This window comes from Lactuca sativa, chromosome 4 (assembly GCF_002870075.4).
Source record: "Lactuca sativa cultivar Salinas chromosome 4, Lsat_Salinas_v11, whole genome shotgun sequence".
Taxonomy (NCBI): Eukaryota; Viridiplantae; Streptophyta; class Magnoliopsida; order Asterales; family Asteraceae; genus Lactuca; species Lactuca sativa.
In genome coordinates this window covers 205,612,820-205,684,908 of record NC_056626.2, presented here as the reverse complement: position 1 = coordinate 205,684,908, position 72,089 = coordinate 205,612,820, and the positions used below count along the sequence as shown (strand labels likewise).

At 40.8% G+C, this 72,089-nt stretch overlaps 2 protein-coding genes across 2 annotated transcripts; one reads left to right on the top strand and one right to left on the bottom strand.

Annotated features, from left to right (window-relative positions):
• The first annotated feature begins 21,277 nt into the window (after positions 1–21,277).
• LOC111902270 (DNAJ protein JJJ1 homolog) lies at positions 21,278–23,549 on the top strand. Its single transcript, XM_023898121.2, has 3 exons — positions 21,278–23,086; positions 23,182–23,240; positions 23,325–23,549. The coding sequence occupies exons 1-3, from the start codon at positions 21,476–21,478 to the stop codon at positions 23,380–23,382; spliced, it is 1,728 nt and encodes a 575-aa protein (XP_023753889.1). The 5' UTR covers positions 21,278–21,475; the 3' UTR covers positions 23,383–23,549.
• Positions 23,550–23,708: 159 nt separating this feature from the next.
• Positions 23,709–27,474, bottom strand: LOC111902269 (histone deacetylase 5). The gene is made up of 14 exons (XM_023898120.3): positions 27,135–27,474; positions 26,434–26,635; positions 26,202–26,348; positions 25,993–26,102; positions 25,704–25,915; positions 25,545–25,609; positions 25,307–25,477; positions 25,130–25,216; positions 24,893–24,998; positions 24,704–24,813; positions 24,411–24,604; positions 24,206–24,332; positions 24,057–24,121; positions 23,709–23,988 (listed from the first exon to the last, which is right to left on the bottom strand). Exons 1-14 carry the CDS (start codon positions 27,314–27,316, stop codon positions 23,823–23,825), a joined length of 1,944 nt encoding a protein of 647 aa, XP_023753888.1. The 5' UTR covers positions 27,317–27,474; the 3' UTR covers positions 23,709–23,822.
• Between the last annotated feature and the right edge of the window lie 44,615 nt (positions 27,475–72,089).

Here is a 72,089-nt window from a genome sequence, read left to right as displayed (position 1 = left end):
TCCTTTTGCTCGTTTTTCTTGTGGGTTCCACCCACTTTAGCACTAAGTGGTTTCCTGCACATAATGTTCAACATTTCATCAAAGTAGTGTCATTATTGGACAATTATGCATCAATTCAACATATTTAGTGTAATTTATTGTGCTATAAATATAGACCGATCAAACCTCCCCAACTTTATTCCAAACTCGTCCCGAGGTTGGCCTGAAATAATCAGAGTAGGCTTACTCCCTAATCCTAAGAAAAACTCAATGGAATCACGAATTTTGTACACCTTATCAAAACATATTCAATAAGCACAATATATTGATTTTTGGGGATTATTAGTTGCTTATCCGGACTTTTAAACAAAATACATGTTATGTTTATTTTACTTTGTTGTTTGAAAACATCCACTTTTTGAACCCTTCCCAATAATCAACCTCATGAATAATCAGTTGAACTCATTGCCAAAGTCCCGTTTTTAAGGTTCACTAACATAGTTAGCGCGGTCGGTAACACTTAATGGACTAACCCATACACTCCAGCTATCGACGGATCACATATTGTTTCACACAATGTCTTCAAATGGAACTTTTCTTCATATTCATATTGATTTAGCATTCTTCAAGTTCTTTGATGGCTTCATCGGATTTGATCATCTTTGTATTTGATATGAGCTTGAATATATATACTTGGAAGTTCTTCAATGTCTTTGATGCTTTTTGGTTGTGTGAAATCAATAATAGTCCCGTCCTAACCACAAATGCACAAAAGTAAGTAAGACCAAGTACTCAGAGCATGATGACACATATTGTTCGGTTGGGTCCTCAATCGAAAGATCGTAGGCTCTAGCCAAAAACCTTCATTTTGCAAACTTGGGTATTTCACATAACAGTTTTTAAATAAATATAAGTATTTCCAAACCGGCTGAGCAACCCACAAAATCAATATTAAATAGCTATTATGACTTAATGTACGAAAATCCTATCATTTTCCATCTTGATGAGTTACATTCAAGATATAGAGAAGCTAATAACTCATCACATATTTCATGGTGGCCAACTGCAGGATAAGATAATTAAAGATAGAGTTTAAGATAGCAGTACATTCATTCTAAGTCGATTATCCAAAAAAATCATCAAAGTTAATGTAAAAGAAATTAAAAATATGGAGGAAAACACACCTGATGGCTTGACTTTGACTAGGTCAGGGGTAAAATAGTCATTCTACCATAAGGGTAGTTATCAGAATCTGATTGAGTGTTTTGTGGGAATTATAGTCGGAGGATTTCCGGAGCAGCAACAATAGACAGAGAGTTCCCGCGCAGATCAGCATCTGCTACTACGAGGTGAGTTACCTTCCAGTAGGGGTGGGTCTAAGGCACCAATGCCGACCCACAACTTCTTCTGATGGATTCTAAAATATTGGCCAAATACAAACAACCAAGTATAATCATTGATCGTCCTTTTTTGAAAACTATATATGCTCATATTAGTTTCCAAGAAAATGCGATAAATGTGACATTTGTAAGCCATAAACTGAGACTCCTATTATTTGGACCTACTACCGATCCTCTAATCAGTGGCGACCTGTTTGTAATAAATACCATCGATGATTATGTCTACGAGCATACCGAAAATATGCTCTCTGACACCAACCACGGTTTGGAGAAACTTTTTCCTTGTCACAGGTTAATAAATTTAGATGGTAGAATGACTATTTTACCCCTGACCTAGTCAAAGTCAAGCCAAAGTCAACTTCCAGTTGACCTGACTCGCCGAGTTGGGCCGCCAACTCGTCGAGTCCTTATCCATCCAATTGTCCTCATTCTCGTCCCTACTCGTCGAGTTAGGCAATGACTCGACGAGTTCTCCTTCTATTCGAACATCGAATGATCCTTCATCTGAATCGCCGAGTTGTATGAACAACTCGCCAACTTCATCTTCATCTACAGAACAAGTCTTGTCCTTGACTCGCCGAGTTGTATGAACAACTCGTCGAGTTCATCTTCATGTGTTGGGAAATTGCCTTGGACTCGCCGAGTCTGTTCATGTACTCGCCGAGTCCCATGAACTACAGGTCTAAGGCTATGTCCAATACATTGGGTCACTCCTTTGGATCCTCTAAAACTCTTACATCACCTAACTGAGTTCCTTCGAACCCTAACAGAAAAAGGGAGTTAAGTCTCGGACTCGCCGAGTCGATAACGTCCAACTCCATTTCTTCGATTTCTGGTGTGCAACTCTAGCCCAAATGATATATCTATGCCCCTAAGATCGATCTAGCACGTAAAGTTGCAAACTTTATGTGCATGCATGGGACTTTGAGCCTAAAATGCCCAAAAAGAAGCTCTTAAGATGCATGGAGCCTTCTATGGGTGCACAAGCAACCCCTAACTGCCTTGTGACCCCTCCGAGGTCCTAAATCCGAAGCCTTGACCCCCCACCCATGCTTGCAATCATGGTTGATTACAAAACATGGCTTAAAAGCCCTAAATCTCCCCAAAAAGGGATCTAACAAAAGAACAAGCAAGGTATAGACTTTATACCTTCTGGAAACTGCAAATGATGAACAAAAAAGGACTCCTTTGGTCTTCACTTGATCCCTCTATGTTCTTCCTTCTTCCGTGTGATCAAAACCACCAAAAATCACCACAAATGCCTTAGATATTCATACACACAATTAGGGTTCGCTATGGAGGGTTGCTGGAAGCAATAGGGACGAGTGGGGGCTGAATGAGATGATTAAATAGGGTGCAAATCCTCAGATTAGGGTTTTGTCCAGTCAAAGTCTACTCGTCGAGTCCGGCCGCCGACTCGACGAGTCCACTACTTAAACCCTGGGTCTAAACCGCTTCTACTCGACGAGTTGGGCCGCCAACTCGCCGAGTCCCGGGCCAAAATGCAAAGTTCTTAAATAAAAGAAATACCTACCGGGAACTAGGTGCTACGAATCTCCCCCACTTATTTTAGACTTCGTCCTCGAAGTATGCTGCTCGTCCCTAGAAAAGTTCTGGATAATGCTCCATCATCTCATCCACTGGCTCCCACGTCCATTCCGAGCCCTTCCGGTGCTGCCATTGCATCTTCACTAGCTCGACCTTCTTGTTCCTCATATCCTTCGACTTTCGGTCGAGGATCGCCATAGGTCGCCCAATGTAATTCAGGCTGTCATCGACCTGAATATCCTCCAGGGGTACCACTGTTGAGTCGTCCACCAGGCACTTCTGCAGCTGTGAGACGTGAAAGGTGCTATGAATCTGACTGAGTTCGGCTAGCAGATCCAGCCTATACGCCACCTTGCCCACCCGAGCTATAACCTTGAAAGGTCCAATATATTTGGGGCCCAACTTGCCCCGCTTCCTGAATCGGATGACGCCCTTCCATGGCGACACCTTCAGGAGAACCCTATCCCCGACCTGGAACTCTAGGTCTGATCGGCGCTTGTTGGCATAAATTTTCTGCCGAATCTACGTAGTCTGAAGCCTGCTCCAAACATGCTGAATCCTTTCTGTCGTCTTGAGCACCACTTCGGTGCTCCCCATGACCCTCTGGCCAACCTCACCCCAGCATACACTTACTCCCGTATAGCATCTCGAAGGGAGGACGATCGATACTCGCGTGGTAGCTATTGTTGTAAGAGAACTCCACCAATGGGAGGTAATTAAGTATCCCAACTACCACCGAAGTCTAGCACGCACACCCGCAACATGTCCTCCAGAGTCCGGATGGTCTGCTCGCTCTGACCATCCATCTGTGGGTGAAGGGCGGTGCTGAAGTGCAGACGAGTACCTAACTCATCATGGAATTTCTTCCAAAACCTGGAAGTGAACCGCACATCCCTATCTGAAATCACGGAGACTGGCACTCTGTGCCGAGCCACCACCTCTCGAATGTATATGTCGGCCAACTTCTCAGCCGAGATACTCTCCTGGATCGGTATAAAGTGGGCACCCTTGGTCAACCGATCCATGATGACCCAAATGGAATCCACTCCCCACGTGGTCCTGGGAAGTTTGTTGATGAAGTTCATAGTAATATCTTCCCACTTCCACAGAGGAATATCCAACGACTGCATCTTGCCGTGTGGCCTCTGGTGCTCGGCCTTGACCTTCCTGCAGGTCAAGCACCGCTCTAGGTACCATGCTACATCCCGCTTCATGCAGGGCCACCAATAGTCTAGACGAAGATCTCTATACATCTTCGTCGCCCCGGGATGAATGCAAAATCGGGATTTGTGCGCCTCCTCCAACAGTACCTGGCGCACACCCCCGAGGTATGGTACCTACACCCTACAGTGTAATGTCAATAATCCTCGGCTATCATAGCGAAGGAGGAATCCTGTCCCATAATCCGCTCACTATTTCGATGTTCCTCCTTCATGGCCTCCTGTTGGGCTTCCCGAATCCGCTCCAACAGCGGAGTCACCACTGTCATCCTCATACAGATATCCCTGATCGGCGCTACCTTGCGGCTAAGCGCATCGGCCACCACATTGACCTTCCCTGGGTGGTAGAGGATCTCACAATCATAATCCTTTACCACATCAAGCCACCGACGTTGCCTCATATTCAGATTTGGCTGGTCCATGAGATACCTCAGGCTCTTGTGGTTCATGTAGATGTACAACGAACCCCATATAGGTAATGGCGCCAAATCTTGTGGGCGAACACAACAGCTGGTGGTTGTCGAGGCCAACACAAATAATAACCCTAAATATTACACACTAAAATAGTGTATAGTGGTAAAGGGATCGAATCCACGGAGATTGGTTCAATTTATAACTCTATGAAAAATCTCTTTGTAAAAATACTTGTAAAATGACAATAAAAAATAAAATGGGGGGTTTTGGTGTCTTGAAATACTTGAAACAAACTAGAATTAACTATGATTAAATAGACAAATGCAACAAAAATAAGAGTTTGATGTAAAATCAATGAGGGAAAGATGGTTGACTTAAAGTTTCCTCACTTTGACTTTTGATGAACATATCATTAGAATCCAATGGTGCAATACTTTGATTTAAATCCTTAATTTGGCTATAGTAATCCAAGGAGCTTGAGATTACCTAGACTTTTCTTAATTGTTGAAATGGCTAGAGAAGCTCATAACAATTTCCTTAGTCAAAGTCACTAATTCCAAATAGCATGTAATTAGTGAAAGTCAACTAGCATTAAGAACCAAAAAGTCACCAAATCCAAGAGGGGTCAAATGCTTTCACCACCATGTTGGAGGAAATGTTTTTATGATTGTGTGAAGCAAAAACAACACAAAAATCATTTGTTGCTTGCTAATTTGAGGATCCTTTACTTAATCAAGAAATTAGCCAACTAATCACCACAAACACATTTAAACTCATGAACTAAAACATACAAGTAGTGATAAGATGTTAAAACACAAAACATTCCCATAAAGATTTAAGAACATGTTCATGGATTCTTCAACATTCAACAAAAGTTCAAAGGATTAACCAAAAGTCAACCAAGATTAGTTTAGCCAAGCATGGCTAAACCCAAAGAAACAAAGTTAGAGAAAATTATACCAAACATTAAGCAAGAATCAAGAGGTAAAAATATGATGTTCTTCAAATGTTCTTGTCCTTCAAAAGTCTTCAAAACTCCAGAGAGAATCTCCAAAAATCGGATGTCCAAGAGTCTCCAAAAGATGGGCACCAACCTTCCTCAAATAGCTCAAAAGAAGAATTTCCGAAACTGCCCCTGCACGAGGTTGCGCGACCCGCGTGCTGTTGCGCGGGTGGGTTGCGCGGGTGGTCCCTGAATGTAGCATCTTTGAGGTTTTGGGCCTCCATAGCTTAGCCCACTTGGCCCAGTGCGAGCCCAATCAGCTCCTAGCCCATTTTTCTTCAAGTTTTCTTCAATTTAAGCCCAATTTGGCTTCTCCAAATGATTCATAGCTCATAAACTCACCCGATTAATAATCTATGCATGCTTGAATACACTCCCGCATCTTGCAAATTTAAATGTTTATTTCTCTCCAAGCCTTCAAATAACCATCAAGCTCGCTCCATGCATAATCTCCACAGTCACCAAGCCTAACATCATTTTTGCCTATCAAATCTCATCGCTTCCCATACGTCCCGAACATTCCCGCTCCACTAGTCTCCATGAAATCTGCAATAAAGCTCACGAAACTAGAAAGTGCCCGAAATAGTCATAAAATAACAAAAAGGAAAATATGCATGAAAATTAACTAGATTATGGATGAAATATGCTAAAATAAACTATAAAAAGAAGTAAACAAAGCTAACTATCAAATCACCCCAAGCTTAAACCTTACTTGTCCTCAAGTAAGACAAGACTAAAATGAACTTGGGATATGAACTATCCTAGAGAAAATAAAAAGAATGGATAGAGCCGCAGAACCTGATCACCGTTAGTCAACATGGTCAAAATTGATCTTGCTATTACCTCACGAATTTTTCATCCGATGACAATGGTACCATAAACCATAGCCAGGACAACTCCTTTAGCTGAGTAAGGAGGGATGAGCAGTCGCAGCCTCAATGGAACATGCATACAATGAAGAATATCTGTAGTAGGGAGAAAGCAGCTGGATGGGCTCGGGTGGAGCTCTTCTTTAAGTGTACACTCTGATCTCACGTTTGCCGGTCTCTCTCATGTGTAACTAGGTTTAATCGCTCGGGCACCGTTGTAGGAATCGGTTCACTTGGTGTTGGCCCAAACCTCCCGTAGTATCCGACTCGACAGTCTCCCTAACATCACCAATTTTCGAAAAAACAACTCGATCTATATACAATAAAACATACCTAAATAAATGAATATCAAACGCCGGGTGACCAAAATGGTAGAAAATTTAGTTCAATAATTGAACCGGTCACCCTTCTCAGATTTCTGCGGCTGGGAATTTGCCTGGCTTTATTTTTTTTTTTTTAATTTTTTTTTTAATTTTTTTTTTACTTGAAGGTAATGTAATAACAACCCTTTGACTCAAAATTTGGTTCCTAAAGTGTGTAAGTGGAACCGAAAGGGTAGTAATATAATCCGAATGGTCTAAGCGAGAAAATGACCATGTGTGGAACATAAATATATAATGTAAGCTCCTTTTCAAATTTGTGAATTTTTTTTTCAAAAATAATGAAAATGTCCACATGCGGACTAAAAGACTTCTCTAAAATCCTAAGAAAATCGCAAAAAGATATGGTGATGTAAAGAGACCGGATATGGATTCTACTCGGGGACAAGCACTAGTGCTTCATCCTAACGGTTCAAACATGATCAAGTGTGATCGTCTCGGCTGTAGTGACCGCAAGGCTAAGACATCCATTGCTATAGTATATCCTACAGTCATTAGTATTGTATGCATAATTCTTCATGAAAACTACCTGTCCATGATCACTTACCCCTTTAAGCTACCAGCATCTGATCCCAAGTATGAGATCCCAAACTGCAGCTAATGGTCCCCGTTCGATGGATGAGATAACAACAAGATCCTGGACCAATAATGATACAATAACTGTGAACCTATTCCATCGCATCCAGGGGGTGAGAATAAACAGACAACAAAAATGCATGAATGTTAATGCCTAAGCTAAATGTTATGCAAAAATATAAAAAGTGAAAAAGAAAAAGAATAAAATCTTTTTGGATTTAAAAAAAAAATGAATGAAAATTAGCTTAAAACTAAAATGATATGCAACCTAGTTAAAAATGCATGAAAAAAAAGTAAAAGATAAGGGATATGCCCCACCCCAAGCTTAAGAACAAGCATTGTCCTCAATGCTTAAGGAAAGGGCGGAAAGGACCTAAATCGGGGGGTCGGATGACGGGAGATGTTTGTGGCGGTGGTTTCGTGAAATTACGACCGGTAGAATTCCGACAATCTTGAATTTTCCGGCGAGGTGGTTGCTGGAAGGTTATATAAGAGGAATGGAGTGGGAGGTCAAGATGATTAAATGAAGAAGAAGGGAAGCTGAACATTTTAATTTATGGGTCAAAAAGGGTCAATTTCGGTCAATGTTGGTCACAAAAAGTCAAAAGGTCAACTCATTAAAACCTTTGGTCAACACCTGGTCAAATAATAGCCAAAAATAGCCCAAATTGCCCAGCACAGTGCGCGGGTCGCGCAGAGTAGCACGCGGGTCGCGCAGACCTTGCAGTTAAGTCTTGGGCCAATGTCGCTTCATCACACCTGGCCGTGCAACCCACCCGCGCAACAGCACGCGGGTCGCGCAACCCGCTAATGCTGATCTTCATTTTCACTTCATTTTTCTTCGTTTTTCACCCGTTCTTGCTTCGGACAGCCCCAAACACCTAGAAACTCTTGATTTCTTCAAAAAACAACTCTTTTGAATCCCAAAAACATCTTCAAAACTCATTTTGTTCAAATTAAAAACACGAAAACACAATGCTTTCCAAAAATGCCCTTCTTTAACGTCTTTGGCGAGACGCCTCCAAACTTCACTTTAACACTTTGGGGCGTCCAAATGGACGACATCTTGGACATTTGAATCAAAACCTTCATTGAATGGCTTCAATCGATGTCCATTAACCTTGTAAATTTGCCCCATGTCTACATTTTTTAATTTCCACACCTCCATTGGGACTCTTTTCTTGTATTTGACTTTCTTTTTATGGGAGAACCATACCGGACTTAGACCTTTGATAATAGAAATCATCCAACCATATTCTCTCTCGTACTTGTTCCGTAAGGTGACCAACTCTTCCCTCTTTGACATGGTGGTTGAGTAGGTGACCGGTTGGGTGTCTTCTTTCTCGAGATAGGTATCCTTTGAAGAGTCCGACAAATTTATCGCTTCTAGCTCTTGTGGTTGGTCTACCAATGGAGTTAGTTTCTCAATGGTAGTGGGTGGCTCAACCTCTCTTTCATTAACCCATATCACTTCCTCTATAGTTTCATTGTCAGCTTTTTCAATTTCTTCTTCTTCTTTAACAACCTCTTCCACTTCTACTTCTTCTTCCTCTTCTTCATATAACACTCTTGGGCCATCAAAAATTTTCTCATCATTCAAAGGAATGGAACATGCGCTATGCGATGGGCTCTTTTCAGATGGTATTTTTTCTTGAGCTTCCATTATACTAATTGATTGAGCAATTTGTGTTATTTGTTGCTCTAAGCTTTTGAAGCTAGCTTGAGTTGTTTCCTGGAAAATTTGGGTAGAAGTGGCAATGCTTTTCACAATGTCCTCTAAGGACATGCTTGGCGTTTCAGTTTGTTGAGGAGGGTAAGGATAGGGTTCTTGGAACAGTGGAGTTGGTTGGTATTGGTTATTTCCCCATGTTTGGTATGGGTTTTGGTAATGGTTATTTCCCCAAACTTGGTTGTTGTCCCACCATTGATCACGTTGAGGCTGATCATAACTCCACTGGTTTGACCGGTAGTAGCTTCCTTTCTCTTGCACTTCTTCCCATTCTCCTTGTAAATATGGACACATGTCGGAATGATGTCCATTTTGGGCGCAAAAATCACAAAGAAGAGGTGTGGGCTGCACACTTTGGTTACTTTCAATCATCATAACTAACTGAGCTAGCTCAGAAAGTTGGTCTTCGGTGCAAGGAGTGTTCATTTCCAAATCATACTTTTTTTTTTAATTTCGGGGTTTTAAATTAGAGTACCTGCACAATGAGATGTAGGCATAGAGAAACAAACTGATTAAATCAAAACCAATCCCCGACAACGGCGCAAAAAATTTGGTGGTTGTCGAGGCCAACACAAATAATAACCCTAAATATTACACACTAAAATAGTGTATAGTGGTAAAGGGATCGAATCCACGGAGATTGGTTCAATTTATAACTCTATGAAAAATCTCTTTGTAAAAATACTTGTAAAATGACAATAAAAAATAAAATGGGGGGTTTTGGTGTCTTGAAATACTTGAAACAAACTAGAATTAACTATGATTAAATAGACAAATGCAACAAAAATAAGAGTTTGATGTAAAATCAATGAGGGAAAGATGGTTGACTTAAAGTTTCCTCACTTTGACTTTTGATGAACATATCATTAGAATCCAATGGTGCAATACTTTGATTTAAATCCTTAATTTGGCTATAGTAAGCCAAGGAGCTTGAGATTACCTAGACTTTTCTTAATTGTTGAAATGGCTAGAGAAGCTCATAACAATTTCCTTAGTCAAAGTCACTAATTCCAAATAGCATGTAATTAGTGAAAGTCAACTAGCATTAAGAACCAAAAAGTCACCAAATCCAAGAGGGGTCAAATGCTTTCACCACCATGTTGGAGGAAATGTTTTTATGATTGTGTGAAGCAAAAACAACACAAAAATCATTTGTTGCTTGCTAATTTGAGGATCCTTTACTTAATCAAGAAATTAGCCAACTAATCACCACAAACACATTTAAACTCATGAACTAAAACATACAAGTAGTGATAAGATGTTAAAACACAAAACATTCCCATAAAGATTTAAGAACATGTTCATGGATTCTTCAACATTCAACAAAAGTTCAAAGGATTAACCAAAAGTCAACCAAGATTAGTTTAGCCAAGCATGGCTAAACCCAAAGAAACAAAGTTAGAGAAAATTATACCAAACATTAAGCAAGAATCAAGAGGTAAAAATATGATGTTCTTCAAATGTTCTTGTCCTTCAAAAGTCTTCAAAACTCCAGAGAGAATCTCCAAAAATCGGATGTCCAAGAGTCTCCAAAAGATGGGCACCAACCTTCCTCAAATAGCTCAAAAGAAGAATTTCCGAAACTGCCCCTGCACGAGGTTGCGCGACCCGCGTGCTGTTGCGCGGGTGGGTTGCGCGGGTGGTCCCTGAATGTAGCATCTTTGAGGTTTTGGGCCTCCATAGCTTAGCCCACTTGGCCCAGTGCGAGCCCAATCAGCTCCTAGCCCATTTTTCTTCAAGTTTTCTTCAATTTAAGCCCAATTTGGCTTCTCCAAATGATTCATAGCTCATAAACTCACCCGATTAATAATCTATGCATGCTTGAATACACTCCCGCATCTTGCAAATTTAAATGTTTATTTCTCTCCAAGCCTTCAAATAACCATCAAGCTCGCTCCATGCATAATCTCCACAGTCACCAAGCCTAACATCATTTTTGCCTATCAAATCTCATCGCTTCCCATACGTCCCGAACATTCCCGCTCCACTAGTCTCCATGAAATCTGCAATAAAGCTCACGAAACTAGAAAGTGCCCGAAATAGTCATAAAATAACAAAAAGGAAAATATGCATGAAAATTAACTAGATTATGGATGAAATATGCTAAAATAAACTATAAAAAGAAGTAAACAAAGCTAACTATCAACAGCCCCCAACTCCAAATCATGCGTCGGGTAGTTCGCCTCGTGAGGCTTCAGCTGCCTCGAAGCGTAAGCAATAACATGCCCTCTATACATCAATATTGCGCCCAAGCCCGAGATGGACGCATCACAGTATACAACAAAATCCTCCATGCCCTCTGGCAGGGGCTAATATTGGCGCCTTGCACAATCTCTGTCTCAATGTCTCGAATGCAGTCTGCTGCTCAGGCCCCCAACGAAAGACCACGACTTTCCTCGTCAGCCTGGTCAGGGGCACGACTATCTTGGAGAAGTCCTGAATGAATCTTCGATAGTAGCCTGCCAATCCCAAGAAGCTCCAAATCTCGGATGGAGACCTCAGAGCCTCCCACCTCATCACGGTCTCTACCTTGGCCGGGTAAACCGAAATCCCGTCTTGGTTGACGAGATGCCCAAGGAATTGCACCTCACACAATCAGAACTCACATTTGGAGAACTTGGCATACAAGCTCTCCCTCCTCAAGGTATACAGAACCTCCCGCAGGTGTTCCTCATGTTGATCTCTCGTCTTGGAATATACCAAGATATCATCAATGAAAACTATCACAGACCGATCCATCATCGGTCTGCACACGGGGTTCATGAGATCCATGAATGCGGCAGGAGCATTGGTGAGCCCGAAGGGCATCACCACGAACTCATAATGGCCATAGCGCGTCTGGAAAGCAATCTTCTGCACATCCTCCTCTCTGACCCTCATCTGATGATACCCCGAACGCCAATCAATATTAGAGAACCAAGATGCTCCTTGTAGCTGGTCAAAGAGGTCATCGATGTGACAACCCGAAATTTCCATTCTGAACAAACCATATCAAGTCAATAGAAGTTAGAACAGTTACAGTGAATTTCTAGACTTTTGGGTATAAGTTTGAGTATTTCGGGGTTTACACTAAAGGAGATATCAGGAGAGTGGATGCACTAGGGTTTGGTGCAACACTGTTATTCCAAAACTCTATGATATTAGAGTTCACTTTGGGAATAAAATATTTTTTGCCAAAAATCCCAGGACTATATATAGGATTTTGAACCATATTTATTCATTAGTTACATTTCCAACTAGAGAAAAGCCGAATTCTCTCTCACGGATCTTCAGGTTTTCATCCCAAATCGTGAGTACTTCCATCTAGTTGTATTATATATCTTAGATTGTGCTTAATAACATCAAAATCAGATCAAAACCCCAAGATTTGAGAGTTTACCGCCCAAGAACACTTGGAGAGTAAACTCTTTTATAAGGGCCAACGTGTGCCCAATGTCCCTCCAAGCCTTGGAACTCAACCTAGAAACTACCATGACACGTTTAGACCACAAGATCATTAAGAAACAAAGGCTAGAAGTGAGTTCATGGCCAAGGATGTTCTTGGGCCATGAACTCCATTTTAAGGTGTCAAAATGCCCCAAATGTCTTCCTTAATCCAAGAGACTAGCATAGCACTTTACCCTAATGTGTTTAGGACTAACAAACACCATTAGAACACCAAGAGTAAGGTGTTCATGGCCCAAGAAGTTCCAGGGCCGTGAACTCCAAACAATAGTGCCAAATGGTGCTATAAACTCTTCTCAAGCCTTGTACACTAGCCTAGTTTAGTTCCTAGTTGAATTAGGAACTTGAAAACACCAAAAACACCCATCCAAGGGAGATTACGGCCGTAATCTCCATTGGATTTGGTCCCAGGGCCGTAAACTCCTAAAAGGAGTTATATAATGCCCTAAACTCTTGCATAGACCAAGCCATTAAGTAGAAATGCTTCTTAGGGTCTTGTAGATCATCAAACACAAAATGGACATATAAGTGTGAGCTTACGGCCATAAACTCATGAGTTTACGACCGTAAACTCCTTTGGTAGTGTCATTAGGGCCGTGAACTTCATGGTGGAGTTTTCCTTGAGCCATACACACAATAGCTTCCCCTACAAACACTTAGATGCAATCCTATAGGCTAATAACACTTGATAAAGGTGTTTAGCATGTCCTATGGTGTCTTGACTTATTTATTAGTTGTTTATAGACTAAATTGTTACATATATGTGATATTATATGTTAACTAGGATCATAGAGTGTGTTCAAGACTTCACTTGACACATAGCAATCCTACCTCTTCAGTTCATCCGTATCGCCCACATCAGGTGAGTTCATACCCCTTAATCAATGTTTTAAATGATTTTAAATGCTTTAAATGGGGGGGGGGGGGGGGGGAATACAGGTAGAAAACAACATGTTATAAAATCAATCATATGTATTTATAACTGTGTTTTCATTCAACAGATTTCACATACTACAAAAATGTGATGCATGAAATGGTTTTATATCTTAAAAATACCTTGATAGCAAAAGTATTACGTTTGAAATGTTTATTAAAATGACATCAAGTCATTGTTAATTATCGTTCAAAACTCTTAGATGTCTTACAAAACCATTTTTACCTTCTTGAACAAAACTATATCTATACACTTATGTTCTTTTATATGTATTGATGTTATAGTTTTCATCCTTCATTCAGTTTCCCACACTCTTGTGTAGCAAGGGTGTATAAACCCGTTTGGACAATCAATTACCTTCCAGTTAACTATTATAGGGATAGTTAGGAGATACATAACATTATTCCTATTACAAGGAATTACATCAGAGTCAGTTCATTCATGAGTCTACACTATACCTTACATGAATACATTACATGAGTACCTTACATGAATACATTACATAAGTACCTTACATGAATACATTTTCCTGTATACATTTACATGGATAATTGTACCTCGATTCATTAGGATGATTTATTAGTACCTTCTGTGTAAATTGTCCTACCTATCCCAGTTCAACGGGATATCTAGACGGGACTAACCATTCCGAAGCCCAGCTGTTAGCACCAGTGGTTGATGAACATCTACTGATGCCTATGATTATTTCTTATATTAGAATACTTTTACGGGACTAACCATTCCTCGGGCCTACTGTTCGCTACAGAGGTTGATGAACATCTACGGATGCCTACGGTTAATACTTATATTAGGAAATCGTTTACGGGACTAACCCTTCCTCCCACCTGCTGTAGCTACAGAGGAAAATTGAACAATCTACGGATGTTCAACGGTTATACATTTCGCAAATCGCTATGTCGTGTTCATCATAATACAAAAGGATAACACTTACATGATTATATTTTTCCTATTTACTTTATTTTGTGATACATTCACATAAACGATGAGTTAGACTAAGTACTGTTTGTAATAGTCAAAAAGAAGGAAAAACTATCATTATCATAGCAAAACATTCGGGTCTTGGTAAAAGACTATTATATTCTTTTCCTATTTACTTTATTTTGTGATACATTCACATAAACGATGAGTTAGACTAAGTACTGTTTGTAATAGTCAAAAAGAAGGAAAAACTATCATTATCATAGCAAAACATTCGGGTCTTGGTAGAAGACTACATTGTCATAACAAAACATTCGGGTCTTGGTAGAAGACTACATTTCATACTAGTAGGAAATAAGGGATTTTCTAGGGTTTTTCATTACTTACATCAACCGTTTCATTTAAAGATTTACAGGGCATTCATAACAGTTTTCCAAAACAAGACAATGACACCTAAATACTTATGAATTCACCAGCTTTAGGCTGATACTCTCTTTCAAAATAACTTGTATTCTCAAGTCATCAGTTAGACATGTACGATGGCCAGGTTTTGAGAAGACGGAGCACAGACAAGACTCATCTTATTTTGATTATTCATTTTATTGTTGTACATTATGAAAGAACACACATGTATTAAAACATTACTTTTAATGCAATGGATGATGTTGTTGCTTGTTTACTACTTCACACTGTTATGATACTTCACATGACGTCCTCCACCCCGGAACGTTTCCGTCGTTCTTGGTTTTAGGGGTGTGACAATCGATCCTCGGGAGTGGGTAACGGTTCTTTATCGTTACCTTATTTAGCTCCCGATAATCTATACACATCCGGTGTGACCCGTCCTTCTTCTTCACAAACATAATCAGGGCTCCCTAGGGTGAACTACTTGGTCCAATGAATCCTTTGTCTAACAGTTCCTGCAGCTGTGTAGACAACTCCTGCATCTCAAGAGGAGCCAACTGATACGGTGGCTTGGCTATCGGAGCCGCACCAGGGACTAGGTCGATCCTGAACTCCACCTGCCTCTTCGGAGGTATCCCAATCAACTCCTCGGGGAATACATCCGCAAACTCTCGCACCACGGGTACATCACCCACTGTCACCTTACCGGCCTCCCGGGTATCCATATCATAGGCGACATATCCTACGCAACCCTGATGGAGGTAGCACCTAGCCCTCACTGCCGAACATAAAACTGGTCCTTGTTGTGGCCTCTCGCCCTGAACTACCAGCTCCTCCCTCCCCACTTGGGGTCCTGATCCGCACTAACTACTGCGTGCAGTCAATCACTGCCCCATTAGGGCTTAGCCAATCCATACCAATAATAACTTTGTTCCCCCGCAAAGGTATGGGAACCAGATCTACTAGGTAACACTCCTTGAACAGCCTCAAAACACAACCTCAGTAGACCTCTGATGCTCGCACTGACCGGTCGCCCGAAATCTTGACCTCAAGGGGGCAATTCAACATGCCCGAAGACTCAGGAAACTTCTTGCTAAGAGCGAGGGAGACAAACGGTCGGGTAGCACCCGAATCAAACAATACCTGAACTGGGATACCGTTTACATGGAACGATCCTAAACATAGCACATACATATAACATATCAAAATCATGACAACATAACATAAAAAATCTGAGAGGAGAAATTCATACCCATCACCACATCGGGTGCAGCGCGTGCCTCGTTGGCTGTCAGCTAAAATGCTCGGCTTCGCACCACTGGAGCCTCCGTCTTGACCTTCCGGCCATCTGTAACCCGCGCAGTCGCCGGAGTTGGCGCCACTGCCGGCGCCGCTGCTGCTGTCAATCTAGGGCAATTGGCCTTTTTATGGCCCCTCTGATTGCAATGAAAGCAAATCAGGTCTGATGTCTGAATTGCAGGAGTAGAGGTAGTACAATCTCTGCCAAGATGCCCAATCTTGCCACACTTATAGTATTCGGAACCTGACCCAGTATGGAAAAATCCCTCATGTGACCGACCGCATTTCCCACAGCGGTCCCATCCTGACTGGCCTTTCGGCCTAACATTGGATCCCTTAGGCTTCTTCCCCGAAGCCCCTATCGTCTGTCCCTCCTCTACCTTCCTTTTCCGTATGTGCTCCAGATCAATCTCCCTCTCCCTTGCCCTGGCAATCATGGAATCTAGGGTAGGGCAGGCAGAAAAATTGACATACTCCCTGATATCGGCTCGTAGCATGTCATGATAGCGGGTCCTCCTCATGTCCTCATCACCTGCATACTGGGGCACCAACAAAGCCCTCTCCCGGAACTTGGCCGTGATATCCGCTACAGTCTACGTAGTCTGTCTCATATCCAAGAACTCCCTGGCCAGCTGTTGGAGCTCCACAACTGGTGCAAACTCGGCCCTGAATCGGGTCACAAAATCTGACCTCGTCATAGCCTCAATGGCTGCGGCTCCCAATGTATCACCAATCAACTCCCACCAATCTCTGGCTCGATCCCTCAAACATCCCGCAGCGAAACGGACCTTCGACCCTTTCGGGTGGAAGCTCGTCAACTGCGCAGATTAAATGTCTGTGATCCATCTCCTAGCAACAATGGGGTCCTTCACCCCATGGAAATCCGTCGCACCACTCCCTCTAAAGTCCTTAAAGGACAGTGTGCGCGTACTCGCCTGGCTAGACGCCAAATCACTCTTGAATTATCGGAGGCGATCCTCCATCAGCTTGATGATCCCTTCCTTGATCGACCCGAAGATGACCGGGGTCGACTCAAGGATACCTCTCGTGATCTCCGAAACGATGAACTCACTTAGTCCACCATCCACCTGCTCGGATCCTTCACCCGAGCCCGAACCTGATCATGACCCCGAGCCTCCCACTCCATGTCGTGTGGTCACCATACTGAAAATAAACATACAAACATCTGGATCATACGTACTCTCGAGAGGTCTCACACATTCTCCAAGTCCCCTAGTTCCATCTCGGCCCTCCTTGACTTGAGTATGGATTCTCTGCTTCCAGTAGTACGGGGCCATACTACCTTCCACATCTATCCGTACTTTCCTCAAGGATTGCTTCGACTTCACCGAGTCCCTTTTTCCGATACCCTTTCCACTGATCTCATCCTAGGATTTCCTAGGGCACCCTCTGACCTACTCTCTGCCATCAGCTGCACTAGGAGTCCTCACCATCTCCCCCTGACGAGCTTACGGATACTGTTACATATCCGCTCGCTAGTTAATTAAGGTCGGCCAGAACTCCTATAGCGTAAAGCAAGCAGCATTCGTGCATCGAGTAACCACTTCAAGCATAACTTAATCAGGTCATCCTACCGCTGACTAGATAGTCCTAGCATACAACTCCTACAACATGCATATAAGTCATCCTTCCTAGATCCTTAGCCCTATTCTAGCATGCAGTCCTCAGAATCATAAATCATATAACATATAAAGTATGGGTATCTTGGGAAAAACTTACTTGATCCCGGCCGATCGCACGCATCACACACCCTGTCTTTCTCAAAATTCCTTAACTTAGATTTTAGAAAACCATTTTCCTTGTAAAAATATTTTAGTCCCTCGGTTTGAGTCTAGACACCCCTGAGGGTGTGTTCGAATCCCTCAAACCAGGGCTCTAATACCAACTTGTAACATCTGAGGCCAAAAATTTTGTTTTTAAATTAAGTAAATCATAATTTATGTTACCAAAACATTGTCACTATTCCATCATTCATAAAATCATAAAATCATGTCTCGAAAACCATATCATCAGGAATAATGAAAATCAGAATACAATCCCAGAAAATCTGATGCGTAAACCATGTGTGTGATGTGCTGCTACGCCGCTGACTCTTTCCCCTTAGACGAAGCGGTACCTGAAACCAAAATTGAAACTGAAAGCACAAAGCTTAGTGAGTTCCCCCATCATACCACATACCACATAACACCGTCGGTATCTTTCAACCGGTAACTGCCATTGGTATCTTTCAACCGATAACCATCATCGGTATCTTTCAACCGGTACACACCATCAGTATCTTTCAACCGGTAACTGGGGACTAGTTCACCCCCTAGCACTAGCATACAGTAACAAGAGGTAATCATACAGTCAAGCATAATTGGGTAGGGACAACTAATCCTTTCTACCCACATAGCATATCACACATGCATATCTCATGACCATAACACATTAACATACCAAGACAATTATCACAAAGACAATCATCTCAAACATAACTACCTATTGGTGGGCCGACATTGGTGCCTTGGACCCACCCCTACTGGAAGGTAACTCACCTCGTAGTAGCAGCTGTTGATCTGCGCGGGAACTCTCTGTCTGCTGCTGCTGCTCCGGAAATCCTCCTATTATAATTCCCACAAAACACTCAATCAGAGTCTGATAACTACCCTTATGGTAGAATGACTATTTTACCCCTGACCTAGTCAAAGTCAAGCCAAAGTCAACTTCCAGTTGACCTGACTCGCTGAGTTGGGCCGCCAACTCGTCGAGTCCTTATCCATCCAATTGTCCTCATTCTCGTCCCTACTCGTCGAGTTAGGCAATGACTTGACGAATTCTCCTCCTATTCGAACATCAAATGATCCTTCATCTGACTCGTCGAGTTGTATGAACAACTCGCCGAGTTCATCTTCATCTGAAGAACAAGTCCTGTCCTTGACTCGTCGAGTTCATCTTCATGTGCTGGAGATTGCCTTGGACTCGCCGAGTCTGTTCATGTACTCGCCGAGTCCCATAAACTTCAGGTCTAAGGCTAAGTCCAATACGTTGGGTCACTCCTTTGGATCCTCTAAAACTCTTACATCACCCAACTGAGTTCCTTCGAACCCTAACAGAAAAAGGGAGTTAAGTCTCGGACTCGCCGAGTCCTAAGAACGACTCGCCGAGTCGATAACGTCCAACTCCATTTCTTCGATTTCTGGTGTGCAACTCTAGCCCAAATGATATATCTATGCCCCTAAGATCGATCTAGCACGTAAAGTTGCAAACTTTATGTGCATGCATGGGACTTTGAGCCTAAAATGCCCAAAAAGAAGCTCTTAAGATGCATGGAGCCTTCTATGGGTGCACAAGCAACCCCTAACTGCCTTGTGACCCCTCCGAGGTCCTAAATCCGAAGCCTTGACCCCCCACCCATGCTTGCAATCATGGTTGATTACAAAACATGGCTTAAAAGCCCTAAATCTCCCCAAAAAGGGATCTAACAAAAGAACAAGCAAGGTATAGACTTTATACCTTCTGGAAACTGCAAATGATGAACCAAAAAGGACTCCTTTGGTCTTCTCTTGATCCCTCTATGTTCTTCCTTCTTCCTTGTGATTAAAACCACCAAAAATCACCACAAATGCCTTAGATCTTCACACACACAATTAGGGTTCGCTATGGAGGGTTTCTAGAAGCAATACGGACGAGTGGGGGCTGAATGAGATGATTAAATAGGATGCAAACCCTCATATTAGGGTTTTGTCCAGTCAAAGTCTACTCGTCGAGTCCGGCCGCCGACTCGACGAGTCCACCACTTAAACCCCGGGTCTAAACCACTTCTACTCGACGAGTTGGGCCGCCAACTTGCTGAGTCCCAGGCCAAAATGCAAAGTTCTTAAATAAAAGAAATACATACCTGGAACTAGGTGCTACACTTTATATACCTCATGGAGATTGCAAACAAGAATGAAATCCCAGATCCATAGTGCTCTCAAACTCCAACGCCTAGCGTACTAAGACGCGCCCTAGTACGCTTAGCGTACACACGTACGCTCAGCGTACTCCCACAGTCTGAAATTATCAAAGTGCCGTCATGGGCCCTTTTTCACTCTTTCTTTTACTTAGGGAACAATATGCAATAAATCTCAATAAAAGGGTCAACAATGAAAGTACCTCAAAACAAGATGTTATAGATTGTAAGACTATGGTTTGATCATAACATTCACATAAGTTGGAATATACCCCTAGGGTTGGGTCCACCGGTATGTATGGTATGTGGTATTTCGGGGAACTCTGTAAACTTTGTGGTTATAATTTCATGATTTAATTGTTTCAGGTTTTCTAATATTCGACGAAGGACACGGCTTGATTGCATCGCATCAATTAAAGATTTCTGCATTTAATAACTCTCATGTTTATACTCTGATAGATGTTTTGAATAAGTTGGTTTTATTTAGATCTTTAAAGTTGAAATTAGAGCGAATGTTTAACATTAAATGGAAAATTTTGGTTTGAAATTGGGACGTTACATTAGGGTTTATGGAGATTTAGCAAAATCAACATCAAATCTACCATGGAATGATGGATTTGAGTTAGAAACCAACATAATCATCTTAATTTTGATTAGAACACAAAACTCTAGTTATCAAATGAGATGAAAATCAAATTCAACTCCCAAACAAAAAGGTGAAACTCGGATTTATACACAAAGGGAGGAAGAAAGTATACCTTAAATCACTAAATTACTTCACAACTTTCACCAAATGAACCAAGAAAGCTCGAGATCAAATTCTAGGGTTTTCTTATGATGAAATCGATATTTTCACAGCCCTAGCTTCTCCCGTTCATCCCATTTCCTGAAATGAAGAGCGTAAGACTCTTATTTCAGAAATTTTCACTTCCCACCCCTTATATTTGTGCTTTTTTTTTTGACAAAAATGACATAAGGTTCTAATATGTGGGATGTAACTTTGCTACTTCGATGATATTTTGTGTACAAAAACTATAATTTAATGATATATTTTGTATTAAAAAAAACAAAGATATTTTTCTCAATATTTTGGAAACTTTGTTACTTTTTTTTCTTAAAGTCATTTTCCCCATATTAAAAGGGAAGAAGCGGATACACAATTTTGTTATTTGAATCTGTATAGAACAATTTTCGTATATAAAGTTTTGAATAATTTGTCTTAAAAATTATTTAATTTATAAAAGTTTTGATATATGAAATTTTAGATTAGATATTTTATTTAGAAACCCCTGCCTAAACATGTACATGAATCATAATACCAACGAACATTAAAGGATCAAAAACCCTAGTTGACGAGACTACAACCGCTCCAACAGACACAATGACTTCGCCGGAGAAGCGATGCCTCTACGAAGTCCTTGGTCTCCAACGCGATTGCACCGCCGATGAAATCCGCTCGGCGTACAGAAAGCTCGCTCTCCAACGTCACCCTGACAAGCTAATCAAGTCCGGCGTCAGCGAAGCTGAAGCCACCGCTTCCTTCCAGGAGCTCGTCAATGCTTACGAGGTCCTCTCTGATGTGCGAGAGCGCACATGGTACGACTCTCACCGCTCTCAAATCCTCTTCTCCGGTTCAAACCCTAACAATTCATCCTCCGGCTCTGCTGTTGTCCCCGATCTCTTATCCTTCTTCTCAAATTCCGTTTACTCTGGATTTTCAGATAAAGGTAAGGGTTTCTATAAGGTTTACGCCGATGTGTTCGATAAAATCTATCGAAACGAACTGAAATTCGCGAAGACGTTAGGGTTAGGAAATGTTGTTAAAGAGGCGCCACTGATGGGTAATTTGGATAGTCCATATGCTCAAGTGAATGCGTTTTACGGATACTGGTTAGGGTTCGTAACAGTGATGGATTTTGTTTGGGAGGATGAGTATGATGCAAATGCAGGACCAAATCGGAAGTCTCGGAGGATGATGGAGGATGAGAATAAGAAGATCAGGAAGAAGGCTAAGAGAGAGTATAACGAAACTGTTAGGGGTTTAGCAGAGTTCGTGAAGAAGAGGGATAAGAGAGTGATTGATATGCAGATGAAGAGGAATGAGGAGATTGAGAAAAAGAAAGAGGAGGAAAGGGCAAGGAAGAAAGAAATGGAGAGAGAGAAAGCAGAGAGAGCAAGGTTGTATGAGGAGCCTGATTGGGCAAAAATGGAGGATTCAGATGAGGTGGTGGTGGAGGAGGAGGAAGAAGAAGATGAGCGGAAGAATGAGTTTTACTGTGTGGTGTGTGGGAAGAAGTTTAAAAGTGATAAACAATGGAAGAATCATGAGCAATCCAAGAAGCATAAGGAGAAAGTTGCAGAGTTGAGGGAAGCTTTTGAAGAAGAAGAAGAAGAAGAAGAAGAAGAAGAAGTTACAGAAAACAAAGATGATCTGCAAAGTGAAGACATTGATGATGGTGAGGTGATTGTTGATGAGGTTGAAGAACTGAAAGAAAAGTTTGAAGAGGTCATAATTGAGAAGGAAGAAACAGCTCATGATGAAGAAAAAGATGATGATGAAAATAGTTTAGAAGCAATGTTATCTTGGAATAAGAACAAGAAGAAGCCAAAAAAGAAAGTTTATGTTGAAGTTGAAGAGGAAGAGGTAGATTTGATGGAGTATAATAACAAGAAAGGTAGAAGAAAGAGAGGAGGCAAGAAAGATACAGCTACAAAACCAGAAGATGAAGAACAACAAAAAATAGATAAACCTGAAATAAGTGGCAATGCTGATGTGGACAACAAATCTGATGATGATGATGATGGTTCACATATCGAAAAACCATCATCATCATTATCCAAGCCTTGTGTAGAAACTGAGACCAATGTTGAAGAAGCTAATGAGCCCAATGTAAAGATTAAGGTTGTCAAACAAGCTCCAGCCTCAAAGGTTATCAATAAAAAAGAAGGGAATTCAAAAGGAAAAAACTCTACTAGAGGCAAAAAACAGAAGGTATTATTATTATCAGTTAAGGTTATTAATTTCTTTATTACCAATATAATTTGTTTGGTTTTTAATATTACGTTACATAATATCTTATTACACAGGCAACATCAAGAAATTCTGGGCATGAATGTGATACTTGTGGAGTTAATTTTGATTCAAGGTACACATAAGAATTAAGATTGCTACATTTTATTCCTAATCTGTTGCCATTTGGTCTTAATATTATGGTTGTTTCCAATGTCAGGACCAAATTACATAAACATTTGAGCGATGAGGGCCATGCTGCTATTAAATCAAGATGAGTACCAATTTTGTTTTACAATTTTACCCTTTTGTAGAGTAGGGTTCCATCTTGCCAGATTGGTGATAAACTATATTGGAAGCTAAAGGATATGCTAAGTTTATTGTAGTTGTAATTGTATTGGTAATTTATATTCCAATAAAAGCTAAAATGTTCAATTTTTTATAATCTTTATTTGCATCTGTTATAGAATATATATATATATGAACACACTTTGTTTATTTTCCAGGTTGAATTAAAAAAACAAACCAACATGTAGCGTTGCCTTTTCTTCTATTAGTCTATATAAGTAGTTAGTTCAACCCAAAAACAATCATAAACAACCAATTTCAAATGCAAAAACCAGAAGTTCAATCATATCACAATCTCATCGTTTTCATCACAAATTCACAATATCAATTATCATAACTACTTACTAGAAATTTACGTAATATGATGAAGTCATAAAGGCTTAGTAGATGCTTCATTTATGTAAGCAATGGCTTCATCTTCTGACAACTGCTTTCCCATTACAAGCCCTCTAATCAAAGTATCCGCATATTCTTTAGCTGGTGGACGCAATGGTATCTTCCCAGATTTAAACCCCTCGACTTGATCAACTCTACACCTGGATTTTAACCAAAAAAAACATTTCAAAAAATAATAATAATAATAATAATAATAATTTAAGCTTACGTCATTGTCAGAATTGGAACACCCTTTTCTTTTCCCAAGTAGACAACATTATGATACCAACCATCCTACACACACAACAAACAAACAAATGTTGTTAACTACAAAATACGATGAATTGTTTTCAATTTCAATGGCATATATATAAATACCTTGAGAGCTTTCAAAGAAATGTTGTTTTTGTTTTCAATGGAGTTTAAAGCATTCAAATCAAAGAAAGGAGAAGTGGTGTCACTAGAGACATTCTCCTGAAGCAAAACATCGTTGAACTGCTCAAGACTGCATGGAAATTTAAATTTCAAATTAAATAGTATCCGCTTTAAAAAATAAAAATGAATTTAGTTAGAAGTTACACACGTGATTCTATAAAGACACATAAAGGTTTTGTCATGATTGTTGGTTTGAGGATTAAGGAAAGCAACACCTCCTGGACCCCACGTAACAGTAGACTCTCGACCGAAGAATAAACGATGAGGAACAGTCTTCCATAACACCTCCTTTGGTTGACTTTTGTCAACAGCTCCTTTACATGCTCTTCTCATGCCTTCCACCTACAAAATTCCAATATTAAAAAAACTAAAAACTTATACTTGGCTATGTTCGCCAGAATAGCTGCTAGCTGATAACTATAAAGCTTGCTCTTTACCTACCTGGCCACCTTGTATATAACATTGGAATCTTGACTCGCTCATGTTTGATCCAAAAGAAGCATACCAAACATCAACTTTCGACAGCTCAGATCTCCAATCTTCAACTTTATCTACATTTAGTTTCCAACTTACCACATTAAAAAAAATTGTAAAAATAGATTAGGGAATATAATAAATTAGCTGGAGTACCATGAGCATCATCATCACTAACTTTGAGTTTAGAAAGTGGTATTGTAACATCATCTTCTGATACTTCATCATCATCATTTTCATCTTCTGACTCTGAGCTGTATGTCTACAACCACATGACTTTGAGTTTAGAAAATGGTATGATGTATGATGAACATACATCATACAATACATGGCCTCAACTCAAATCAATAAACACACTACAAAAAAAAGACAAAAAAAAAAGGCTTGGGTTACCTTAACTAGAGGTGTTACTTTACTGGTTAACTTCTCAGGTAACTTCTCTGCAAGTATCGGCCAATAAGCACTCAATTCCTCACGAACCTGAACACATATAATAAAAAAAAATGAAAATTTCCCAAATTCAGAAAAGATTAAACAAAATTTAAGATTAAGATGTTTACTTATACTTACCTCTTTGATTATTCTCCAAGTGGATTCAAATGGATAAATCTCATCAGGTTCAACAATTTGTTTGTCTTCTAACAAAACTTGTACACAAGAAAGTACTGAATTTGCTATAGAGTTGAGATTGTATCCTCCTTCCAATGCCATAACTATCTTTCCATTGCTAAACTCCATCAACTAAACAAAACCATCAACCACCATTAAATAAACCTTAACACAATTTTATGACTTATTTTGTGCTAACCTTCTTCAACAATATAGCAAAACCATGTGGTGTGATACGACAGCCTCCAAGAGGATCACCAATAGCTGTTTAAATAAACAAAAAATTGAAAAATTATAGTCCCAAAAACATAATTTTATGATCAATAACAGTTAGTAGAAGTAGAAGTGTAGAAGTAACCTGCATCAAATCCTGCTGAAACTAGAATTATATCAGGTTTAAATTCTCTTGCAACAGGGATCAATATATGGTTCCATGCTGCAATATAATCTGCATCACCACATTTTCCATTCTCCCATGGAACATTTATATTGTATCCTTCACCTTCTCCCTCACCCTTCATGTCATATGATCCATCATCACCACAGGGATAAAAAGTCCCATACTCATCCCTGCATTATTTTGTATTCTTGTATTAATATTTGAAATTTATCATTTTTACTTGTATTATTGGTAACTAATCATTTACCTGTGTACAGAGAAGAACAACACTTGGGAGTCCTTATAGAAGGTCTTTTGAGTACCATTTCCATGATGAACATCCCAATCAACGATTAGTATCTTGTTAATACCTAATTCCTGCAACATACATAAGAAGATTTAAGTTAGATAATTCATAAGATTGTAGTCAATTGTTGATTTGACAAACTGTATGCATCGATCAGTGATCATTCTTACTTTTTGGTTAAGGAGAAAGCTTGTTGCAATTGCAATGTTGTTGAATAAACAGAATCCCATTGGTTCATTTTCTTCTGCATGGTGTCCAGGAGGTCTAACAATGGCAAATGCAGAGTTTAGTTCACCTTTTGCAACTTTTGCAGCAACCTGTTGAACAAATTGTATAGTAATATTATAGTTGATTGCAGATATGTAAATGTATAAGAGCTTAAATCAGATATGAGCTTCTTACATCAAGCACAGAGCCAGCAGCAAGATAAGCAGATTCTGTTGAACCTTCATTGAAATATATTGAATTCAATTTTGCAGAAATCCTGTCTCTTTGTGAGGCCAATTTCTTGGAGCTTATAGTCTTGATCAAATTGATGTGATTACTGGTGTGAACTGCTGCTATGTATTTGTCTTCTACTTCTTTGGCGTCAAAGACAACACATCTGGAGTGTACAAATGCATGCAATGTAAATCACAGATACCTCATAAAATGAGTTAACCATTACTACAGATACAAAAATAGGTTTCTCGTGTTCCCAAGAGAAAAAAGTATTGAGTATTCTACCCTAGTACAAGAATTAAAAAGAACTTTTTAGGGAAGCAAGCCAGTGTTGTAGTAAAAATGAAGAGCATTATGATGAATAACAAAATCTAGTACTAGAAGCATAATTATGTCTCAAAATGACGTAATTGTCAGTTTCATGGCAAGTCATCTCTATCTGTGGATATGATCACTTATAAGGGTTGCTTTAATCTTCAGTCATATGAGTTGCAGATTTCATACAACATACAGAACCTTATGACCCGAGAACAAATTTATGTGACTTCGACACTATCTGACACTGTAATTTCATCTAAAATCGCTTAAAATTACATCAAAACAAGGTTACATTTACATGTACTTGAAATATCCAGCGTGTGTGCTTGTGTAAAAGAACTCACCTCTGAGGAATGTTAGCGGACATGAGTTTGTTCCAAATAGCACGAATGCGATCGGGGTTTTCGGGATGAGGTTCGCCTGTAGGTGTCGAATGCTTACACATCCGTTCATCATAGACCAGCCCCACACGACGTAGTTCTCCAGACGCCGATGATGAAACTTGAGCTCCAATTCCGGACTCCATTGACTAAGAAATTGAAAGAGACTGATCAAACGGAGGAAAATTGTGCGAGTTGGGTTTGAAATTTGAAAGATATTTCACGGAAGCCGTAACCGTGATGGCGTCTCCCCTTCCACTATTAAAAAGCTACAATCCCCAATCAAGCCTGGCTTTTTTGGTATCTTTGACGTCCAAAATGTGGAATACCATAGATAATAATAAAAATTCAATAAATTTAACTAACATGGTATAATTCATATGATCGCAAAGAATCAATAACAAAATTAGCAACTTATTCTCTATTTAGTAAGTGTAATTTATTATATTAAATATTACAATGTTTTTTTTTTAAGAAGGAACAAAGTTGGTATTTAAAAAAAAAGGAAAAGTAATTGTATTATTATTAGTTTTTGATGATTTTTGACATTTTATAATTCCCTAATCTAATAAATAAAAACAATTTTGGCAAGTGGCATTCTATTCTATTAGCCACCCTAAGCTTTTTTTTTTCGCGATTTTTAGGTTTCGCTACACCATGATTTTGAAACTATTCATGCAAAAAAGGATTATATTTTTGTTTTTATTGAAACTCGATCTCCTTTTTTTCTAATTGTCAAATATGAGTAATAAGATTACTCTTAATTGGGTTGGTTGGCTTCCAATACACCTTAATATCTTAAACTAGTCGTTTTTTTGCTAAGTACCTTGCTATGCTTTTTTTTTTAATAAATAAAATAAAGTTTTGACGTTACAAAAAAAGTCATAGATGTCATTAAGTATATGATAGGATGGTTCATGACTTTCAAATCTATGTGTCTTGACTTTAGTCTACAAGAAAAGAACTTGTAGTGTTTGAAGAATGTCATAAATACTATTTAGTGATATAAAGATCAATCGTAATTTATTCAGTTTAAATTAAGATTCTAAATTGTGTGAAGCGTAACGTGTCGACAATGTCAGGTCTCAAGGTTTAAAAATCATGATGTTTTCAAGGTGTGGCTTAATGCTATAATTTTTGTAACATCCCAAAAATCACAGCCAAAACTTTCATTTTTAGATTAGTGTGTATGTTAACCATACATGCTCCACTAACAACTTATTAAAGAAATAATGTGCGTTTTCATGGAATAACATACGTTTCACATTTTTTCTAAAGTAACTAGAGTGTGATTTTAAAATAAGGTTCTATTACTTTATAACATTAGACTTTTAATGTTCATTATGTCTTATCAAAACTGTTTGGCAAACAAACATCTACCACACAAAGGAGCGGTTGGTGGAAAGAACAATGATTTTGAAAATTGTTTTTCACAACGTGAACACCTGGTTCTCATGACGTGAGATCTGCTAGATCCAGGTTTTCAGATTTTCTTGTCTAATATATGATTTATAGGGTTGTTAATTTGTAATTATCTGTTTCAATATATGACATAATCTGATTTTTGCCTATATTAGATAATTAATTAAAACCCTGAATGTTAGGAGAGATATATTTAGACTTGATAATAATTAATTATATGATTAATTAATATTTTATTTATGGATCACTACTACAAAAACAGTCTTTTACGACATGAAATGCGTGTTGTAAAACGCTCATACGACATGCAAATATGTGTCAAGGAAGACCTTGTTATAACGAAAGACGACACGCTTTTGCGCGTCGTCTATTTATGACACGCATTTATGACGCACATTTACGACATGCATTTACGGGTTATATGATGAGTCTCAATAAATGATCTTGCAACTGAAATTTCGAAATTACCCTTGACCATTAAATCGATGCTTTGCATATCCTGGGTCTTGATTCTCTTCCTAATTTTTTACCCTATTTCGTATTCCGACGCCTGATTTTTTGGATTCAACATTTCCTGAATTCCATTTAATCTCTTTTGAAATCACGATGATTTTTTCTTTGCAAATTAGGAATGTAATCCTATGTAAATTTGAAATTGGTGGACTAGGGCTTCTATCATAAACATTCGATTCAATACATGTCTCATTGGAACCCTCGATCTAATCAATGGTTGATGGTAATCCTTGTTCTTCTTCTCTGGATTCAAGGAAATGTCTCATGAAGCCATGATCGTCTCCCCTATTGACGTTTCTAGGTAAGCTTATTTAAATTTTTTGTATGAATATTGATTTATGAAATACATATCTTGATATGATCTTCTGTTTCTCCTCTTTACTTCCCCTTCTTTCTCTCCATCTCTATATTTTTCGTTATTTTTTGTTTATTTTTCGAGAATCAGACCCGATGACATAAAAATGGAACTTCATAATGATATTGGGTCATCAAGAAGGGTTTTGATTTTGCAGGTAAATTTTGAAGCAATATTTCTTTGCTAGATGATTTTGAGTTGTATTTATAGGTTTTGTTCTCCAAATTGGATAAAGGTCATGAACAAAGTTTTGATCTGGATGAAGGCCATAAATTTTTTAATGTAGGCCATGAATGAAGTTTTTTTTTTCTTCCATCAATATATCAGTTAATTAATGCGTTAAGGTAATTGATTTTATTTTCATCTCCTTATTTTCTCAAAACCAATGTTGTAGATTGAAGAAGAATGGGTCGATTCTGTCAACTCTTTCCGATTTAATGGGTGAAGGTAATTGATTTTATTTTCATCTCCTACTTACTAAGCACGAACCTGTAAAGAAAGTTATTCATTTTATATGTTTGATTAAATGTCTTAATTAAGTTAAAGAATTATTTTGCTATGTTTTGTAGGGGAAGTGTAAGAGGATGATACACGAGATTTCACTATATCAATGACACTTTTACCCAATACTAATGATTTCAGAATGGGTCTCTTTTGGTTCATTAAGTTAGTTCGTTATTGACAGTATAAAGGGATAAATTGTTACATTGGTAACTTTAAGACCATATTGTAACCTTACTTGAAGTGCTTCTTTTTTAAGGTACTTGCCTATGCGTGGGTTTCTTGGTTAATTCACCAGATGAGATAAAAAAGGCATGGATTTATACTTTAACCAATAACAATCCTCAGGTAAATCCAATAATGATCCTACAGCATAATATTGTTTTTTAATTATCTTACAAGACCACTAGAGTTGCAGAGTTTTGCGTCCCAACTGCTTTGGTGAAGTTTCGTTGGAGTCAATCTCCTATTCATACAGCTGATCTTCCCTTACAATGTTATTCTCTGATTTTCTCTTTTTTATTTGTTATGGTGATCTTTTAATTGAAAGAGGTATTGATAATTTAGTTTGCGGACAAAATGTGTATTGCTGGAACATTTGGGTACCTTGCTGGTTATGAGTTTTTTCTTCTATTTTAGACATACTTGAGACGTCGTCATTAGTCATTTTTTATAATTTTTGCATCTGTTAAAAGAACTCTTTTATACAATGAAAATATAACATATATATATATATATATATATATATATATATATATATCATTATTATATATGAAAACCTTTTTTTTATAAGAGCGCGTATGGCGCGTGTGATGATGTTTTGGGAAGCCATGTTTCACCAAATCCATTGCCGCTTCCTTCAACCAACGCCTCCATTCATCAACCAATGTATCATGTGGCGCCTTTACTTGAGACACGCCTCTTACTTATTCTCTTTCCTTCCCTTGCTCACAAGTCACAACAACAAAGCCTCAAAGCCCTAATTTTTGGCAAATGACAAGCGGAAACTCTCTGAAACCCCTTTCTTTGGGCGTGTGTTCCCGACTTTAACAATTTCACGTCCCGCCACGTAACCCATCTCCGTAACAATGCAACTTTAACACAAATGTATCTTCTTTCCCTCTACAACGTTTCACTTTTACATTCTTCACAGATCCACTCAACGATTCCCTTATTCTCAAAATGAAATCTATGGCTTCCTACCCACAAGAATACCAACGACCATCAATAAAATAAAATAAAAACTAATTTTAGGTACAACAAATCTCCATTCATCTCTGTACACGCTTGATCATTGATTGATCTTTACCGATTTCCTAAATACAACCTTATTCTTTCTCTAGGTTCTTTCTGCGTGTTCATAGGGTTTCAAAAAATGACACATGGACATAAAAGGGAACAACGCTATGTACGCCGATCCACAATGTCCATCCCCACCGCCTCATGTTGGGTTGCCCGTATCCGCCTTCATGTTTGAAGATTTGGATTACGTTACTACAAATTGAATCTGCTTTCGTTCACTCATCCAACGATTCTTCTTCAATTTCGTTTTGTTCATCCTCCTGAAGAACAAAATTGGTTTTATTAAAAAAATCTCATCTTGCTTGTGTATTTCATCAATAATCTCTTTTCCTTTGTTGGTTTTCTTGATTCCCTTTGATGCGTTGTTTCTTCGTCTAATCTCAACCCTTTCACAGAAGAAGGCATGAAGTGCAAGCAGAGGCAAGCACGTGGGTGTAATTCTAGATTCACAGGGGTTTAGCAGGTACTTACTCCAGCTTTCTTTTTCCATTAACCATAACTCCATATTTCTCTTCAAGATAACTCATACCACAACCCTACTCAATTAGAGACTACTGCTTCTAGGATCATCGGGAAAAAAGCATCTAATAGGTATGTACGTGTTGACTTGTTGACCATCTTTGTGTGATTGGACTTTCATCTCAATTAACCATGCAATTTCGTCAGACCCACCAAAACCCTCTTGGAAGCTTTTAAAATCAAACATTATTATGCATCAAAATCCTAAGTGTCAGACCATTGAAGTAAGTAAATGAGAAGCAGTACTTGAGGCATGGTTCTATGTGTTTGCGCCAGGGTGCTCAACTATCACCAGTTTCCAAGACTTCTATGAACAATTCGCAAAATGAGGACATATAAGTCTTTGGAGTCACTTTATAGCACACATACTAACTGTTGTATAAATGCTCAAGGGAATTGTGAAAGATTTTGGTAATGACTTCTGATGAGTTTACTTTGCTTTTCAGTATTTTGTTTGTATCTCAAGTATGCATTCCAAATTGGGGATTTTATGTCTGAATAATAATGTGTTAATTATGTTTTTAACTGAAACTAATAATTCCGACTGAATTGAAATTTTTTGATATTAGTTTGTTCCTCCATTTGATTTGAGGGTTTTTTTTAATGGTTGAGTTTTGATGATCTGAATATTGAAATTTTACCATCATTTTCAGAAACCATATATAATGATAATTTCATGGAGTAAATGGTAAAATAGGTTTCCAGCAAGCAACATGTTTGGAAATGTAAACTAACAACAAATTTCTTATTTTTGGTTTATAGGGATTAACGCCTCTGAAACTTTTTGGATAAATGATTCCAACTGCAAGTTACTCTCTATGTTAGCCTTTGAAATTGCTTATCTTTCACAATTCTTGCTCTTTTGCATATTGGTAATAACAAATCAAAATGACATACGTGATGTCTGACACCACAGTGGATGGATTTTCAAGATTGTGATATGGGCTTTGCTTATCACCCATTTATTTTCCCTTTATAATCAAGTCGTAGCAGTCTATGGTTAGTACCCTTCCATTAATTCTCGCTTACATGCCCAACATTGTCAATATAGCCCTTAGTATTATGAAAAGGAAAAAGAATTAGAAAAAAGTCAAGGGTATATAAGTCATTACAGTACATCCGTAGTTATTGCTTAGTAGATGTTACATCTTATGTTGGAATGCATCATTTTGTAATTCAAAAAGCTAGCCACTTGGTAGAGATTTTGCTTCTTAGATTGGAGTCCTTAAGTTCTAATCTGGACATTGGCGAATTTTACTAATCGTTCAAAAAAATATATGTTTGACTCAAAAGTCAAGCAACAAAAAGTATTACCAATAATACAACCATTTAAGGTTACCTCACCTCTACATTTGTGATTTGTACAAAGTGTCAAACTGGCCTTAAGTGACAACTATGGACAAGATGGAGAACTAATCCACAAAATCACCACCATTTATGTGTGTTTTTACTAAACTCTCATAATCCCATGAAAAAGATGCATTCCGACGTAAGATTTTGTTAACAAAAAACAAGAACTGGTTTTTGCAATTATAAAAGTCGATAATTTTTCCATAGTTGTATAATGATCCATTACAGCTGGAAAAAAAAAGATAAGGCATTTGAGGAATTAGTTGTAATTATGGAGTAAGAAAGGATATCACCTATTTGGAAAGATTAATGGAATGATTAACTTAGGGAACTGAATTTCATTTATATATTTTGATTAACATGATTTAGTAATGGTAAGATTTTATATCCAACCATTGAAGTTCAAAATTAAAATAGATTACAGAGAAGTTGGTAATATGAATTTGTATTAGTTATCGTAAGTATATAGGAATGTGTTATTTATATGACATGGAACGTTTTGAACTCTTACGTAACATGTACTTTCATTTATTTGTTTAACTATATTTCTTGGATGCATCAAAATCCAAAATTATATGAAAAATTAAAACCAAACTTCAATTGAAAGATTAAACACAATCGTGTAATGCATTAACGTGTAATGCGATAAATAGTTGTCTATAGCAGTGGCACCCATTAAAGATTATTTTTAATTACTATCAATTTTGTCAATTAATCTTGAATCCACTTATTTTTAATGAACTAGATCTTCAACTTGCTTACACGTAATGATGGCCAAAAATCTTCACATGTGACCGGTACGCCAACGATCATAACATGTTTTTTGCTAGCTTCACCTTTCTAGCATAATGTTTTAATTTTACAACAAAAGTAACACTACAAGTTATACTCAATGGGTATAAGCCCTAAAAGAGAAGATTTAAGGAGGATAGTAATGTGCTTGTTGATTATAAAAAGATACTTCCTTTTGTATTTTCTAATTCATGCATTTACATTGAAAATCCATTCATTTATAGCATTGTACTTTCATTTTTTAGTTATTAACACAATGTACATTAGATAACGGTAACATAATACATTATTACTCTCCGTGGGTCGTGCTTAGCACGAGCCTCAAAATTTTCTAGTATATATATATATATATATATATATATATATATATATATATATATATATATATATATATATATATATGGCATTTTGGTGTAAATAAGATGTGACCTCTTGTAACATTTTTGATGTACATAGCTTTGGGGTACTTACACCATAAGTGATACTTACATCATCTTCGGTCCCATTTTGCCTATTTAATATCATAAAGTCCCAATACATTTTTTATGTATATAGCATTGTAATAAGAGGTGTGTATATATTCTCCTTCTTTCAACGGCTGCACATTTATAAACTTAAAACCCTTTGTCTACTATATCATACTTTCTTTTAAAAAATAATCATCTATGCAAGCTTCTTCTCACTATATCATTGTGCACCATTTTGCCTATATAGCAGACCAATTAGTGAATTACATGATTGTTATTTCAACTTTGAAAAATAGGTTGTTATTCCAAGTATTTTTAGAGGTTACTATTTCAACCTTGATAAGTAGTTTGCTATTCCAAACCTTTCAACTTTCCTAGCCATCTAGACTAAATATTTTATCCTTTTGAATCATCAGACACGTCACCACTGGGTTTTTTGGACTACCTTTGAAATACATGTGTTTTTTTCCTGAACTTTCTAGCATGGAACATGTGAAACTCTATGTGTAAATAAGTAATATATTTTTCTTAAACTTGATTTGGCATCTACATGGATCCATGGAAGGCTACGACTATTGGTCAAATTTCTAAAATGCCCATCAAGAATGCACCTGCACTTGGTGTTGTTTCTATGATGTATAGCATCCTATTTTTAAAATAGCATCTTACTTTTGGATGGAAGGATTTTATATGCTTTTAACACTATGTGAATGCTACATTACTTCCATGTGTGTTTATAAATACTATCAAAGTTTGAGATTGTTGATTTAAAGAAAAAAAACAAAGTTCAAACTTCACTGTTAAATATTTGATTACGCTTTCTTAGTGTTTAGTAAATTTAATTTCAACAATGCCATCAATTTTCTATTAATTATTGTTTTATTTTTCAGGGACTAAAATTGGATAAAGGCACAAATTGATCAAAGGAAGTATAACAATTAAAACTTGATGGGGCCAACATAGTGGCCGATACATTAATCCGCAAGACGGCAGGGTCCCCGATTGAAAACATTTGTATGAGGATGATAGTGATTTCTCCTTTGTTGGATATGATCAAGGAAGCCCAGGTAGAGGGAGCAAAGAAAGAGAATTGGAAGATAGAGAAAATACGGGGACAATATCCTTTGTTTATTAAAGATAGTCGTGGCCTCTTGACGCAGTGTGGCCGGGTATGGGTACCCGTGACAGGGGGAGTGAGACAGAGGCTATTAGAGGAAGTGCACAAGTCCAAGTTCTCTATACACCCAGGGGCTACGAAACTGTATAGGGATTTGAGACTGAGTTATTAGTGGCCTCGTATGAAGCGGGAAATCGCCTGGTTCGTAGAGCGGTGCTTAACTTGCAGGAAGGTCAAGGCAGAGCATCAACGGCCTCATGGCAATGTTCAACCACTACCTATTCCAATGTGGAAGTGGGAAGAGATCACTATGGACTTCATCACGAAGCTACCCAGGACGGCGAGGGGCGTGGATGCCATATGGGTGATCATAGTCAGACTGACAAAGAGTGCCCACTTTATTTCGATCACCGAGAGTATATCTGCAGAGAAATTAGCAGATATTTATGTTCGAGAAGTGGTGGCTAGGCACGAGGTGCCAGTGTAACATCCCAAAATTCGAGACCAAAAAATTCGTTTTAATTAAGTTATTACATAAAATAGTTCATCAAAACACTGCCAAAATCATTTCAATACATAAAACCATAATATCATGTCTCGTAACCAAATCATCTGAAATAAAAAAACATCATAGTACGATCCCAGAAAACTCTCAGCAAAAATCATAAGTGTGCGTGTGTGATGCGCTGCTACACCGCTGACTCCTTCCCCTTGGACGAAGAGGTACATGAAACCAAAACTGAAACTGTAAGCACAAAGCTTAGTGAATTCCCCCCATCATACCACATACCATACAATCATATAGCATACATAATGTTGGGCAATTCTGGGGCGCCCGTCCTACCCATGTCAAGCCATTCTGGGGTGCTGACCTACCCATGTCAAGCCATTCTGGGGTGATGGCCTACCCACGTCAAGCCATTCTGGGGTGCTGACCTACCTACGTCAAGACATTCTGGGGTGCTAACCTACCCTCCGGTATATCTCAACCGAACACGGGGACTATTTCACCCCTATTATTAACACATAACATCATATCATGATCATGCTGTCAGACATATCTGGGGTGTCTAACCTACCCATTGGTCCTAGCGACCGAATCGGGGACTAGTCCCCTTCTACTGATACTATCTCATATAACATGGCAATTAGCAAACTAGCATACTCACATATCTGGTAGTCTAGCATACACACATATCCAACAATTAGACCATACAATTATCACAAAGACAATCATCACAAAGACAATCATCTCAAATATAACTCTTACTAGTGGGCCGACCTTGGTGCCTTAGACCCACTTCTACTGGAAGGTAACTCACCTCGATATCGTGTAAAGTCTAAACTGTCCTTAGCGTGAAGGTCGGATCTCCTCGACTCCTCAATCCCTACACACAACCCTCAAATCATCAAACAGAACATACAACCCTAACCAGGGTCAATACCAAAACCAGGCAAAGTCAACGTTGGTCAAAGTCAATGCCTAGTTGACCTGACTCGCCAAGTTGGTCTACCAACTCGTCGAGTCCATACTCCATTAACCCGCTCTAACCCCGACTCCACTCGTCGAGTCTAGCGAGAACTCGTCGAGTTTTCCTTCATTCAAACCATCGGGACCATCTTCATCCGACTCGTCGAGTTCTTCCTTCAACTCGGCGAGTTCATCTCCCTCATAAGAACGTGTCCAGTCTACGACTCGCTGAGTTGTATAAACAACTTGTCGAGTACATCTTCAAAGATTGGGAGATTGTCTTGGACTCGCCGAATCTGCTCATACACTAGTCGAGTCCCATGATTCCCAGGTCCCTTTTCGCATCTAAACATCTACGGGACTTCCTCCCAAACAACAGGTCCACCCACAAAAAGGATTTGGTGGTCATTACACCGCGACTCGTCGAGTCCCAAGAACACCTCGTCGAGTCCATCATTGACCAACACTATACAGTCGATTTAAATGGGTCTTAATACCACAAAATCATAGATCTGGCCTCCTAATGTCCATTTCATACGTAAAGTTCCAAACTTGGTACACATGCAAGGGGTATTTGGCCCAAAAAACCATAAAAGATGGCCTCCAAGGTGCATGGGGTGTTCATGGCAGCAAAATGGGAACCTTTGTGCCATAAAACCCCCTAATAGACATGGATCTAAAGCATACACTGACTTCCAACACTAAAACTCGAATACCACATCTCTAGGGCTTAGAAAGATGTAGGAAAAGGCCCAAAATCTAGATCTATAGACAAAGGTTCAGCTTCATACCTCCAATAAGCTGAAAATGAACTCCAAACTCTGGATCTTTTTGTTTCCCCTTGGCCTCACAAGTCTCCTTCTCCTTTCCAAGCTTCAGACACAAGAGGTAGCACCACAAGGCTCAAAAACACAATAAGAACGACTAGGGTTTTGATATGATGTCTTCGGGGAGCATAAGGGACGATGGAGGCTAAGATAATCTGTATAAATAGGGTGTAAACCCTCAGATTTAGGGTTTCACTCAACCAACACCTACTCGCCGAGTTAGCCCCCAACTCGTCGAGTATGTCACTTAAACTGTCTGTGGGTTACGACTCTGCTCAATGAGTTGGGCCTCCAACTCGTCAAGTCCCAGAGAAAAACACAGAATACTTGAATAATAGGCATACCAGGAATCAGGTGTTACAGCCAGTGTCGGTAGTCTCTGACAGAGATGTCTGGTTTACATCTAGGTTTTGGAAGAAGTTCCATGAGGAACTGGGTACTCAACTGCATTTTAGTACGGCATACCACCCCCAGACCGATAGTCAGAGCGAGAGGATGATCCAGACACTGGAAGACATGTTGCGTGCATGCGTACTGGATTTTGGGGGGAAGTTGGGATATGTTCCTTCTACTAGCAGAGTTTTCGTACAACAGCAATTATTATATCAGTATCGATCGAGCTCCATTTGAGATGTTATATGGTTGGAGGTGTAGGACCCCAGTGTGTTGGGATGAGGTTGGGCACCGGGAGCACTGAGGTGATGCTCAAGACGGCCGAACTGATTCAACAAGTACGCGATCGGCTGCGGGTCGCGCAGAGCCATCAGAAAAGTTATGTTGATCGACGGCGATCGAATCTCGAATTCCAGGTGGGGGATTTTGTGTTGCTAAACGTGTCGCCCTAGAATGGAATTATCAGGTTTCAAAAAAGGGTCAAGTTGGGGCCTCAAGTCATAGGCCCGTTCAGGGTCACGGCTCGGGTGGGCAGGGTGGCATACCGCCTGGATCTGCTATGAAATCCCGAAATTTCTATCTTGTACAACCGTTTAACTCAATCAAAGTCAGACTTGTTTCTGCTAACTTTTAGCGCTGTTTAGAGTCTGTTTGAGCATTCTAGGCCTAGTACATCCAAGGAATGAGTGTTAGGAAGTGTCTACTGAAGTTCAAAGCCAACCGACATGCCATAAATTTCACCATGTGGAGTTTACAGACACACCATATGAGTTTACGGCCGTAAACTCAAGGTGGCCGTAAAATCATGTCCTTAAGCATGATTTTCCATCTCATTTCTTCATTATTCACCATTTCACCTCAAGAACTCAACTTCTCTCTCAAGCATCATCAAGAACTTTCATCTTGATCTTCAATCTAGTAAGTAATCTTTCCATTTTCAAGTTGATATCCTTCTATATCTAGTGAAGATACATGATTTCATCCATGAATATCTTCTTTTGGTTAGATGTTTAAGTGTTCTTCATTTCACCAAGAACACATACTAGTTCTTGGACCGAGAACCCCTCTCAAGCTTCAAAAACATGAGTATATCTTCTATCTCATAGTTAGGCTTGTTAAGCTCTTGATTTACACCTTAAAAACAAGCTTTTCCCAAGAACATGAGGTGTTTACAGCCAAGAGCATCTCCCTTGGACGTAAACCCTAGTTTGAGGTGCTTATGAGCCCTAAACTCTTCCTAAGGCTTGGACATGAACCTAGAACCCCTCCTCAATGTTTGAAAGCCCTTTAAAACACCCAGATGCTCAAAAGAGCATGAGTTTCCGTCCCTATGTGTTTACGACCGTAAACCCATGCTCTTTTGTGCATATGGGTGTTTTTAAAGGGCTTTCAAGCATTGAGGAGGGGTTCTAGGTTCATGTCCAAGCCTTAGGAAGAGTTTAAAGCTCATAAGCACCTCAAACTAGGGTTTACGACCAAGGGAGATGCTCTTGGCTGTAAACACCTCATGTTCTTGGGAAAAGCTTATTTTCAAGGTGTAAATCAAGAGCTTAACAAGCCTAACTATGATATAGAATATATACTCACGTTTTTGAAGCTTGAGAGGGGTTCCCGGTCCAAGAACTAGTAGGTGTTCTTGGTGAAATGAAGAACACTTGAAGATCTAACCAAAAGAAGAGATTTCATGGACGAAATCATGTATCTTCACTAGATACAAAAGGATATCAACTTGAAAAATGGAAAGATTACTTACTAGATTGAAGATCAAGATGAAAGTTCTTGATGATGCTTGAGAGAGAAGTTGAGTTCTTGAGGTGAAATTGTGAATGATGAAGAAATGAGATGTAAAATCATGCTTAAGGACATGAGTTTACGGCCACCTTGATTTTACGGCCGTAAACTCATATGGTGTGGTCATAAACTCCACATGATGAAGTTTATGGCATGTCTGTTGGCTTTGAACTTCAGTAGACACTTCCTAACACTCATTCCTTGGATGTATTAGGCCTAGAATCCTCAAACAGACTCTAAGCAATGCTAAAAGTTAGCAGAAACAAGTCTGACTTTGATTGAGTTAAATGTGATGGTTTTTGAGAAAAACATCATTCCTATGGTGTACATGCAAACGCTAATAGCGTTTGGATCTAGTTTGTCTAATGAACATGCAAATGAATATCCAAAGCCATAAACCCTAGATCTATCATATAAGAACTGAAATAAGGGTTTAGATCTGACCTTTGATTGTTATATAGCAATAACAATCAATCCTTAGCTTCAGAAAGCTTAGTGCCTCAAGTGTTGCACCTCTAATGGAGTCACAAACACCACTAAGCAACTAGGTGAAGAAGGAGAAGAGAGGCGAGGCACCAAAAACGGCTGGAAACCCTAATCCAAGTGTTGGCCACGTTTTTGGTGCATAGAGGGCCTTTATATACATGTAGGCTATTAGGGTTTACAACTAGGAAACCCTAATCTGGCTGCTTAAGCCCTAAGTAGCCCATGGACTCCTTTAACATATCCCTTGGATGAATTCTTAATGGGATTCCCATAGAATTCGTCCAATCTATATTATTTAGGTAATCCATAGCCCAATTGCAATTATCTTATAACTACAAATCCAGTCCCCTAAGTTTAATCAATCTCTTTTAGCCACGAAATTAATTCTTTACTAATATTAATTAAACAATATGATTTCTCCTGTAATATATTATTCTCAAAATATATTAATAAATCATAATTAAACCTTTCTCTCCTTAATTCATCCTACATATTGCTATGGTGAAGGCAACCTAAAAGGACCATGCTCATAATCGGGTCAAGTACATACCAAAATAGTTATGGACTTAGACACTAATCCAACAAAACGGTTGTACAAGATAGAAATTTCGAGTCGTCACATCATCCCCCCATTAGAGAGAATTTCGTCCCGAAATTAGAGTTTAAGCAATTAAGTAGTTACAAACAACTAAGCGAAAAGTTGAGGATATTTCAGTTTCATTTGATCCTCGCGCTCCCAAGTGAATTCAGGTCCTCGCTTGGCATTCCAGCGAACCTTCACTATCGGGATACGACTTTGCTTCTTTTGCTTGACCTCTCGGTCCATGATCTCTACAGGTTCTTTCATGAAGTTAAGGCTTCTGTTGATCTCGATCTCGTCGAGTGGGATTACAAGAGTCTCGTCGGACAGACACTTTTTCAAGTTCGAGACGTGGAAAGTAGAATGTATGTAACACCTTTAATTCAACAACACCAAGAAAGGAAAGGAAACCCTAAGTCAAAGGGGTCAACTCATCGAGTCCATGGAGGAACTCGACGAGTCGGAGCAGGCTACGTGTCACATTTTAAGTGACCGACTTGGCAAGTCGGGGGAATGACTCGGCGAGTCAGGTTTGGGTTGGGAAACCCTAATTTCAGGACCCAACACCCTATTTAAAGAACATTTTAAGCCTCCAACCGAGCCTCCATCACTCTCCTTACCTACCCTCAAAACCCTAAGCCTACATTGAAGTGCTCTTAAGTTTTACTTGCCATTTTTGGGTGATTTGAAGCTAGAAGGAATAAAGTAACCTTTGGTGATTCAAGAAGAGGCAGTAGATCCGGAGTTGGTGTGAGATTTAAGATCATTTGAAGGTATGAAGCTTATACTTTGGCTATTGTTCATCTAGATCCCCTTCTTAGCTTTGATTTTTTCCCTTTTGTGCCATTTCCATGGCTAATCCGAGTTATAAGCCCTTGAGGATGTATTAGACTTCAGACCTGATCACTTCTGAGCCTTAGGGGCTCTGAGTGAGAAGCTTTATTCAGCTATGGCATCATTTTATGATTCGGACCTCCATTCTAGTTGGGATTTGGTGTTCTAGCCTCATAACCCTTTGCATGCACGTAAAGTTTGCAACTTTACGTGTAATGCTAGCCCTAGGAGTCCAGATCTACAATTGGGAAGCAATGGACTGGGATGTAATCGAAAATTTGAAGATGTTGAGGGTGGACTCGGCGATTCTGTTATTGGACTTGGCGAGTCGGGTCGAAACCCTAATCGCTTTTGGTTCCGAGTTAGATCAGTGAATTGAGTGGTGACTCAGTGAGTTGGACAGGACAAAACTCGAAGATTGGAAGACTCGACGAGTCATGAGGTGACTCGGCGAGTCGAGTCGCGACTAGAAGGATTTTCTGAATTTATGAACTCGACGAGTCAGTAGGCTGACTCGGCGAGTAGGGTCAACATGGAAGGTTGACTTTGACCAATTGACTTAGTTTGACTTCTGGAGGTCAGTTTGAGCCTAAGTGTTATATTGATATAAGTAGCTCGGGGAGCTAGAGGCAGCGGTTCGGGGAGATTGTCAGTCAGCATCCAGAAGTGTAGTAGCAAGAGTTTCAGCAGTGCAAGGTGAGTCTCCTCACTGTGTGTATGGGTCTAAGGCCACAGTGCCGGCCTATTTAGTTTGTGTAGAATAGGAAGACCCGGGGGTTAGCCCTAGGCACTGTATGCTAGTATGTTATTCCGGACCAAGGTCCGATGCTGGGCGGGAGCCCAAGGGAATGTTCCCATGTTAGATTATACTTGTTGTTTGTGTGATACGTGAATGTGCCTGGTAGGAAGGTGAGTGTGGGCGAGGTCCCGTATCTCACCACTAGCAGAGTACGGACGGAGTTATGTATCTCATTAGTAGCAGATCAGGGGCGAGGCCCGAGATAGGAGTGGAGTGAGTGTGGGTAGGGGCCCGTATCTCACTTACAACAGGAGCTTGGACGGGGTTCCATGACTCATTAGTAGCAAGTCAGGGGCGAGGCCCAAGACAGGCGAGGCCTTAGTACAGGAATGCAGTAGGGTATGCTCAGTTTATGTGTTATATGCCATTGTTATATGTAGTATGTGTTTAGCGGGAGGGGGACAGAGAAAGGCGGGGCCTAAGAGAAACAGATTTGTATACGAGCGTGGCTCGAAGACAGGCGGGGCCGATGTAGCGGGCGAGGCCCGAAGTAGTGGGTGTGAGCCAATATATGCAAAATGTGATTATGCAGGGTATGTGGTAGGTTGGGGAACTCACTAATCTTCGTGCTTACGGTTTTCAGTTTGGTTTCAGGTACTTCCGGTAGCGGAGGGAAAAGCTCGGGATGATCGCATGGCACACACCATTGTTAACTTGGCTTGGGATGTTATACTCTGATAATAGTGTTCTGTAACAATGAGACTTATGTTTTGACATAATAATTTGATGACGTGTGGTTTTATTACTTAAATTAAATGAAATTTTTAGTCTTGATTTTTGGGATGTTACAGTGGACGTTACTAAGTTCGCGAGGTAGGTTGAGTTTGTAAGCTACAGGGCCGATTCTAGCGATGGTTTCGAAAGGCCCTATGTATCTTGGATTTAGCTGTAACGCCCCAATTCTCACGTATTGATTTAAATGAAAGTTTATTTAGTTTTAAGATCTACTCGACGAGTTGGTTTCCCTACTCGTTGAGTAGCAGCAGGGTGGGATCGCGTGTTTAGTGGCCTACTTGCCGAGTCCATGAAGAACTCGACGAGTAGGAGCTGGCAGAAGAAACCCTAGATCCCAGGGTTTTGCACCCTATTTAAGGAAGCATAAGCCTCCTTTGGCCTCTTTATAGTCCTTTGAGAGCTCAGAAAACCCTAATTCGTGTGGTGCTTCATCCTTGTGTGTCTTAAGCTTTAAAAAGAAGGTTTTTAGAAAGGAAGAACTTAGAGGGAAAGAGTCTGTGAGCAAGGAAGGTGTGGGAATCAGAGATCTACCTCAGTTAGCATCATTTGGAGGTATCAAGTCATCACCTTTACTTCATTTTCCTTCTAGACCTCATTTGGTTGAGATTTAGGGTTTTTATGGTTTGATTGAGATGATAGTGTGGGATATGAGCTAGATCTGAAGTTGTAACTTCAGATCTGGACCCTTCTTGGGTTCTAGAGCCATAAAGCTCTGAGCTTGGTCATGTATGAAGCCTCCTTGAATATGAAACCCCCATCGTGAGCTTGGATTTGACATTGAGAGCCTTTTTAGCCATGCATGCACGTAAAGTTTGCAACTTTACGTGCATGCCTTAGAAGCTTGGATATGTAATTTGGAGTCACTTCATGGCTTAAAAGAGTTTGTATAACTTAAGGACGGAAGGAACTCGGCAAGTCGCAAGGTCGACTCAACGAGTCATATAAAGATAGGCCTGGACCCAACGAGTTGGATGAACAACTCGGCGAGTCCGATGAAGATTGCCATAGTACTCGATGAGTTGTATGAACAAATCGACGAGTCGGTTGAGGTTTCCCCAATTTATGTATGCATGTGTAACTGTCGAGTTGCAAGAAGGAAGCTCGATGAGTGGCCTTAGAGTTCGATCGTAAACCAAAGGAACTCGACGAGTCACTCCGTGACTCGGTGAGTGGGCAGGTACTTCAAGGAACTCAACGAGTAGCCGAGGGTACTCGGCGAGTTAGGGTCAACATGGACTGTTGACCTTGACTGATGAGTTTGATTTTGACCAGGGTTTGATTAGTTGGATTTTGGGATACCTTGAAAGGTTGGGAACTTATGGGTATAATTATATTTTGGTAATAGGTGGTGGAGTTTTTGACAGTGATCCGAGAGTTGGAGTTCATCTATCGAGTCGACATGTGTAAGGTGAGTTATCCTCACTATATCAATAGGGTCTATGACACCAAGGCCGACCCTTAAGTTGTTATTGTTATGGTGTGCTACATGTGGTTATGATCTGTTAGATCGGAATCAGGATAGACAATATATTATGCTCTTATGATATGTAGGGATTGGTATGTTAGTGACCTCCTAGGTCGGTACTCTAGTTACGAGAGATTTCTATGATTGATGATCAGTGAGATAGATGTGTTTGATGTTTGTATATGCCAGTATATGATAGTTATGCACACATGGTTATTTTCTTGTTGGTTGGGTTGAGGCGTTCCTACTTTTGTGTTGAAGGCCAACATACCCTATGAGCTGTCAGGGGAGACTGTAGGCCCACGTGGAGGCCCCGTCATGTCGAAGGCTCGGGATAGGATCAGATAGACTGAAGGCCCTGCAGGGCGGTCCAGTCAGGCCGATGGCCCAATATGCATGTTATTGATTGTCTGTTACTGATATGGTATTATCAGCATGGTATTGGTATTTTGGGGGTAGCTCACTAAGCCCTCGGGCTTACAGTTTTCAGTTTATTGTTTCAGGTACTTCAGGAGATCATGGCAAGGCGAAGGCGTGACCGTACCACTCCTTATCCTTTTGATCTAGTTATTGGGACAATCTGATGAACAATGATTTGAAAACATTTTGTAAACAAATACTATTTGGTTTTATTTATGATTGAAAAAGTTTAAATTTGGCGTAAAATTTTTGGATGTGACAAGTTGGTATCAGAGCCTTGGTTTGAGTGAATTGGAGGAACGCTCATGTGCATACAGTCTCAAATTAAGGGAATTTTCGGAATAAATACTAAAATGGTGTCACACCCCCAAACCAAGGATGGCGGAAACGTCCGGGGGTGGAGGACTTCATGTATAGTATCATAACAGTAATGGCAATAGTGATGAAAGTAAACACCACCAACATATATATATATATATATATATATATATATATATATATATATATATATATAATTGAAAGAGTTACATCATTGTATGAATTACATGTTTCAAAATCAATTACAATATGTTGACAAAAATATGAAACGTTTGACGCCTTAACGTCCCATCCTCAAAATCCACTTGATTTCCTGTTTAGTGATTTCCTGAGAATACAAGTTGTTTGAAAAAAATGTCAACACAATGGTTGGTGAGTTCATAAGTTTTTGTAAACAATTATGAAAAAGCTTGTCTCGTAATTGTATAGTTGTTCCAGAAAAATCCAATATTTTTCTTAAAATGAATACTGTAATTTTGTATCCAAAGAGTGAAACGTATGAGTAATCTTCCTTATTTACAGAAAATAATGTGAGTTTATTCCAACATAAACGCGTATGATATCAATGAAATTCTAGTAAATTCTTATGTTTGTTAATACTTTCTGTGAGTTATTATAACCATACTATGACCTAGGTGGCCTGAAAACGACGTTCTTCGGGCGTCGTAAAACTGAAATGACACTTGTCACCACAGACCTGCCGGTCTAGCTGTTGCAAGCAGCTGTGGTGTGGGTTTGTCATGCCCAATATAGATCTATATACAACTATCACGCTCTCCCTCCAGGAGACTCTGGTTACAATACATGACTTATGATTAATGCAAAGCGAATGTCTCACAAAGTTATTAACGAATTCACACTTAATGAAATGAAAAATTCCCTTTTTGTATAAATGCACCTTTCTGAAATGTATGTATTTTGAAATGTGTTATAAACTATACCTATTATAGTTTATCAAAACAAGGATAGTAATAGCAAAGTACATAAACTATACTTAACGTAGTTTAATAAAATGTTTGTGTGTAATGGTTGTATTTCAATGATAACACCTTGTTTATTCTATGCTTTATCTAGTAAAAATCCATTTGTTAACTGATGTATATCTAGATACTAACACAAGAATGTCATATATTGCCATAACACAAAAACACATAATGTTATATACCTTGCTCAACATGTTACAAGGTGAAATGAGATTACTAGTGCTTTTCAGTTAATAACATTTTCTGTAACTGTTATTAGAAAATTTGTAGAAAAATCATAAAATGTCCAAATCAAGTTCTGTAACTTCTGAGAGTTTGGAAAATGAGTCTAGTTTGTTCATAAAGTTTTCCATAATTTTTAGTGACCTCTAACTTGTGTGAACAAGTCCATAATCACAGACTAGTCCGGATTGATGTTTGAAATGATAGGCAGTTTTGTAAAAATCACCATAAATTGTAGAAAAATCGTATGGAGATGTGCAAGTAGTAATTTTAAAGCTAAAAACTTGAACTACATGCACCTAAAACAGTTTTGAAAACAAAAATGTTTAAGTCCGTGAATGGGGTCCAACTTTTCTGATGAAAGCTGTTAGATAAGTTTAGTTATGTTCAATGTGTTTTAACTTGTATTCTCCCCCTTAAAACTTAAGAAAACATGGTAATGGAGGGGTATGAACTCACCTTGAGTGATTTCAGAAGAGGCTTGGTGAATAATGGAAGTAAAAAACTCAAGAACACTTGAAGATGCTTTGAAGATTTTCGAGAATCTAACATCAAAGTGATGGAGTTTGTGTAAGCAATCAATGGTTTGAGTAGAATGAAGAGCAATAATCACAAGGAGGGTGAATTATACTTACCAAGAATGTGAGAAAGCTTGATACTCATCCTTGAATCTCGAATTTTGATGGAGAAAGTTTGAGAGAAAAGTGGAGATGGATCCTTAGTGAAATGAGAGCAAATGAGGGATGTGAGGAGAGAGGATGGTTTGTTCCAGCTCTAAAAACGTGGAAAAGGGTGATAATTGAGTGGAAAGGACATAGAAGTGACCCAGGTAAGGTGGGGAGGTGTGGCTGGTCATAGAGTGGGTGTGGGGGTGCTTGCTTGTGTCATAAGGTAAAGCAAAGTCTTCACTCTACCTTAATTATTCACCAATTAGATTTTATTATTTAAATAAGGATTTTCATGAAAATATGATTAAATTATGAATATTTGCGGTTTATTTTGTTAAAATACGAGTTTGGGTGAAAATTCCGCATTAAAATCTCGAAAAACGGGCTTAAAATGATAAAAATATCAAAGAAGGGTGAAAAGTGTCGAAATTCCGAATTCTGGCCGAGGTCTCGGCCTCTGATGCTTGGAGCCGAGAGTAGAACCGAAGACCGAGAGAAGAGAGCAGAGACCGAGAGGAGAGAGCAGAGACCGAGAGGAGAGGCTCGGCTGCTTGGGGCGTCTCTCTGGCCGAAGGTGGTGCTCGGTGCTTGGGGGACCGAGAGCCTCGCAGGTTCTGCTCATCAGGAGGGACCGAGAGCCTGGTCCTTGGACCGAAGGTCATGCCTCTCGGGCCGAAAGTAGAGGGGAAGCCTCTCGGGTAGAAAGTAAGAAGGGAAGCCTTTCGGCTCCTAAGAGGTTTCGGTTCCTAAAGTCCGTTTTTCGTGTAGACTTCCGTTTTTGGGCTGATTTCGCCAAAATCGAGGGTCGGGATGCCCCAAGTGATTATAGAAAGTTGAGAGAGATTTTGAGAGAGATTTGGGAGAGATTTCACATACTTGGAGAGATTTGACATTCTTGGAGAGATTTCACATACAAAGAGATATTTGGGAGAGATTTCACATACTTAGAGAGATTTCACATACAAAGAGATATTTGGGAGAGATCTCACATACATGGAGAGATTTGGGAGAGATTTGACATTCTTGGAGAGATTTCACATACTAAGAGATATTTGGGAGAGATTTCACATACTTGGAGAGATTTCACATACAAAGAGATATTTGGGAGAGATTTCACATACTTGGAGAGATTTCACATACAAAGGGATATTTGGGAGAGATTTGACATACTTGGAGAGATTTGGGAGAGATTTGACATACTTGAAGAGATTTGGGAGAGATTTCATGTGTGACTATTATGAATGTTTGGCTCCGCAACGCAAGGTTCGTGGACCCCGTTAAGTCATGTTTAAGGATCCTACACACTCCCGATGAGTATGCAACATGGTTTTATCAGTTTAGTTCATTGTTTAGCACTAAAGCTTAGGAAATTTAAACACACGAACTTTTCCCAAGTGATGTTTTCCCATTAATATAGTGAGTTATACAGTAATTACATAACACAAACCCTAATATACAAGGTTAAATCGAGTTGACCGGTTTGACTTGTTGACTTTGAATTGACCCTGGATTGACGATTGTCACAAATGGTTTTCAAAATGGAGGATGAAGGATGCAGAGGGTATGTAACGCCCGTAGATCCGGACTAGTCAATTTAGAGATAATAGGGGTCGAAAACGACTTTTCGACAAAAGATTATTTAGAATAAATAATCTTAATCAAGTTGTATAATATATCTCAAGGGTTCCATACATATAAAGAGCGCCGAAATCCGAGTTACAACGAAGAAGTTATGATCCATCGAAGTTTCACGACGGAACCGGCACGACACCGAGAAGACGTAAATAGTGAGTTTATAATAGAGAGACTTTTAGCCTTAGTAATCTAAATGAAAGTCGTATAATATGTTAACCTAAGAGCATCCATAAAAAGAACACCCAAATCAGACTTCGTATGAAGAAGTTATGATTTTTCGAAGTTTCAGCTTAGTAGTGTACGACCCGAAACTCGAATTTTAGTTCGAGCGGTTTTTTTCCTACGCGGTCTAAATGAGAGTTAAATATCTCATTAATAGGAACTCAACGATAAAAAGACAGACAAAAACGGAGTCTGTGTGAAGGAGTTACGAATTCTTCACGGTCATTTAACAGTCTAATCTCATCTTACTGTTAAATTTAAAGTCGGTCGATAATTAGCCGACGGAGTCTAAACGAAAGTTGTAGATCTTTTTTATCTACGTTTGGATATAAAGAATGTTGAAAACGGGGTTTGTATGCGAAAGTTATGAATTTTTGAAAATCGGCTGATTTCCACCCTTTGTGGGATGCCACGTGTCAGCCTGTCAGCACCAGGCTGTGCCTGGCTGTAGCCAACCTGGCTCACGACGTGAGCACCATAAAACTCACGACGTGAGTGACCCTCCAGCCCCCTATAAATAAGAGGTGAACCCTCTTCATTCCTCACACCTCCCATAACTTCCCTCTCTCTCTAGAACTTCTCTCTAGCCCTGAAACCCCCCGAAAAGCCTAGGGAACCTCCCTAGCACGAGGCGGAAGCCCCGTAGTGCCCGACGGCTCCGAGAAGAAGAGCCTTTCAGCTCGGGAATGCTGCTCCAACGGTGCCCAGTTTTGAGAAAAACCCGCTGTAAGTGAGCTATGCCTAACCTATCTTTAGTATAACTTATGATTCAATATAGTAATGTTATTAGGACCTTACAATAAATATTTGGGCTATTATTATGAGTTATATAAGTGTCGTTATAATATCTTTTTAACCACTCTCGGTACGGGAAATCTGGTTTAAAGGACCGCATAGGGTTGTTGGATTTCAGAAGTGTTATACGCCAAAATGGTCCTGCCCTCCGGTGTTTTATGTCTGGCCCCTATCTATACATAGTGGGTGAAGAGTATTGTTTAACGCTTATATAATAGTAATAATAGCCAGACTATTAATTAGTCTTGGTGAATATTAGACTAAACTCTAGTGGTAATGATACTAGGTTTTGTCTGAGGAAAATTGTGTTGAGAGCAACGAAGTGTTGTCTGAGTACCGAGTCACCACCGTATCAGGTGAGTGCATAGTTACTTTCATATTACACATAGATATGAAGTATTTTTAAACCACATGCTATGTGTGTATATTGTCTGAATACTTGTTGTCTGTGTTGGGTGAAAGATTTTCATACATGTTTTAAATTATTTAAACTGTATACGTATTTTATATCTATAAAATGTGTTGGGTAAAACATGGGTAGATGAAATAGTTTCTGTGTGACAAAAATAAAATTATGAAGAGGTGATATAGACCATGAGGTAAGGGTGAGAGGTGAACCATGAGAGAAGCCTTTTACCCAAGTGATGGCCCCGTCATCCAGCAGAGTATGGATGACAACCACAGACTATTCTAGACAGTCCAGTAGACACTAGCAGGCTCGTAACCTGTAGGTGTTTTGAACTGTGTATTCACTAGGTGTACTCTAAAAACCCATCGATATGTATTACGAGTGGATTCTCGAAAACGATACTGTCGATAAACGAGATAAAACCCATTGACCTGTATAGTGAGAGGAGTCTCGGAAACGATACTGCCAATAAACGAGATAAACCTTGGTAACTACGGATTTAGTGCCTGTTGAGTAAACCTTGACAACGATGGATTTCGTACTTGTTCCTTAGGATAACCCTTAGGAATAAATAAACGAGGAATAACTGAATTCTTAGGGTAGAATAAAGAAGATAATAGGGATGGGTAATTGGGTTGATTGTCTAAATGTTTAAACATAATAATTATATTATTATGGGTTGAAAACCCTATGTACTCACCAGGTTTCCCAACCTGACCCACTCAGTTTATTTATATCACAGGTGTTGATATGGAGTCACATTACACTGAGAGATTAAAGAGATATAAATCACTAGTGATAATGAATGTAAGTTCTATGGTATGCTTATCAATTGTATCTATGATTAGGTACGTTTTTAGTAAACTCTTTGCCTGCTTTGGTTTTATTCGACTCGGGGGCGAGTCGGTCGTTTGTATCTCAGACTTTCAGTAGAGAATTAAGTGTGCCGGTAGATGAGCTTGAGTGTCTGCTGCGAGTTTCGATCGCCACCAAGCACGGTGCTTCTGCTTCTTTGGTCAATCGGGGATGTGAGTTGGAGATTTTCGGGGTATCCTTCCTGATAGATTTGATTCCTATTCCCATGGGGGAAGTATGTGTGATCGTAGGGATGGATTGGCTCAGTCGGTTTGGCGCCATGATCGACTGTGAGGGATAGCGAGTGGTAGTTGGTGAGGGCACTAGAGTGGGAGCAGGGTTTTATTCAGCCACCAGAGCTCAACAGTTCATTCAGCACAGGTGTACCGGTTATCTAGCGTATGTGATGGATACACGGATTGGGAATCATGCTTCAGTTTCAGAGGTTCCAGTGGTTAGAGAGTTTGTTGATGTGTTTCCAGAGGAGTTACCTGGAGTGCCACCGAGAGGCAGGTAGAGTTCATGATTGATCTAGTGTTGGGTGTGGCCCTTATCGCTAAGGCGTCGTACCGTCTGGCACCACCAGAGATGCAGGAGTTGGCATCTCAGTTGCAGGAGCTGTTGGGTAAGCAGTTTATCCACCCTCAATATTTGGAGGCATTATCTGTATGGGGTCCGTTGCACTATATACACGGATCACAAGAGTTTGAGACACGTCATGGATCAGCCGAACCTGAACATGAGGCAACGCAGGTGTTTGGATGTAGTCAAGGACTATGATTGTGAGATCCTTTACCATTTTTGGGTGACTTGAAGCTAGAAGGAAGAAAGGAACCTTTGGTGATTCAAGAAGAGGTAGTAGATTCGGAGTTGGTGTGAGATTTAAGATCATTTGAAGGTATGAAGCTTATACTTTGGCTATTGTTCATCTAGATCCCCTTCTTAGCTTAGATTTTGTCCCTTTTGTGCCATTTCCATGGATAATCCGAGTTATAAGCCCTTGAGGATGTATTAGACTTCAGACCTGATCACTTCTGAGCCTTAGGGGCTCTGAGTGAGAAGCTTTATTCAGCTATGGCTTTATTTCATGATTTGGACCTCCATTCTAGTTGGTGTTCTAGCCTCATAACCCTTTGTGTGACAACCCGAAATTTCCATTTTGTACGAACACTAACTATTCAATAGAAGCTAGTCCAGTTTCAATGAACTTCAGACTTTTCCGAATAAGTTTGTGTACATTAGAGTTTACATTTAAGGAGATATCAGGAGAGTGGATGCTCATGGGTTTGTGAAACTTGAGCATTTCAACACTTCATCATGTTAGAGTCCAATTCCAGAATAAAATATTTTCTGCCAAAATATTTCAGGACTATAAATAGATTTCTGAACTAAATTATTCATTATTCACATTTCCAACTAGAGAAAAGCCAATTTCTCTCTCACGGATCTTCGGGTTTTCATCCCAAATCGTGAGTCTACTTTCCTAGTTGTGTTTTAATGCATGTTATATGCTTAATAACATAGTTTACATGTCAAATTTGTAAGATCCGGGAGTTTATCGCCCAAGAACGTTCTTGGGGAGTAAACTCCAAAACGAAGCCTAAGAGCTACCTAATCCCATTTCCTTGTTAGGTAACTAGTTAAGGACATTATGTATGATCTTTTAAGGCTAGAACACAATCAAGAACACTTAACTTTTGGAGTTTACAGCCCAAGAGTTTCTTGGACCGTAAACACCATTTTTCAAGGGCTTAAAGTGCCCTAAACACCCCTTAAGGCTTTAGACAATAACCCTCTATTACTTGTAGCTTGAATGGGGAGTAAATCACATCAAAATCATCCCTAAAGGGGAGTTTACGGCCAAGAAATACTCTTGGGCCCTAAACTCCAAGTAAAGGCACCAAAGTGTGCCTAAAGTCCCCTTTAGCCTTAAACAAAAGTCTAGAATATATCCTTTGTGTGCAAGAGGCTTAAAAGAATTAAAACACCCACCCCATAGGAGTTTATGGCTGTAAACTCTAGGGGATATGGTCTTTAGGCCGTAAACTCCTCAAAGGAGCATTCTAAGGCCCTAAACTACCTAAAGGATTAAACCACCAATGCTAGGCTTATTCTAGAATTCATTTAACACTTTAAAACACCCAAAACCACCAAGTCAAGAGTTCATGGCCGTAAACTCAAGGGTTTACGACCGTAAACTCCAAAGGTGGGGTTTGTTGGGTGGTAAGCTCATATACAAGGTCATTTGGTACATTAAACCCCTTTAGCCTTGTCCCGTAGCAACTTAGATGCAACCATTAGGACCTATAACACTTATACAAAGTGTTTACATGTTCCTAAGTGTCCCAACTTATTTCATTAAGTTATTATTTGGCTAATTAGTTATATATATGCTTATTATATGATAACTAGGCTCGTGCGTGTGAACAAGTCTCCGTTTGCCACCTAGCACGGTATCCGACACTACAATCCAAACCACTCACCACATGTGAGTTCATACCCCTTTAAATTAACCTTTGAAATACTTTAAATGTTTTAAATACTTTATGGGGGGATACAAGTTCAATGCTTATAGTTATTGAAATCAATCACATGTGATTGCATTAATCACATGTGATTAATAACTAGAAAGGCAATGATTTTATCACTGTTCAAACTGTTTATCAAACTGCTTTACTTCGAAATGTTTTACAAACTCTTTTACTTATCAAACACTTTTATTTAAACTTTGTTATACTTCTTATAAATTGCATGCCCATATATGTATAGATATATAAGCAATGTTTAAAGGGCTTAGGAAGACCATCCGCCCTATTTCCTTTTTCTCGATTTGGATGTGGTCTGGTGGGATTTCGGGTGACCATCCGAAGGTCGTTTCAATATTAGTTATATATCAATTATACATATATAGACATAAAAGTACTTCCATATTCATGCGTACTATACACATTACTAGTAAGTTACCATCGGGGTAACACAGGATCATACTACTACAATTGTTAGATCAATGAGTCAGTTCAATCATGAGTCTATACATTACATTACTATGAGAACATATACAACTATACTAGAAAGAGAACATATACAACTATACTAGGATGAGAACATATACAACTATACTAGAAAGAAAACATATACAACTATACTAGGAGGAGAACATATACAACTATACTAGAACGAGAAACAGTACATATACAAGAATACGATAACAATTGTGATCCACTGGATCGGAGCATGCCTTAAATGTCATGGCCCGAGTTGTAGCCATAATTCTCTTGGAGGGAGAGCGTGAGTTTGCGTATAGATCTATACTGGATTGACTATCCTACACCTTGCTGCTAGCTACAGCCGGACCTGCAGGTCTGCGGGTGCCAAACGTCATTTCGTTATTACGACCATTCGTATGTCGTTGTTACCAGTCGATAGTATGGTGCAATTATCACATTATACCTTAATATAAATCCGGTTTAAGGTAGTTAGTACAACAGTAGTTCCTATAATACAAAACTACAGTACTACAATGATTTACCCATTACATATTTTTAGTGATAACCTCACTTAAACATTAATGTACAAACTATATTTGTTAAATGATAGTTACACTTGGGAAATTACACACTTTTACAACAAACGAGCATACAAAACAGTAAAGCCTTGGTAGAAGGCTACTTTAATAGAAAATATAGGATTTTCTGAGAGATTCAAACTTTTACAAACACTTACATACATTTTTCAAACTTATACTTCAGACACGTTCAAACGTTTTGATAACAAACGTCGACACTAAAATACTTATGAACTCACCAGCTTAATGCTGATAAACTCTATCAAAATAACTTGTATTCTCAGGTCATCAGTAGACAGGTACCGAGGCCAACTTTTGAGAAGATGGAGCGCATCCAAGACTCATCTCATTATTTTGATTTACATTATGTTTTTGGTGTCTATAAGTGTACAGAACACGTTTGTATTAAAATTATATATTTAATGCAATGGATGATGTTGTTTGCTTATTTACATTTACTGTGTTGTGATACTGTACATGACGTCCTCCGCCCAAGAACGTTTCCGCTGTTCTTGGTTTTGGGGTGTGACAGATTGGTATCAGAGCATTGTTTATAGTGAATCAAGTATATCAACCCATAAAAGATATACTAAACTATAAACCCATTAGGGATTAAAGCACTCTGACCAGGATTCTATACTTTAAATATTAATTTATTTAATTAAGTATACTAGTCTGCATTCATACTAAAATCAGTGTCACAACGACAATAAAAAAAGTATTACGATTGTTAAATATCACAAGTAAGCTCGGGGATATATGGTCAGTCCTGGGAATGGCATAGCCTGATCAACTATGCTGGTCCGAGGAGTGATTAGCATATGCCCTAGAATGGTTGTGATGTGTTAACAAGTCTAAAAACTTACCAACAATACCACAAGAAGATCAGTAGAACTTAAACTTAAAATACTATAGGTGTATTTTGTACTACGAGTTACATGTATACTATATTCTTATACCTCTCTTCTCGTGTAGATATAAATGGCTGGATTCCATCATGGCGACCCGTACTTTCCAAATGAAGGCAATGCCGAGTGGATCGAAGAAGAGCCCGAAGATGAGCATCCAATCCCGTTGGATGATCACCTCGCAGAAGGCTTTTCTGATGGATCCGACTCCAAGCCTGAAGTCAACAACCTACCGCTAGTAGGTCAAGCCCCGAACAACAACCCCCGACCAGTTTTTCCAGGTCCTACTCCCTTTTGGGAAACCAACTTGAATCGCTGGAGTGATGAACAGGGTCAACCCTTACCATACTTTGGGGACCGAAGCTTTTATAACGTCAGTGAAGGTGGTTCTGCTGACTGAGCTCTGCCCGTCATTATCCGCAGAATAGCTTGTAATGTTGAACAAGGTTGAGCAGCCATCGACCGGGTCATGGAGATTGATGCCAACTCAGGTGTCAACACAGTCCGAATCCGCCGTCTTGAAGAAGACATGGAACGGACCCGGAGGACCAGTGAAACCCTACAGCAACAGCTGGCTGCCTCACGAGCTGAAGTCTTGGAACTTCGAGCCCGTCAGAGGGCTCAGGAGCGACACCTTCAAGAGGTGTTTCGTCAAGTGTCAAACCTCAGAACTCGCCCGAGGAATTCCCATCGCCGTTAGATGATGTCTAGTACATCTCTGTCTTTTGGTTAAGGAATAGCCTTTAACATCTGTGCTCTTTGTAGCACTTGTCTGTAAAATATTCCTAACTTTCAGTGCGCTAATTAGGGATCTAAGAACTGTCAACTTATCTGTATGGTATGATGTAAGACCTACTGTTAGGTCGATTTTCCTTGAACTTATTACGTCAGTAATACCAGTATTATTGAAATCTATCTAATCTGTGGGAAAAATCTGTACACTTGTGTTTTCCTACTAATATTCCTTGTTGTGATTTCAAACACTTATTCAACTGTTGGGCTATGGTTAGTTAGTCCATGTGTCACTTTCACGTTGCTTACAAATGGATTCTTACCAATTTTTCTTATCTTTATAAACTTATAGCTGAAAGATGCCTCCTCGCAAATCTCCCAGGAATAACCCTGCACCTCCTCCGCCTCCGGTCATCGATACTGCAGCCCTGAATGCTGTCGTAGCTGCAGCAGTGGCAACTGCCATGGATCAGTATCACTCATCTGATGCCAGCAGAGGTGGAACCCCTATTGAATCAACCCCGGTTGAAACCCCTGTGCGCTCGAGAGAGTGCTCCTACAAGGATTTCACCAATTGCAAGCCGAAGCCTTTTTATGGCACCGGCGGAGTCATTTCCCTCTCGCAATGGTTCGAGAAGACTGAATCAGTCTTCGAAATCTGTTCATGCCCTGCGGCGAGTAAAGTCAAGTATGCCGCATGCACCTTTGAAGGAAAGGCCCTGACATGGTGGAACGGCCATGTTAAGGCACTAACCCTCGTCGTAGCCAACGACATAGGCTAGGAAACAATGAAAGACCTCATGATTGAGGAATACTGCCCGAGGGGCGAAGTCCAGAAACTGGAGCAGGAACTTTGGAACCTGACTATGAAGGGCACCAACGTGGTCGCTTATACTGCCCGTTTCAGCGAGCTGGTGGCCCTCTGCCCCAATATGGTTCCCACTGAAGGGAAAAAGATCAAAAGGTACATATGGGGGCTAGTGCCTCCTTATCAGGGGAATGTTCTAGCATCAAACCCCGCTACCTTCAATAGTGCCAAACGACTGGCACAACGACTCATTGACCATGGAGTCAAAACCCCTGCAACAAAAACAACCCTAGCCATCCCGGAACCCTCCAAACCCGCTGACACTAAGCGGAAATTCTGGGATGAAAAGAAGAAGCAACGGGCTGCCAAAAAGCAGCAAATTGTGGCAATGCATGCCGCAATAACCCCTGCTACTGCTGCTACTACTGCTCCGGTGGGTCAGTATGCTGGAAGTTTGCCCAAGTGCAACAAATGCAACTACCACCACAACGGCCCCTGCCGTGAAATGCAGTGCTCTAACTGCAACAGGAAAGGACACACCGTCTGTTTCTGTAAGTTCCCGGCACAACCGATCACCCAGGTCCCTGGCTCTGGCGCGAGCCCGACCTGCTATGGATGTGGCGAAGCAGGCCACTTTAAGAGGGACTGCCCCAAAGCAAAGAATGCTGGTGGAGCAGGGAGGGTACTAGCTATAGGCCACGGGGAAGCAGTTGTTGACCCGACAGTGGTGACTGGTACATTCCTCCTCGATAACTCCTATGCATGCATTCTGTTCGATAGTGGAGTGGAGCGAAGCTTCGTAAACCATAAATTTGCTCGCATGCTTAAACAACCACCACACACACTCAAAGAACAATTCACAGTAGAAATGGCTAATGGAAAAACTGAAAGTACGAATAGCATATACTTAGGTTGTACCCTAACTCTAGATAACCATTCTTTCCCAATCGACCTCATGCCGGTCTCAATAAAAAGCTTCGACGTTATCATTGGCATGGATTGGTTAAGTCTTCATCGCGTCGACATCATGTGCTTCGAGAAAGCAGTCCGTCTAAACCTTCCGTCTAACGAAACTCTTATAGTATACGACGACAAACCTAGTGCGAGTCTTCGTATAATATCCAGTATTCAAGCACAGAAGTATCTGCGCAAAGAATACCATGCATTCCTTGCTCACATTGTAACAACTCAAGATTCCGGGCTGTTACAACTCTCCCCCACTTGGATTAGACTTCGCCCTCGAAGTCTCACTCTGCAAATAGTTCCGGATGCTGCTCCCGCATTTCGCGCTCCGGTTCCCAAGTCATTTCTGATCCCTTACGGTGTTGCCATTGAACCAACACCAGAGGCACTTCCTTGTTCCTCAGAACCTTGATCTTCCGATCCCTGATCGCCACTGGTCTCTCCGCGTAATTCAGGCTCGCATCCACCTGAATATCCTCCAATGGAACCACTGCCGACTCATCGGCTATGCACTTCCTCAACTGCGATACATGAAAAGTGTCATGGATCTGACCCAACTCCGCTGGCAACTCCAACCGATAGGCTACCCGGCCTACCCTTGCAACCACACGAAATGGCCCAATATACCGGGGCCCCAATTTGCCCCTCTTCCTGAATCGAATCACTCCTTTCCAAGGAGAGACCTTCAGGAGAACGAAGTCGCCGACTTGAAATTCAAGCTCGGATCGGCGCCTGTCTGCATAACTCTTCTGTCGGCTCTGGGCAGTCAATAATCTTTGTCTCACTTGATGAATCTGCTCTGTCGTCTGGAGTATGATCTCCGTGCTGCCCATCACTCTCTGTCCCACCTCTCCCCAGCAAATGGGAGTCCGACACCTCCTACCATACAACAGCTCGAAAGGCGGCATACCAATGCTCGAATGATGGCTGTTGTTGTAGGAAAACTCCGCCAATGGTAAATACGCATCCCAACTACCCCCGAAGTCTAACACACACGCTCGGAGCATGTCCTCCAGTGTCTGAATTGTCCGCTCGCTCTGACCGTCTGTCTGGGGATGGTATGCGGTACTAAAATACAACTTAGTACCCATCTCCTCATGGAATTTCTTCCAGAACCTGGAAGTGAAGCGCACATCGCGGTCTGACACAATCGAGATCGGCACTCCGTGCCGAGATACCACCTCTTTCACGTATATCTCCGCTAACTTTTCCGCTGAAGAACTCTCACTGATGGCAAGGAAGTGTGCACTCTTAGTCAACCTATCCACAATCACCCAAATTGCGTCTACTCCCTTAGCAGTCCTTGGCAATTTGGTGATAAAATCCATAGTGATCTGTTCCCACTTCCACTCGGGGATCTCCAATGGCTGTAACTTGCCATGCGGTCTCTGGTGCTCAGCTTTAACCCTACGGCAGGTCAAGCACCTCTCAACGAACCATGCCACGTCCCTCTTCATACAGGGCCACCAATATTCCTTCCTTAAATCCAAATACATCTTTGTAGCACCGGGATGGATCGAGAATTTCGATTTATGAGCCTCTTCCATCAACGTAATACGCGTACCGCCCACGAACGGCACCCAAATCCGACCCTGAAATGTCATAAGGCCTCGACTATCCTTGACAAACTCTGAGATTAACCCCACAACCCGCTCTTTCTTCTGCATTTCTGGTCGCACAGCCTCAGCATGTGCCCTACGAATATCATCCAATACAGGAGTCATCACGGTCAGTCTCAAGCACACATCTCGCAATGGAGTGCTCTCCGCCCTGCGGCTCAATGCATCGGCTACCACATTAGCCTTGCCTGGGTGGTACAGGATCTCACAATCATAATCCTTGACCACATCCAACCACCTCCTCTGACGCATATTTAGATTGGGTTGATCCATCAAATACTTCAAACTCTTATGGTCCTTGTATATCGTACATCGAACCCCATACAAGTAGTGACGCCAAATCTTGAGAGCGAACACTACTGCCCCCAACTCCAAATCATGCGTGGGATATCTCGCCTCATGAGGCTTCAGCTGCCTCGACGCATAAGCTATCACATGACCCCTCTGCATCAACACTGCACCCAATCCCGAAATCGATGCGTCGCAATATACCACGAAATCTTCCATCCCTTCTGGAAGAGCTAATATCGGGGCTTCGCACAATCTTTGGCGAAGTGTCTCAAAGGAGGTCTGCTGCTCGGGCCCCCATGAGAACGTAACACCCTTCCGGGTCAATCTGGTGAGTGGCACAGCGATCTTGGAGAAATCCTTGATAAATCTCCGATAATACCCTGCCAACCCAAGGAAACTTCTGATCTCAGAGGGTGACTTCGGCACCTCCCAACTCATCACCGCCTCAACCTTGGCCGGATCGACCAATATCCCTTTCTGATTAACCACATGTCCTAGAAAATGGACCTCCCGCAACCAGAATTCACATTTGGAGAACTTTGCATAAAGTTTCTCCGACCTCAATACCTCAAGGACCTCCCTCAAATGCTCCTCATGCTGCTCTCTCGATCTCGAATACACCAGAATGTCGTCGATAAATACGATCACCGACCGATCCAACATCGGCCTGCATACCCTGTTCATGAGATCCATGAACACAGCCGGGGCATTGGTGAGTCCAAAAGGCATCACCACAAACTCATAATGCCCATATCGCGTCCTAAACGCTGTCTTCTGGACGTCTTCATCCCGTACTCTCACCTGATGGTAACCTGACCTCAGATCGATCTTGGAAAACCAAGATGCTCCCTGCAACTGATCGAATAAATCATCGATCCTCGGCAACGGGTAACGGTTCTTGACCGTTAGCTTGTTCAACTCCCGGTAATCAATGCACATCCGGTGTGAACCATCCTTCTTTTTGACGAACAGAATAGGTGCTCCCCATGGCGAGCTGCTCGGCCGAATGAATCCCTTCCCCAGCAACTCCTGGAGTTGCGAGGACAACTCTTGCATCTCTGGAGGTGCAAGACGATAGGGCACTTTAGCAATAGGTGCGGCCCCCGGAACCAGATCGATACCAAACTCTACTTGCCTCACAGGAGGTACTCCCGGCAGTTCCTCGGGAAAAACATCTGGAAACTCACGCACCACAGGGACCTCCTTAACTGACTTCGGTCTCTCGGAAACCTCCCGCGTATCCATCACATACGCCACAAAACCCTTACAGCCCTGCTGTAGACACTGCCTCGCCCTAGCGGCCGAACAAAAAGCTGATCCTGAACGGGTACCCTCACCGTACACCGAAAGAACTCCCCCACTATGGTCTCGTATGGTCACCAACTGACGCTCGCAGTCGATGACAGCGCCGAATCAGCTCAACCAGTCCATGCCCACGATAACACAGACATCCCCCATCGCAATAGGAATTAGGTCAATCGGGAATTCAACCCCGAAAATCTCTAGTACACATCCCCGAAGAACCTCCGTAGCACGAATCACTTTCTCGTCAGCTATAGAAACTCGCAAAGGTCGTCTCAACGACTCACGACTAACGCCGATCTGCTGACTAAAGGCTAAGGACACAAAGGACCTACTCGCACCCGAGTCAAATAACACTAAGGCAGGCACAGAGTTCACAAGGAAAGTACCTACGCGCATAACAACATAAGCATAACATATCGACATTAAAATAAATACATGAATTACAACATACCTGCCACAACATCGGGCGCAGCGCGGACCTCTTCCGCAGTCAGTTGAAAGGCTCTCCCACGAGCCCTCGGGGCCTCGACCTTCACCGGTCGAGTCTCAGTAGTCCTGGCAACAGGTGCAGATCCCTGACGAAGCTGAGGGCACTCGGCCTTCCGATGGCCGGTCTGGTTGCAATGAAAGCAAACCGTAAATCCCTTGGGACACTCCCTAGCAATGTGTCCCTCCTTGCCACACTTGTAGCAAGCACCGGCTCGACACGCCCCATCGTGACCCTTACCGCACTTTACGCAAGTGCGGTTCTTCGAACCTCCCGTCCTCGAATCGGCGGACTTGATCCGCTTGGCTGCCGGCTGAGACTGAGCCGGTCGCCGGTCTGCCTGCTGAGACTCGGCCTCCTCCCTGGCCTGAGTCTCTAACTCGATCTCACGCTTCCTGGCATTCGCCTGAAGCTCAGTAAAAGTATGGTAAGTGGAGTTTGACACAAACTCCCGGATCTCCCTCCTCAGAACACCTAAGTACCGGCTCATCCGAGCCTGCTCTGTGGCCACTAGCTCGGGGCAAAACATCGCCCTCTCATGGAACTTCCGCGTGATCGCCGCCACCGAATCAGTACCCTGCTTGAGGGTTAAGAACTCCTGCACCAATCGTTCCCGCTCCACTGGGGGAACGTACTCATCCCTGAACATGGTAGTGAACCCCTCCCATGTCACTGCCGCAGTCTCTGCTAAAGTGAAGTTCGCCTTCACGAACTTCCACCAGTCCTTGGCTCCTAGACGGAGCTGGTTCAAAGCGAACCGTACCCTCAGGTGCTCCGGGCATGAACAAGTGTAGAAGCACCCCTCTATATCTGCGATCCACCTCATCGCAGCAATCGGATCCTGCGTCCCATCGAACTCTGGTGGCTTCGTGTTGCTGAACTCTCGGAACAGCAATGAATCACCCCCCTGTGGCCTAGCAGCGGCCACAGCTGCGGTAGCTGCAGCGGTTGCAGCCTCAGTCAATGCGGCGTACCGCTCGTCGAACGTCTCCATCAGGGTGGTCTTGATAGACCCAAACATCTCCGGGATCTCAGCCCGGATCGCCGCCGCCACCTCCTCGTGGATCATCTGACGAATATCCTCATCACTCACACCGCTCGTACTTGCCCCGTGCCGCGGTCTAACCATGATATCTCTGAAATACAACATAAAACTATCAGAGATTCTACCGAGTATAATCATACTCGTCACGCAACCCTACTCAGTCCCAGATATCCAAGGATTCTTACTTGGGCCTCCCACTGACCCGGTGTCCTCGGTAGTACGGGCCCAATACTACCGACCACACCGCATCAATGTTCATCCCAAGTCCTCCTCCCCAAACTCCAGATAGTGAGTACTCTACTTCTGATACGCTCTATCTACCCGCATACTTGCAAAGCATCTCATATAGGCAACTTCCCTAGACTAAGGCATCACAAATCAGGCCACTCTAGTCCTATCATGAATACCTAGTCTTCTAGCATGCATAACAATTCATATCATATAATATTGTAAGGTATTTTGGGGATCTTTACCGTTCGGGCGCTGACTGATCGTACACACTGCTTCTTTCTTGCTTACCACAAAACCATTTACAAAAGTTATGCCTTTATTTGAAAAGCTTCCTCAAATCCTCGGTTTGAGTTCAGATACCCCCCTAAGGTGCACCCGAATCCCTCAAACCAAGGCTCTGATACCAATTGTAACAACTCAAATTTTTCAAACAAATTTTTCATTTTTAAAACATAATTGTTTCCATTAAAAACAAGACATAAATAGTTTAATTATTCGATCAATACAATTATTCAAACTCCCAAGATCATAAAACAATCTTCAGTGTGTATCGATCATGCCGGCGCCTTCTCACGGTCCTCGCTAGTACCTGAAATACATACACAACAACTGTAAGCATAAATGCTTAGTGAGTTCCCCAATATACACTTACACACATACGCCTTTCCAGGCCCTGACCTTCCGGTCCTCAATACAACGCCTTCCGGCCCATAACATAATCGCCTTCCGGCCCATAACATATTGCCTTCCGGCCCACATATCATACATAGCACATATAACAATTAACTTACCACATATAGCATACATATCACATAACATATTCGACCTTCCGGTCACACAGACAAACCCTTCCGGGTACAGTATAGTGAGAAGACTCACCTCGTATATGCTGAAAACTAGCAACTCCTGAAATGACTCGTGCACAACCGACGAGCTACAGCCTCCCTATAACATTACGTAACTCATTAATACTTATCTCTTCTAAGGGTGACTATCCCTAAGAAGTCAGACTTAGGTCAACTCTGGTCAACGGTCAACGGTCAGCTCAACCGGACTCGGCGAGTACCATAGCGACTCGGCGAGTCTAGACGTCTTCCAACTTTCTGAGATTCCTTATCTACTCGTCGAGTACCCTCATCGACCCGACGAGTTACTCCTGGAAGAATCGCGGGGCCACCCCGACTCCACTCGCCGAGTCTGAAGAACAACTCGGCGAGTCCCAGTAAATCTTCAAGCTACTCGCCGAGTCTGAAGAACAACTCGGCGAGTCCATGCCATGCAGACGAGTAACTGCTTCCTGAATTACGTATGGTCCCAAGATATACAACCATGGGACCCTCTGGACGTCTAAACATCTCTTTACTGTGGGTATAACATCTGGGTAATAACATAATAACCCATCTAATCACTAAATGGGTTTTTCATAAACCCTAGGTTCATAGGCACATTAACTAACATAATTGATCCGAGTATTACCTGAGAACGTTCTCTCTGTGTCCCCCAAACCTCAGGACTCGATCCTCCTTGATATTCCTTTGACCAATTTCTTCTTCTTCTTGTCTAACCAATTCTTCCAAGTTCCAAAAGCTTTCTCTCCTGCTCTAGACGTCCACAGCGATTAGGGTTCTTCTCAATCGACCAAAAGACTGAAAATGACGGCCTAAGAGGCGTTATATACGATTCAAACTGAACGGTTAGGGTTTCTGCTGAACAGCGTCGACTCGCCGAGTCCATACCTGGACTCGTCGAGTCCCGTCGCGATCCCGCGACCAAGTCTGCGATCCTACTCGGCGAGTCTAGGCTCCAACTCGCCGAGTCCCCTCTTAAATCACCCCAAAAACATAATTATAATAATACCTGAGATTCCGGGCTGTTACACACGTCGTCGACACAAGCCTCGAAACGAAAGAACTAAAGAACATCCCAGTAGTGAGCGGCTTCCCCGACATTTTCCCAGAAGAACTACCTGGGTTACCTCCGCAACGACAGGTCGAGTTTAGAATCGACTTAGTCCCAGGAGCTACCCCAATAGCCAAGTCGCCCTACCGCTTAGCACCATCTGAGATTCAGGCCCTCTCTGGTCAACTTAACGAACTGCTCAGCAAGGGCTTTATAAAACCAAGTTTCTCACCTTGGGGAGCACCGGTCTTGTTCGTTAAGAAGAAAGACGGATCATTTCGTATGTGTATCGACTACAGAGAACTCAACAAACTGACAGTCAAAAATCGTTACCCTCTGCCTCGCATAGACGATCTATTTGACCAACTGCAAGGGGCAAATTATTTTTCCAAAATTGATCTAAGATCCGGATATCACCAGTTACGAGTACTAGAGGAGGATGTGCCGAAGACAGCCTTCCGAACTCGTTACGGACATTACGAGTTCGTGGTGATGCCATTCGGATTGACCAATGCGCCTACAGTCTTCACGGATCTGATGAATAGAGTATGCCGACCTTACTTGGATCAGTTCATCATTGTTTTCATTGACGACATCCTGATCTACTCCCGAAGTAAGGAAGAACATGGCGATCACCTGCAACAAGTCCTAGGGACATTACGAAAGGAGAAACTTTATGCGAAGTTCTCGAAATGTGAATTTTGGATCCGAAGAGTCGAATTCTTAGGACACGTGGTAAGCGAAGAGGGAATCCACGTGGACCCATCCAAAATCAAAGTCATTGAGAACTGGTCAGCACCGAAGACGCCTACTGAAATTCGTCAATTTCTAGGTCTCGCTGGCTACTACCGTAGATTCATTCAGAACTTCTCCCGAATAGCGAAACCTCTTACAACCCTGACCTAGAAAGGCGTGGCCTTTGACTGGGAAGAGAAACAAGAAAGAGTGTTCCAAACGCTCAAACGAGCCTTGTGCATCGCGCCAATACTATCCCTTCCCGAAGGTATAGAAGACTTCGTAGTCTATTGCGATGCATCGAATCAAGGGCTCGGGTGTGTTCTGATGCAGCGAGGTAAGGTCATCGCCTACGCCTCGAGACAGTTGAAGACACACGAGGTTAACTACATGACCCACGATCTTGAACTAGGAGAGTGGTGTTTGCTCTGAAGATCTGGAGACATTACTTGTACGGAACGAAAAACACTATCTTTACCGACCACAAGAGTTTACAACACATTTTCGATTAGAAGGAGCTCAACATGAGACAACGACGGTGGGTCGAGCTACTCAGTGACTACGAATGCGATATTTGTTATCATCCGGGTAAAGCCAACGTAGTAGCAGACGCCCTAAGTCGGAAGGAATATTCTGGTCGCAAAGTCAAGTCATTGTCAATAACCATCCATTCACACTTGTCTAAGCAAATTCAGGCGGCCCAACTTGAAGCCATGAAACCTGAAAATGTGACGGGTGAATCCCTTAGAGGAATGGAAAAGAATTTAGAAGCCAAGGGTGACGGAGCCTTATATTTCATGAACCGAATCTGGACACCGAAACACGATGGTTTCCGAGACTTGGTCATAACCGAGGCGCACAACACTCGGTATTCCGTCCACCCAGGTTCAGATAAGATGTATATGGATCTTAAAAAGCTATACCGGTGGCCTAATATGAAAGCAGAGATTGCTACCTTCGTAAGTAAATGCCTTACTTGCGCAAAGGTTAAGGTCGAGTACCAGAAGCCCTCTGGTTTATTGCAACAACCAGAGATTCCAGAATGGAAGTGGGAGTGGATCACTATGGATTTCATAACCAAGTTTCCCAAGACAACGGGTGGACTTGATACCATATGGGTCATCGTCGATAGATTGACCAAGTCTGCGCACTTCCTGCCTATCAAAGAAACTTACAAGATGGAGAAACTTACGAGAACATGCATTAGGGAAATCGTACGGCTACATGGTGTACCTATGTCCATTATCTCCGATAGAGATAGTAGGTTCACCTCAAGATTCTGGCAATCACTACAACATTCCTTAGGAACAAGGCTGGACATGAGCACAGTCTACCATCCACAGACCGACGGACAGAGTGAGAGGACCATCCAAACACTGGAAGATATGTTGTGAGACTGCGTGATTGACTTTGGGAAGGCATGGGATACTCATTTACCCCTTGTCGAGTTTTCCTATAATAACAGTTATCACACGAGCATCAAGGCTGCTCCATTTGAAGCTCTCTACGGCCGAAAGTGCAGATCTCCTCTGTGCTAGGCTGAGGTGGGTGATACCTAATTAGCCAGGGGGCAAGCTTCTGACAGTACTCTCATAGGTCCGGAGATCATTCGGGAAACGACAGAGAAAATCGTGCAGATCCGTGAACGATTAAAAGCCTCTAGAGACCGACAGAAGAGCTACGCTGATAAACGAAGAAAACCTTTGGAATTTCAGGTGGGAGATCGAGTCCTTCTCAAAGTCTCACCCTGGAAGGGCTTGATACGCTTCGGAAAGCGTGGGAAGCTTAATCCAAGGTACTTAGGGCCTTTCGAGATTCTTGCAAGAGTCGGCCCCGTAGTTACAAACTCGACCTACCCGACGCACTTCGTAACGTACATTCTACATTCCACGTATCTAACTTGAAAAAGTGTCTATCCGACGAGACTCTTGTAATCCCACTCGACGAGATCGAGATCAACGAGAGCCTCAACTTCGTGGAAGAACCTGTAGAGATCATGGACCGTGAGGTCAAGCAGACAAAGCAAAGCCGTATCCCTATCGTGAAGGTTCGTTGGAACGCCAAGCGAGGACCGGAATTCACTTGAGAACGCGAGGATCATATGAAACTGAAATACCCTCATCTTTTCGCTTAATTATTTGTAACTTCTTGTTTTCTTAAATTCTAATTTCGGGACGAAATTCCTTCTAATGGGGGGATGATGTGACAACCCGAAATTTCCATTTTGTACGAACACTAACTATTCAATAGAAGCTAGTCCAGTTTCAATGAACTTCAGACTTTTTCGAATAAGTTTGTGTACATTAGGGTTTACATTTAAGGAGATATCAGGAGAGTGGATGCTCATGGGTTTGTGAAACTTGAGCATTTCAACACTTCATCATGTTAGAGTCCAATTCCATAATAAAATATTTTCTGCCAAAATATTTCAGGACTATAAATAGATTTCTGAACTAAATTATTCATTATTCACATTTCCAACTAGAGAAAAGCCAATTTCTCTCTCACGGATCTTCGGGTTTTCATCCCAAATCGTGAGTCTACTTTCCTAGTTGTGTTTTAATGCATGTTATATGCTTAATAACATAGTTTACATGTCAAATTTGTAAGATCCGGGAGTTTATCGCCCAAGAACGTTCTTGGGGAGTAAACTCCAAAACGAAGCCTAAGAGCTACCTAATCCCATTTCCTTGTTAGGTAACTAGTTAAGGACATTATGTATGATCTTTTAAGGCTAGAACACAATCAAGAACACTTAGCTTTTGGAGTTTACAGCCCAAGAGTTTCTTGGACCGTAAACACCATTTTTCAAGGGCTTAAAGTGCCCTAAACACCCCTTAAGGCTTTAGACAATAACCCTATATTACTTGTAGCTTGAATGGGGAGTAAATCACATCAAAAACATCCCTAAAGGGGAGTTTGCGGCCAAGAAATACTCTTGGGCCGTAAACTCCAAGTAAAGGCACCAAAGTGTGCCTAAAGTCCCCTTTAGCCTTAAACAAAAGTCTAGAATATATCCTTTGTGTGCAAGAGGCTTAAAAGATTTAAAACACCCACCCCATAGGAGTTTATGGCTGTAAACTCTAGGGGATATGGTCTTTAGGCCGTAAACTCCTCAAAGGAGCATTCTAAGGCCCTAAACTACCTAAAGGATTAAACCACCAATGCTAGGCTTATTCTAGAATTCATTTAACACTTTAAAACACCCAAAACCACCAAGTCAAGAGTTCATGGCCGTAAACTCAAGGGTTTACGACCGTAAACTCCAAAGGTTGGGTTTGTTGGGTGGTAAGCTCATATACAAGGTCATTTGGTACATTAAACCCCTTTAGCCTTGTCCCGTAGCAACTTAGATGCAACCATTAGGACCTATAACACTTATACAAAGTGTTTACATGTTCCTAAGTGTCCCAACTTATTTCATTAAGTTATTATTTGGCTAATTAGTTATATATATGCTTATTATATGATAACTAGGCTCGTGCGTGTGAACAAGTCTCCGTTTGCCACCTAGCACGGTATCCGACACTACAATCCAAACCACTCACCACATGTGAGTTCATACCCCTTTAAATTAACCTTTGAAATACTTTAAATGTTTTAAATACTTTATGGGGGGATACAAGTTCAATGCTTATAGTTATTGAAATCAATCACATGTGATTGCATTAATCACATGTGATTAATAACTAGAAAGGCAATGATTTTATCACTGTTCAAACTGTTTATCAAACTGCTTTACTTCGAAATGTTTTACAAACTCTTTTACTTATCAAACACTTTTATTTAAACTTTGTTATACTTCTTATAAATTGCATGCCCATATATGTATAGATATATAAGCAATGTTTAAAGGGCTTAGGAAGACCATCCGCCCTATTTCCTTTTTCTCGATTTGGATGTGGTCTGGTGGGATTTCGGGTGACCATCCGAAGGTCGTTTCAATATTAGTTATATATCAATTATACATATATAGACATAAAAGTACTTCCATATTCATGCGTACTATACACATTACTAGTAAGTTACCATCGGGGTAACACAGGATCATACTACTACAATTGTTAGATCAATGAGTCAGTTCAATCATGAGTCTATACATTACATTACTATGAGAACATATACAACTATACTAGAAAGAGAACATATACAACTATACTAGGATGAGAACATATACAACTATACTAGAAAGAAAACATATACAACTATACTAGGAGGAGAACATATACAACTATACTAGAACGAGAAACAGTACATATACAAGAATACGATAACAATTGTGATCCACTGGATCGGAGCATGCCTTAAATGTCATGGCCCGAGTTGTAGCCATAATTCTCTTGGAGGGAGAGCGTGAGTTTGCGTATAGATCTATACTGGATTGACTATCCTACACCTTGCTGCTAGCTACAGCCGGACCTGCAGGTCTGCGGGTGCCAAACGTCATTTCGTTATTACGACCATTCGTATGTCGTTGTTACCAGTCGATAGTATGGTGCAATTATCACATTATACCTTAATATAAATCCGGTTTAAGGTAGTTAGTACAACAGTAGTTCCTATAATACAAAACTACAGTACTACAATGATTTACCCATTACATATTTTTAGTGATAACCTCACTTAAACATTAATGTACAAACTATATTTGTTAAATGATAGTTACACTTGGGAAATTACACACTTTTACAACAAACGAGCATACAAAACAGTAAAGCCTTGGTAGAAGGCTACTTTAATAGAAAATATAGGATTTTCTGAGAGATTCAAACTTTTACAAACACTTACATACATTTTTCAAACTTATACTTCAGACACGTTCAAACGTTTTGATAACAAACGTCGACACTAAAATACTTATGAACTCACCAGCTTAATGCTGATAAACTCTATCAAAATAACTTGTATTCTCAGGTCATCAGTAGACAGGTACCGAGGCCAACTTTTGAGAAGATGGAGCGCATCCAAGACTCATCTCATTATTTTGATTTACATTATGTTTTTGGTGTCTATAATTGTACAGAACACGTTTGTATTAAAATTATATATTTAATGCAATGGATGATGTTGTTTGCTTATTTACATTTACTGTGTTGTGATACTGTACATGACGTCCTCCGCCCAAGAACGTTTCCGCTGTTCTTGGTTTTGGGGTGTGACACTTTGCATGCATGTAAAGTTAGCAACTTTACATGTAATGCTAGCCCTAGGAGTCCAGATCTACAATTGGGAAGCAATGGACTAGGCTGTAATCGAAAAATTGAAGATGTTGAGGGTGGACTCGGCGAGTCGGGTCGAAACCCTAACCGCTTTTGGTTTCGAGTCAGATCAGCGAGTTAAGTGGTGACTCAGTGAGTTGGACAGGACATAACTCGGAGATTGGAAGACTCAACGAGTCATGAGGTGACTCGGCGAGTCGAGTCGCGACTGGAAGGATTTTCTGAATTTATGAACTCGGCGAGTAGGGTCAACATGGAAGGTTGACTTTGACCAGTTGACTTAGTTTGACTTCTGGAGGTCAGTTTGAGACTAAGTGTTATATTGATATTAGTAGCTCGGGGAGCTAGAGAAGCAACGGTTCGGGGAGATTGTTAGTCAGCATCCAGAAGTGTAGTAGCAAGAGTTTCAGCAGTGCAAGGTGAGTCTCCTTACTGTGTGTATGGGTCTAAGGCCACAATGCCGACCCATTTAGTTTGTGCAGAATAGGAAGACCCGAGGGTTAGACCTAGGCACTATATGCTAGTATGTTATTCCAAACCAAGGTCCGATGTCGGGCGGGAGCCCAAGGGAATGTTCCCATGTTAGATTATACTTGTTGTCTGTGTGATACTAGAATGTGCCTGGTAGGAAGGTGAGTGTGGGCAAGGTCCCGTATCTCACCACTAGCAAAGTACGGACGGAGTTCTGTATCTCATTAGTAGCAGATCAGGGGCGAGGCCTGAGATAGGAGTGGAGTGAGTGTGGGCAGGGGCCCGTATCTCACTTACAGCAAGAGCTTGGATGGGGTTCTATGACTCACTAGTAGCAGGTCAGGAACGAGGCCCAAGACAGGCGAAGCCTTAGTACAGGAATGCAGTAGGGTATG

Coding starts and splice junctions, on each gene's coding strand:
- LOC111902270 (XM_023898121.2), top strand. CDS start 21,476: ATGACTTCGCCGGAGAAGCGATGCCTCTACGAAGTCCTTGGTCTCCAA. Junction 23,087..23,181: donor CTAGAGGCAAAAAACAGAAG/GTATTATTATTA, acceptor CTTATTACACAG/GCAACATCAAGAAATTCTGG. Junction 23,241..23,324: donor GGAGTTAATTTTGATTCAAG/GTACACATAAGA, acceptor TTCCAATGTCAG/GACCAAATTACATAAACATT.
- LOC111902269 (XM_023898120.3), bottom strand. CDS start 27,316: ATGGAGTCCGGAATTGGAGCTCAAGTTTCATCATCGGCGTCTGGAGAA. Junction 26,103..26,201: donor GCTTTCTCCTTAACCAAAAA/GTAAGAATGATC, acceptor TGTATGTTGCAG/GAATTAGGTATTAACAAGAT. Junction 24,122..24,205: donor TTTCTTTGAAAGCTCTCAAG/GTATTTATATAT, acceptor TTGTGTGTGTAG/GATGGTTGGTATCATAATGT.